Genomic DNA, 72,089 nt, shown 5'->3' with positions numbered 1-72,089 from the left:
ACTAACACACCATTGTAAAGCAATTATACTCCAATAAAGATGTTTAAAAAAAATAAAAAATATAAAATGATATCATGGAGATAAGCATGAGCAAGACTGAGCACTAATTAAGGGATTTCCAACATTCTCTTGGCTAGATTTCAAAATTGCTCTGGTGACTTTTATAGAATAGGAATGTCTACAGCAGTTATCCTATGCCTGTCCCACCATTGTGTTGGGGGCAGATTATTTTTCTCTTGAGTTCAGGAGTTCAGATCAAAAGGATAAGATTGTGGACTTCAATTTGATACTGTGATAGAATGCGATTTGGGGGAGCCTTGGGGAGGAGTCAGTGTGTTTTGTATGTGGGAGGGATATGAACCATTGAGGGCAAGGTCAGAGTGTCACAGCCAGCCTCCAAGGTAGCCCTCAATGGTCCCAGCCTTTTGGTATTTACATTCTTGTATAGAGTACAGCGTCCTCCCACATTGGATAGGGCTGGCCTGGGTGACCAACAGGATATTTCAGAAATGATGGAGTGTGGCTTTTGAGGCTAGGTTATAATATATAGCATCTCACTCACCATAGAGGAAAGCAGATGTCATGTTACAAAGGCATCACGCAGCCCTATGGAAAGCTCCACATGGCAAGGAACTGAGACCTGTTGCCAACATCTATGCAAGTGAGTCATGTTGCAAACAGATTCTCCAGCCCCAGTCAAGTCTTCAGATAACTGCAGTCCTTGTGAACTTTCTGACTGCAACCTCATGGGAAATCCTGGGCCAAAACCTCCAGACAAGCTGTTCCCAAATTCCTGGCCCACAGAAGCTGTGTGACATATGGATGTTCACTATTAAGCCTTCATTCTATTTTCACCCAGTCCACGTTAACTCTTCTCTAAGCTACTGCAGCTGCTTCTCTAATCTTTCCCTTCGCTTTCACCCAAAGTAATTTCCTTTTCCCCAAATTACTTTCCTCACAGGGACTTGAATGAAATGTCAGAACATGAATCTACTAAAAATCCTTTAAGGATTTCCATTTTTTCCCAGGATAAAGCCTAAATTCATCAATATGGCCTATAAGGCCTGCAGGATCTGACTTATATAGGCTGACCTTTCAGACTTAACTCTCAAGGCTCTTTCCTTTCAACTGAAAATTCAGACAACCAAATTTCTTTCACTTGCTAGAATAAGCCTTCTTTTCTCTTGACGCGTGGTTGGACTTCTCACACAAGCTTCTCTCTGCCTGGAACACTTCTCTACTCTCTTTTCTCCCCCAAACCTCTATTCATTTCTCATTGACTCCTCATATCTGAGAAGCCTGTCCTAACTTTCTTGCCCAAGTATAGAAGGTGAGCCTCACATGTGTTCCAAGACAAGCTATGCCATATTCCTATCACATTCTGTAATACTAACTTATAATTAACAGTAATATTAAAAAGAGTTACTTGAAACAGATGCTTCCTGGGCCCACTTCTGAGTCTTCTGCAGTTGTTTCCCCTATTCAAGAGATTCCTATGCCTCTGCCTGAAGGTGTTCTTTGCTCAGAGAGCATGTTTGACCCACACCCAGGGCAGGCTGGAAGCTCTGCATGGTTACCCTCAATTAATGAAGCAGACAAGTTGGTAAATAAATAACTCATCTTTGTAGTTCTATTGGGACAATGCTGAGGTGTGCTCCACACTGTGCCTCGGAGTACCTGGTGGGATTGAGCCCCATGTGCCCACGGAAGTAACCTGCTTGTTAACGCGCTCTTTATTAGCTGCTTCCTCTCCCTATGTCACTTATTTACTCTCTCATAGCTTTTTTTTTTTTTTTTTTGCGGTACGCGGGCCTCTCACTGTTGTGACCTCTCCCATTGCGGAGCACAGGCTCCAGATGCACAGGCTCAGCAGCCATGGCTCACGGGCCCAGCCGCTCCACAGCATGAGTGATCTTCCCGGACCGGGGCATAAACCCATGTCCCCTGCATCGGCAGGCGGACTCTCTACCACTGTGCCACCAGGGAAGCCCTCTCATAGCTTCTTGAATTCTTTCCCAAATAAACTGCTTGCATACATAATCTCGTCTCAGGGACTGATTCTGGAGTAACCCACACTAAGTCACTTAGACAGCACTTACGTGAGCTGGACACTGGATCAAGCTCTTTATGTGGACTATATGTTTTAATTCTCTTAGCAACCCAATGAGATAGGTAGTAATCCGTAAAATTAGGGCAATAATCCTTACAGGATTGTCATAAGGATTAAATGGGATAATTATGTAAAGAGCTTAGCACTTGGTATGTGTGATAATGCATGTAAAGAGCTTAGCACTGAAAGAGAAGATGAATCTGAGGAGTTTAGCAAAGTCCTTTGCATAGTGAGCAATTAGTTACTTGTCCAAGATCACACAGATGCTAAGTGGTAGATTTTTACCAAACTCTTCCAGATTCTAGAGCTCTCAATTACTATTCTAAACCGTCTAACTGTAGTCTTCTATTGAGCTATTTTTCCACAGCAGACTGTAAGCTTCATGAGAATAGGAACCATCCAATCACATCCAGCCTTATCAGAAGAACCTGGCATTCGGTGGATAGCGAGACAATCGTGTAAAAACGAACTGATTCTTCCCCTCCTCCCAACCAACTCTGTTTTATATTTGGTTTAGGGTACTCATTATTCAAAATAATTCTTTGGGCCTTCAGTTAGAGTAATCATAAAAATTATGTATAAAAAGAAAGTGTCTTCCTTGAAAAGCCTCATTTTTATGTTTATTTTTTTCCCTCTTCAGGATAACAGTGCATTTTCACCGTGGGAAGGCAGAATATTTAGTGGTAGATCATGCTGGTTTTGAAGTAAAAAAGAATTGGTTCAAATCTAGTATTTTCAACTGACCTTGAAAAAAATACTTTAGCCTCTCTGATTCATAGCTTTCTCATCTATAAAACAGGAACGATCAAACCTCCTATACTAGTTATCTATTGTTGCATAACAAATTAACTCAAAACTTAGTAGCTGAAGACAACAAACATCTATTATCTTACACAGTTTCAGAGGGTCAGGAATCTAGGAGTAGCTTAGCTGGGTGGTTCAAGCTCAGAGCTTCTCATGAGGTTGCTATCAAGTTGTCTACTGGGGCTGTAATCATCTGAAGGCTTGAGTGGGACTAGATAATCCACTTCCAAGTCCACTCATATGGTTGTTAGAAGGGGTCTCAGTTTCTTACCTTGTGAGCCTCTCATAGCATGGCATCTGATTTCCCCAAAGCACAAGATCTGAGAGGGAGAAAGAGAGAGTACCCAAGATGGAAGCCACAGTGTGTTTTATAATCTGATTTGGAAGTGGCATACCATATTCTCTGCCATATTCTATTGGTCACACTGACCAGTGCTGGCACAGTGTGGGAAGGGGCTACACAAGGATGTGAATAGCAAAAGACATGATCCTTGGGGGCCATCTTGGAGGCTGAGTATAACACCATCCATATACAGCTGTAGTGGAAGGTTTCATGTACTTAGTACATAGTTGTCTCTCAAAAAATATTAGTTCTCTTTTGTGCACTCAAGGGAAGATACATAAGTCCTGGAAACTGAAGAATACATTGAGCAACCCAGAGTTTAAGAGTCACCCCAGTACAATTACTATCAAAGAAATCTAGTTACTACAGCTCACACCCAGATAAGAACAAAATAAATGATACTGATGAAAGCCAACATCTATCTACAAAGCTCATCATAGTCTCCAAATTTATTTACACTTATCATTCAGCTTTAATTTTATGTCATCATATATTTCATTTATCTCCACAACTCCATGGCATATTAATTATTATTGTCACACTTTCCAAGTAAGAACAATGAGCTTAAGGAAGATTACACGATTTGTCAAAGGACACTCAGCAACTCAGCAATGAAGTCAGGATTCAAACCCAGGACTTCTGACTCCAACATCTATTCTCTTTTAATCAATTATCTTATGCTGCAATAGTAGCAAGTCTCTCTCTCTCTCTCTCTCTCTCTCTCTCTCTCTCTCTCTCTCTGTGTGTGTGTGTGTGCGTGTGTGTGTGTGTGTGTGTCTAAATCTATCTATCTATCTCTATGGAGAATGGAGAATGTCATTATTTTTGCCCTTTGCAGTGACCTCTACATAAGCACATGTACTTTCCTCAGGGCTCTCTTGCATGTGATTGTCAGTTGTTAAGTGGCCCAGCATCTCCCTGAGCATGTCCAGGTTAGCACGTGGTACTAACCCTGCAGTACTGGAAGGACTGTTTTAGGGGGTTGTTTTTACTTTGAGGCAACATAGATAGTGGCTGGTGCATTTTGCTTGATCCTTCTCTCCCCATCACTACCTTCCACACACAAACACACACCCAGGGAGAAGAAGGTGATTGGAAAGGATTTCTCAGCTCACAGATTCCCAGTAATTAATAAGAGGCAGATGCTTTCTATCAAGGGCCTCCTGAGCCATGGGGTGGTGGACAAATGAGGGCTGTATGTGTAAGCAACATGGGCCTCCAGCCAGCAAAGAATCCAGACAGAGCCTGCAACCATCAGGCCTTGGAGTCCTGAGAGCAGGTAAGGACAAGATGCAGACCCATAGAGTGTGGCACTTATTCCAGGGACTTGGACCTGCTACATTCACAGGTCACGATGACAGCTTTGGTGCAGCCACACGGGTAGGCTTACCATTCAACCTGCCAAGTGAAGAATAAAAGAAGCAAGGGCATGAAGATCTGGGAGCAGAGCTAGGCCAAGGGACTGGGAGTGCTGCCTGTACTGTACCAGCCACTTGCCAAATACCCTCTCACTCAGCCTCACCTGCAAACCCACCTGTGGGGGCAAGAGGTGGGGCTATTCTTATCCCCATCTGACAGATGAGGAGACTGTGACTCAGAGAGGTAAATGACTTGGTCAAAGTCTAACAAACAGCGGTAACCACAGAGTAATGATTTCTAAGATACTGATTAACTTCTTAACCATTTATACATAAGAAACTGGCCTTTCGGTTGGGACTTATCAGTGAGTCTCTTTAGGTCAATTATCAAAGATTACTATGCAAATCCCTTCCTCTGCACCCTAGGTTGATGCTACCTTGCTATTTCTGGACAGGGGTGGATGTAGCACTCTTCCGGTTGGTCCTTTTCAACTCTTCCCTCAGTAATAGGATTCTAGTGACCCCAGCCTCCCAACCACTACCACTAGTTTCCTCTCCCACCCCAAAATACCACTTGCGTGAATGAAAGATGCACAGCCTGCACCCACAGAATTTTCTTTTCCACGTGGCCCACAGTTGGTCTGTAGGAAATACAAATCCCTTACTGCAAAAGCCTGGGAAGGCAGACTGATGCCAAAGCAAACAGGCACTCCTGACTCTGGCCTTGAAGCGCTTAGTCTCTTACTCCCTAGATTTTCCAGGCAGGAGGGATACCAATTTCTGCACCAACCAAACACAGGGAAAACACTTCAAGGTTCTCCAAGTGGTCCTACTGAAGTCTCATCACTTGTCTTGAGTTGAGAAGAACTTAGCACTGGGATGGTTCTCGCCAAAACATTCTCTTAACAAAATCCACACACTCTTATTCAGAAGTTGTTGAGGGGATTGAACTGAGACAAATAATAGCTTGGGCTCTTAAGGTCAACCTGCCTAGTTTCAAATGCTTGTACATTTCAAATGATCTTGGGTGATTTATATATTTTCTCTATGCCTCAGTTTCATTATCTGTAAAATGTGGGTAAGAGCAGGACTTACAGATTTCCCATGAGGATTAAATAAGATAATGCCTGGAGAACACCTGTCAAATACACTGAAAGTGCCAGATATTATCCTTTACAACAAACCACAAATCTCTGTGTAAATAGTTGATACTATCACTATAACAGAATGACTCGATAGGTTCCACATTGATTTTGGAATCAGAGTTTATAAATTTCCCTGAATCTGTGAGCTGCAGTATTAATCAGCATGAATCTACTTGAAGAAAAACCCTAGATAATTTTTATCACTATTTCCATATAATTTGCTGATGAATTGCAAATGATTATCAAAATTGCAGTGATAACATTTCTACAGAAAATGAATAGGGCTGCTACTCCCTCATTCTCTGGTGCGATCATTCATTTATCTCCCTGGCTGCTAGTAACACTGATAGTAAGGGCCTGGGATACCCTTTCTTCCTTTTGAGACTGGCAAATACAAATTTATCAAAATTCAGCTGAAATGTCGTCTCCTCAGTGAAAGCTGATCTTGACCAACCTCTACAAATAGAATTACTTCCCTCCTTCCTCTAGATTCCCATGGTACTTTGTACAGTTCCCTCTTCTTATCTAACTACAGGGCATCTGGCTTCTGCTTGTCAATGTGATCCCCACCTTGGATTGAACCCTTTGCCATTACTCTTAAATACGACTATGAGTCTGGGTCCTGTCTTCATACCTGTGTTTCACCCAAACTCGGTGGCTAGTGTGACCACACACTCTGGGTTGTCTCCCTTCCCCATCCTGATAACTTAACTTCAACTTTCAGACTCCTACTTGTATCTGACACTCCAGGGTCTCCTTGTCCCTAATGGAAATTTAGAAACTAAATAGAGGTGGACTTAGAAGCTAAAAGAGCATAGAAAAGGAAATACCTATATTTGGGAGTGAAGAGGATGGAGAAGAGAGGAAGAAGACAAAGGGGCTAAGATCTGTGTCTTGTAGGCAGAAGTGTTTTCTGGGTAGAGACGTACAAGTATACGTTTGGATGAAAGTCATTGAATGATAGCTTAAAGAGTTTGGGTTTTGTTATTTATGCATTGTAGGGAGATCTAAAATTGTTAAAAGGAGAAGTGTAGGGCAACAAAGTAGGAGCTATATTTCAAAAAGTTCACCCTGACTGCCATGAGGTTGGTTTGGAAGGAACACTTAATAGCCTTGGTGTAGAAGTGTCAGTCCTTTGGTCTGTTTCAACACAGTGAATGTTTCCCATCACATTAATATGCATCTGCTATGGCTGAGGAATGTCTCCAGAAATCAGATATTATGAGGAGGATTCTTTGCACGGTGTGTGCATGTGGGCGCGGGGGAGCAATGAGGGTGCAGGGAAGAATGCACAGGATATCTGATCCTGGTGAATATTGGAGGATGCATTTGGCCAGGTCTGTGGTCTTTACTCAGGAAGAAGACGAGGTATGCAGGAGGATACTGCTGTGAAGCAAAAGATGTAAGGGGCAAGGGGGAGCAGAGGGGGAGGAGAGAAAGAAGCCAGAAGGATACAGAAGATGATACTGAACCGTCGTGGCATGACCAGGAACTCTGCTTCATCAGTCTGCTTATGCATTCTGAGCTTGGGAATTTCCCTGAGCCCTGTTCCTGCTGCTTTGCAGAATAGGCAGGAGGATAGTCATTGAGTAATGTGCCCCTCCTTCTGGCCAGAATACTCTGTTCTTGGCTGAAGGCCACTGCTCAAATCCAGCCTCTTCTGCCCCTTGCAGGATGGGATGGTCAGTGGAAGGTTTGCTCAATGGCCTGCATGGAGAACTGGACCCTGGCTTCCTAAATTTTTTACTTCTTCTGGCCCAGGACATTCAAGGGACTGATACAGAGAGGGGGACCTTGGGTTTGGAGTTCAAGGGCTACTAGGTTTTTTTGTCTGATACTGCATTTTGCTTCTAAGTTTGGAAATAGGTACAAGCAAGACCTGATCTTAATAAATGTAAATTCCCTCTCTGGCCTCCGGAGAAAAGGAGTTACCAGAAAGCATTTCATCAGTATGGAATCCTAATTGTGGCCCTAGGTCATTAGGTTTTAATAAATCAGTGTGGCTGAATGATGGCTTAAGAGACTTTCTATCTCCAGGAGAACTGACAGGATTATGAGAAAAGCTCCTAATGACTGATATCTCATGGCAGAATCTTAATTACCACAGAATTCATAGGAAGCACCTGATGGCTCTACAGATGATTTGATTAGAAACCACATTTTAAAATCTCTCCCGGATGAGTCAGTGGTAGCATCCTTTGGGAGCCAAGTCTGCGTGTAAGCTCTCATGCACACAATAAATCTCAACACTGAAGAAAAACAAAATTCCCTCAAAACCTCCATTTTTAATTTCTAGCCTAAAAAATTGACCAGAACTTATTTTTTTCTTGACCAGAACTTTCCAGGTTAAGAAAGGTTGGAGTTAAAGTGCTATTCTACTTGATATTTCTTGTCATTGTCAATTATTATAAGTAGCGATCATGTAAATCCCATGACATGATATACGAAGTTCCACAACATATGAAGCCAGCCTACTCATTCATGTACATATTTAGCCACTGAGCCCTTGACAGCTACAAGCTGGATGCTGCAGCAGCAAGAGTGAGCAAAAACAAAAATGGTATCTTGCTCTCTTATGCTTACAAGTTATTGAAGTAGACACACCTAATCAAAAAGCTATCCAAGTAAATGCAGAGGAGCAGATATTGGTGCAATGAAACCAATAATACAGGAAATCGACCTATATTAATCAGAGGAACATGGCTTTCTGAGAAAATGATCATTGGGCTGAAATCTAGAAGAGGAGAGGACGATTTAGTGAAGGGAGGTCAGGGGAAGGGTTGGGTGGCAGGGGGTTTTGGTGGGAAGTGCATTTTGGGAACAGGGAAAGGATGGCACAAAGGCTCTGGGGCAGGATGGAAGTGGAAGATAGCATGGTTGGAGAGCAATGGGGATTGTATGTAAGATGTCTATATATAAAAAGGAAACTGATGATAATAGGCAACTATGCTGTGCAGCCAGATGAATAATTTGGACAATAAATGTTAAAAAGAGAAAAAGTGTTGAAGTAGTTTAAAAGATTATCAAAATGTGGCCCGGGGTCTGATTAAAAGAAATCGAGATGGGAATGAGGAATGGTGGATGGATGATATCTAATTTATGTTGGAGGCTCAGGGAGGACTTTCCTGAGGAAGTCGTGTGTGAATTGAGCACCAAAGGACTAGGAGTTAGTGGTGAAAGTCAGGCAAGGGGGAGTGAAACCCAAAGGTGCAACTCAGGATGGTTGGGGTGAAGGTACATGAGGACACCTGCAGAAAGTGAGGCTGGAAAGCAAGTGGAGGCTCAATAATAAGAGGCCCTGAAGGTCAGGCAAAGGGGTTTTAACCCCAAGAGCACCAAGGAAAAGAGGTAATGGTGGACATAAGGAAGTGCTGGGGCCTCTGGTTAGCCAGAGTGGACCTGCCCAATCTAGATGCAATTCAATTTGTATAAGTCACAGTGGTGGCTAAATAAAATCTATCCGGAAGTCTTTATTTTCTCCCATGAACTGGAAAATGATTCTTGTGAGAATAAACGGACAAAGGGTAATTTACTTGGGAAAGGGAAAAGGAGAGGTGTGTGGATGTGTGTACACAATGTGAATGTGTGTGTGCAAGTGTGTGCTTGTGTGTGGAGAAGAGGAGTTGGGAGAGAAGCCTGAGAAATGGTTTCAGGTAAGACAGCTCCTGCACTTGAGATAAATATGCCCTTTGAAATCCCTTCAAGGGCCAACAGATTGGAAACAAAACTCCCTAAGAGTTCAAACTCTACTCTCACGTTTCCAGACACCTTTCACACACTCACATGTTCTCGCTTGTCATTCCAGTCAAGGTAGGTCACCTGCCAACTCACTTCCAGTTATGGCTTTCTCCACCTAGGTTGTTTGACTCCAGGTATCACCAATATCTAGCTACCCAAATCCTTCTAAGTATCATCTGAAACATTACTTTTAGGTGACTTCCACATCCCCTCTGGGAAGGATGCCCTTTTCCTCTGAGCTCACGTGGTCTTTGCACTCCATTCTGTTGCGTATACATGGAACAGTGTTTGAATCCCAGTCCCCGAAGCAGGGTAAACAGATATTCGGCACATATTTTCAAATGAATGGGCAAATACTTTAATAGTTATGTTTATCTTTTCTTCATACTTGGAGTAAGATCTCAGTAGGTGTCTTACTCCTCTCAGTAGCCCTCAGAGCATGTGACAATTAAAGGTGCACAATAGCATTTTTAGGTGCTTTGTTTCTGTAAGATTTGCATGAATGAACCAATAATTGAGACTCAATGAAAACCAAGTTTGGTGGCATCATTCAATGGCTGTCAGCTGGGGGTGGAACTGTTCCTCTAGGGGTGGGTGTTCGGAAAAGTGTAGGGCATTTCTGGTCATCTCGATGGCTGGTGAGGACTCTACTCACATTTAGTGGCAGAGATCAAGAAGGATAAATATCTGCGAATCAAGGGACAGTCCAGCACAACAAAAAAGTCGTTCTACCTCAAATTCTACCTGCATCAGTTAAGAAGAACTGCCCGCTTTAAATGATGTTGAGAGACTTGAAAATGTTTTGAAGAAAGTTGTAGACTCTTTGCCTCTGGGGAAATTAAAAGAAAACAAGAAAATGTTGTCCTGATGGCCTCTCAACCCCACCCAGCCCTGTGATACTAAAATCCTGGGGAATGTAAAATCCGGGCCAAATGGTCCAGACTAGGAGACCCACCCCTTTGCGTCATGCAGGGACAGCCTCAGAGATTCCTGCTTCCATCAGAAAGGGCTTAAAGCTGGACTGTGGTCCCTCTGGCCAGGAGAGAGGTTGCTTCTCTGTGTGTATTTTATTTCTGGAGAAATAACTCCCAGGAAATGCATACATTTATATTCAGCACACAGATGATATCAGAAGGCATGCTACCAGCCCATCCTATGGTCTTTTCTTTTTCTTTTCTCCCAACTAAGCGAACAGCAGGAGTCAGCTCTAGGAAGCAAAGCATGGAATGTGGGGAGGTATCTGAGGTGTTATCACGGACGGACGAGGCGGGCAGAATGTCTGAAAGAAGTGACAGACTTTGTGGGACTTTGTGAAGCCCCTTCCCCCTTCACCATGATGGAACTGACCAACTCCCTCCCTTACATTATATATATGTAGTTTTACATGATATAGTTATATTCTCAATCACCAATAATTTTATTATGATGAAAATTTATTTTGATAATATGTGATATTTCAGGTAATAATATAATAATGTATCATTAAGAATAATAATATAATTATAATAATAATTCTATTACGATAAATAATGATCTTATGCTCCCTACTAGTCCTGGAGCTCCTCCCTGAGAACAGTTATAATATTTTACTTATTCCTGTGTTCCCAGTACCTAGGAAAACACCTGACAACTTCCTCCCTTATACTTCATATACATTTCTGTTTTATTCCAAAGCTTATATGATTAAAAAAAATTACATTCATGCCACAATCTATGGCACAAAATCTTGAGCAGTAAGGATATTGTACTTACTTCTGTGTCCCCAGAACCCAGCTGAGTTCCACATACTCAGAAGGTGCTCAGCAAATTTTAGTTGAATCAAATCAAACTGAATCAGTGAGAATAAACCGAGCATTGAAAGTTCTAGTCTGAGTGAATGCATGAATGATGCGTGATGGTACTATTGAAGAAAAATATATTGAAGAAAAGGGGTTGATTGGGCTGAAGGAAAACAGGGCCTCGTACAAATATCTCAGGAGATGCATTAACTACCTGGGAAGGGGATGAAGGAAGCACTGAGGCAGAGAGTAGAAACCTTGGCAGAAGAGATTTAGAGACTCAGCCATCAACTCATAGCAGGTGGACTCATTGTCTAGAGACAAATGATTGGAAACATCCCAGAAGCTTATGGAAACAAAAAGGTTTTTATCTGGTTGCTCTATAAATATACATTCATTCAAAGAGTCTCAAGAATATCCTGCCATAGTAATCCAGTGGAGGAGAAACCAGGGATAAACTGAGAAATAAGTTATATTCCACACCTCCAAGTCATTCCTAAACCATTTCTCCCTCACAATTATATAAGCCAAGAAATGTTCACTTAAACTCTTTTGAGTTAGATTTCTGTGACTTAAAATCAGGAGAATGTGGGCTAGTAAAAGCACCTACTATTGCTTTCCCCAACGTAGCATTAAAAAAAAAAAGCTTTTGATTGCTTGAATAAAATATAAAGACAGGGCTTCCCTGGTGGCGCAGTGGTTGAGAGTCCACCTGCCGATGCAGGGGACACGGGTTCGTGCCCCGGTCCGGGAAGATCCCACATGCCGCAGAGCGGCTGGGCCCGTGAGCCATGGCCGCTGAGCCTGCGTGTCCGGAGCCTGTGCTCCACAACGGGAGAGGCCACAACAGTGAGAGGCCCGTGTACAGCAAAAAAAATTAAAAAAAATAAAGACAATCCATTATTTTGAAGCAAAGGATCCATTAAATACTGTTTCCTTTCCCTTCTCTTAAAGCAACTACTTGGAGGGATAGCAATTTCTAAGTGTTTGAGAAAAGCTGATTGCTCTCTGTCAATGGTTTAGAAATTAGACTTTTTAAACAGATTATTGAATGTCCAGGATATCTGTTCTCAATCAACAAGGAACAAGAAAAGCTTCAGAGAAAAAGGCCATTGAGGAATCTTCTCTCTCTCCTGCCACCAATGGCCCTGTCTTGCCTCTTTGAGACAATTACCAAAACTTGACATGGCCTCACTTTGGTTCTCATTCTGAGCTAGCAAGGAGTCAGTGAGTATATAAACCAGCCAGTCTTTGATTCACTCCACGGCAGAAAAGATAACGGTATTACTTAACTGGTTAGCATCTGTGAGTTTTACTGTCTGCCTCTCTGAAGATATAGATTCATCGTGGCAGCAGCCTCTCTTCTGTTTTGACCAATACTCTAAACATCAATAACCATCTTCTGCAATCATGAAAATACTAACTCCCTGTTGGCTTAATAATGACAACAGTAATCAAAATCATGATCTGGATATATATGTGCTTTCCATGGGGAGTATCGATGTACTATTTTCAAAAAATTTCTATGACCCCTTTAGAATATTTTTCTCAATGAATATGTTTAAAATGAAAGCTTGTGAAAAATTACTCACCAATCCCAGCCCCAAATAGTTACAGTTCTCTGATTATTCATGTTTTTCTGTCTCACAGGAAAGTGAAATACAGTCAGATTCATCTAGTCAATCTTCTAGAAGCCAAATCTAAAAGAACGTGCATTAGAAAGGTCTCTGGTCAAAGGCTGAATCATCTAAAACATGTTATCAGAGACATCTGAGCACCTTACTTTGGCCTCAAGTTCAACACATTCAGTCACGCTCATCTCCAACAAACAGAAGTTGGAAATGGTCCTGATCATTTAGGTTGACAAATGTGAAGGCCTGAAAAATAATGTCGACTGAGCATTTATTTTGTTCTAGACATTGTGCCAAGAGTTTTGTAAATATTATCACATTTCCCCCCAGAAAAACTCTGTCCATTTTATAGATGAGGACACTGAGGCTCAGGAAGACGAACTGCACAAGGCGAACTGGTTACTAATTATGGAGCCAGGATTTGAACTCCAGCGTCTGCACTCCTCACTTAACAGAGTGAGTGCTTCTCCCTGATTTTCTTCACCTGTACTGTGTATATCCCTCCAGCAGAGTGGTTCCCACAATGGATTGTCACTATTTACTTAAAACTTTGATGACCCTACCAGTTTCTGAACTCTTAATTTTACTAATCTCTCTATGTACTGAACATTGCTTGGCCATCAGTAGGGGCTCAGTAAATGTTTGGTACCGTAGTGGAATGAATTTATGAAGGAGGAAGGAAGGAAGGGAGGAAGGAAGAAAGGAAGGAAGGAAGGAAGGAAGGAAGGAAGGAAGGGGGGAGGGAAGGAAGGAAGGAGGGAAGGAAGGAAAGAAGGAAGGAGGGAAGGAGGAAAGGAATGAAGGAAGGAAGGAAGGAAGGAAGGAGGGAGGGAGGAAGGGAGGGAGGGAGGGAAGGAGGGAAGGAAGGAGGGAGGGAAGGAAGGAAGGAAGGAAGGAGGGAGGGAAGGAGGGAAGGAATGAAGGAAGGAAGGAAGGAAGGAAGGTAGGAGGGAGGGAGGAAGGGAGGGAGGGAGGGAAGGAGGGAGGGAAGGAAGGAAGGAAGGAGGGAGGGAAGGAAGGAAGGAAGGAGGGAGGGAAGGAAGGAAGGAAGGAGGGAGGGAAGGAAGGAAGGAAGGAAGGAAGGAGGGAAGGAGGGAAGGGATGAAGGAAGGAAGGAAGGAAGGTAGGAGGGAGGGAGGAAGGGAGGGAGGGAGGGAAGGAGGGAAGGAAGGAAGGAAGGAAGGAAGGAAGGAAGGAAGGAAGGAAGGAAGGAAGGAGGGAGGGAGGAAGGGAGGGAGGGAGGGAAGGAAGAAGGAAGGAGGGAGGGAAGGAAGGAAGGAAGGAAGGTAGGAGGGAGGGAGGAAGGGAGGGAGGGAGGGAAGGAAGGAAGGAAGGAGGGAGGGAACGAAGGAAGGAAGGAAGGAAGGAAGGAGGGAAGGAAGGAAGGAAGGAAGGAAGGAGGGAAGGATAAAACAAAGACACCTAACATAAATGGTTACTTTCTTCCCTAGCTTCCTATTTGAAGTCTTTCTCAGACCTTTTCTGACTTGCTTTTTTCCAGATATATTGGAGACTATGCATCATAATTTGTACAAGTTAGTGAACCTTTACAGAATGGAATTCTGTGCCAAACAGAGATTTGTATGAAGAATCCATTTGAGCAGGATTAGGTATCTGAAGGTTTCACAAAGCAGTTAGTGCTTGAGATGGGCCTTGAAGAATGAGTTTGAACAAATAGGATTTCAGAAAATTAGTGTTTACCGTCAGAGAATCTGTTTCTTTCTCTAGGGGTTGTATGCTTCGTATGTGCTCTTCAACAGCTCTCATTGGACAGGGAAAGGGTTGAGAGATACACTGGCAGCAAAAACTGCATATGATGTAAGAAGCAGAATCAGGGGGACACAGCAGGGAAGAGTCCATATCGAGGCCCTGTCTTCTGGGGTGGGGTAAACTGTCCACGGCACCATGACTGTTTTTGAGAGCATCTTTGCATTCGTAAGAAAGAGTCTGCATTCTTTACCACAGTACACTCAGGAACTCTCCCTGCAGAATACAGCTCTTCCTCCTGTCAGCTGTGAATGGAAGTAATTTGTTTATGGTTAACAGAGATGCTATCAGGCAGGGAGGAGACTACGATCCACATCTTATCATCCAATCTGCCACTGCCTTTCTGTGTTATAAGCACGGAAGCCAGACACTCAGAGCAAAACAGACGTGTGGGCTGGCCATATAATGCTCCTGTTCCAAACTCTGGTCACCATGGGTGGAGAAGGGGCCAAATGAGATACTCATCTGATTAAGACCCAATGGCATGACAAAACAGAGGCAAGCAGGGGCAGGGAGACTCCAGAGAGCTCACACGCACTTGGGAGTTTGCCTACCTCTCCAGAGCCAGGGAAGAAGCTTGAGGACTGGGGCTTCGAGCCAAAAGGTGCTCATGACAAGAGATGAGATTGATATCTCCCTCAACCCCATAAGATCCAAACTGGCAAACTGCACTGCTTACCATGGTCTTTGGTGTCTTGATATTTCATGGGCTGCAAGATGGTCTTGGTTCCCTCCTGCTTAGTGACGGTCCATGCTCCAATTCAGTTCTCATCATTTCTTGTCTAGAGTGTTGCAATAACTCCCTCACTGTTTTCCCTGCCTTTGCTTTTACCTATCTCAAATCCATCCTACACCTTACAGACAAATCTATCCCCTTGAAATCCATCACTCACTCTATATCATATATAATAGTACTATCCACAGAATTGTCTGCAATGATGAAAATGTTCTGTATCTGTGCCATCTAATATGGCAGCCACTAGCCACAAGAGCCTACTGAGCATTGAAATATAATTAGTACAACTGATAAGCTGGATTTTTAATTTGGTTTAACATTAACTAACATATTAAGAGAGGCACACGTGTCTGGTGGCTACCATATTTAGACACTGTAAATCTGCAGGATGTTATCCAAGCTCTTTAGCCTGGCATTGATAGCTCTTTATGATATAGTCCCAATTTACATTACCAGTCTCATTTCCTACCACACTTCCTATCTGATTTCCCCACAAACAGGCTAAACTCTTTATTTTAAACCTTATGCCTTTTCCCAGCTGTTTTCTCTCCTCAAGCATCCTTTTCTTCATCATCTACTTACATTTTTATTCAAATTTCAAGATCTAAATTAAATATCTCATCCTCTGGGAAGTCTGTCTCAACTTCTCTTCCCCCACATAACGAATCACTCCCTCCTCTGTGCTCCCAAACCTCACTGCATCTGCTTCTATTATAGTGGTTATCACATTGTATTGTAATTATTTGTTTACTGAGGCTTCTCATCCACTGGTCTGGAAACTACGAAGGGAAGGGACTACCGCTTATTCATCTCTGTAACCCTATTACCCAAGGAAATCCACATTGGCAAGTGTGTGGTGAACAGATGCAAACCTGCAGAATGAATTCATCATTTAATCAAGCAGTGTTTATCTCAAAGAGCTTCCTGAACTGACAGAGCCATTAGTAAACTCTAGTAACATCAAAGTGGCTGAGGCCAACCCGTGATGTCGAGACAGATCTGTATCCACAAGATGGTTCCTCTAGTTAACATGTCACATGGAACTCCCAAATCTACTTGAAATCTGAAAACACATGGACTTGAGTGGATGGTACTCGGGATGGAGGATGCTGGAAACTGCAGATGCCTAGATGAGAAACCAGAATCCTGAGGCCTCTAGGGGCTTAGGATCTTTGAATAGTTACTTAGAGCTGCTTTAATAAGCCAGACACAGAAAGATAAATATTGTATGATCTCACTTATATGTGGAATCTAACAAACAAACAAAGAATCCCTTATTCTTAAGAGTGGGAGGAAGATCTGCTGTAAACACAATATCTGTAGTTAACAATATGATATTGTGCACTTTAAAATATGTTAAGAGGACAGACCTCATGTTAAATTCTCTTGCCATTTTAAAAGGACACAAGGGCATTTTTGGAGGTGATGGATATGTTTAGTAACTTGGTTGTGGTGATGGTATCACAGGTGTATGCATATGTCTAAACTCATCAAGATGTAAACGTTATCTGTGAGTCTGTTTCTGTTTTTCTATATTTGTTGTTTGTTTAGTTTTTCTAGACTCTACATATAAGGGAAGACATACAGTATTTGTCTTTCTCTGTCTGACTTATTTCACTTAACATACCCTCCAGGTCCATGGTTGCCAGAGGAGAGGAGGATGGGAGATGGGTGAAATAGATAAAGGGGATTAAGAGGTACAAACTACAGTTATAAAGTACATAAATCATAGGGCTGTCATGTACAGCACAGGGAATATAGTCAATAATATTATAACTATGTTGTACACCTGAAACTAACATAATACTGTAAATCAACTATGTTAACAAAAAAGATGTATACATTAAATGTGCAATTTTTGGTATATCAATTATACCTGAATAAAGCTAAAACCATATAATATGTATAAAATAATAATTACTTCAAATAAAAATGAGATCATATATTAAAAAAAAGAGTGGGAGGAAGAGAAGTATCATATTTTCCTCTATAAAGAGAACTACTACTTATCGAGCTTCTACTTTGTACCATGTTTTATATACTTCATCTCATTTGACCTTTCTAAAAACCCTATGACATTGTTATCCACCTCCTACAGATGAGGAAATCAGAGCTCAGAAAGGAGAAATGACCTTGCATGGTCTCCCACATAGTAAATGGTGAAGATAGGATTAAAATCCAAGCCTACCTCTAAAAAACAATTTCCTAGCTGCTTTTTATATACAACTGAAGACATCACATGAAAGCTTGTCCAATTTATGTTCTGAGCCACCTATGGCTTAAAGAGGAGTTATATTTTCCCTAAGTGTCAAGGAAAATTTGAGCTGAAAAAGCTTACAAGATCATCTGTTTTGCCCTCCTCATTTCATACTTGGAAAAATTGTGACCTAGAGAGAGGCAAGCACTAACCCAATGGCACACAGGGTGAATGGCAGAGCAGGGACCAGTTTCTAATCTCAGGCCAGAGTCCTTCCAGCTTGTTTTTAGGTTCATTAAAAAGATAAGCTTCTGTCACTCTCCCCACTGTGCATCACCGTATTAGCAGGCTTTGGAGGCACCAGTAAGCACATGCCCTGCTAGCCTCAGGGAGCACTGGTACACCCTTCCAGAAAGCACCTAGGTCATCTGCATCAAGAGCCTTAAAACTGTTCAAAAGAACTGACTAACTGGTCTCATTTCCTGGAAGTCATTCTCTGCAACGTGGGCAAAAACGGTCATCTCAGCCTTACTTATAATGGCAAAAACAAAACAAAACACCAAAAAGCAAAAAGTAGCAAATATAAATGCCTGAAAATCAGGGCAAAAATAGTTCCTACTACATGGCATTGCTAGAAAAATAACTGATATAAAATACACTTCACCCAGTGCTTGGCCCACAGTTAGCACTTAGTTAAATTAGATTCCATAAGTCTTCATATTTGTTACTTCTCCTAGATAATAATGAACCCAAGGACAAAAGCATGTGAACTGAGCCAGACTGAAAAGAGGAATTCTAGGTTTGAAGACCGCCAAAAATGAGGACTCAGACTTGGCCAAGTTTACTTTCACTTAGGTTTATTACAGAACCAGGTAGCAAGGAACTCTCAAATAATGATGCCAGTGAGTGAACCTGCTTCTTGGAGCCTCCCTTTATTCTTTATTTTATTTTATTTATTTATTTATTTTTTCGGTACGCGGGCCTCTCACTGTTGTGGCCTCTCCCGTTGCGGAGCACAGGCTCCGGATGCGCAGGCTCAGCGGCCACGGCTCATGGGCCTAGCTGCTCCGCGGCACGTGGGATCTTCCCAGACCAGGGCACGAACCCGTGTCCCCTGCATCGGCAGGTGGACTCTCAACCAATGCGCCACCAGGGAATCCCCCTTTATTCTTTATAAAGATATTTCCAACTTCTCAGTCTCTCCAGACTGTGCACAGTAAAAAATAGGCCAAGTGAGATAAGAACGCTTGCCAGAAGTTCTCAGAAAAAGTAAAAAAAAAAAAAAAAAAAAAAAAAAATCCTGTTTAAAATTTCATAAAAAATACCTAGGAATAAACCTAACCAAGGAGGTGAAAGACTTATATGCTGAGAACTATAAAACATTGATAAAGGAAATCAAAGATGATTCAAGGAAATGGAAAGATATCCCATGCTCTTGAACTGGAAGAGTTAAAATAGTTTAAATGGCCATACTACCCAAAGCAATTTACAGATTCAATGCAGTCCCTATCAAATTACCCATGACATTTTTCATGGAAATAGAACAAATAATCCTAAAATTTATATGGAACCACAAAAGACCCAGAATTACCAAAGCAATCCTGAGGAAAGAGAACAAAGCTGGAGGCATAACCCTTCCAGACTTCAGACAATACTACAAAGCTACAGTAATCAAAACAGTGTGGTATTGGCACAAAAACAGACATATGGATCAATGGAACAGAATAGGGAGCCCAGAAATAAACCTACACACCTATGGTCAATTAATCTTCAACAAAGGAGGCAAGAATATACAATGGAGAAAAGATAGTCTCCTCAGCAAGTGGTGTTGGGAAAGCTGGAAAACCACATGTAAATTAATGAAGTTAGAACACTCCCTCACACCATACACAAAAATAAACTCAAAATGGATTAAAGACCTAAATATAACACATGGCACCATAAAACTCCAAGAAGAGAACATAGGCAAAACATTCTCTGACACAAATCGTAGCAATATTTTCTTAGATCAGTCACCCAAGGCAGTAGAAATAAAAGCAAAAGTAAGCAAATGGGATCTAAACAAACATATAAGTTTTTGCACAGCAAAGGAAACCATAAATAAAATGAAAAGATAACCTACAAAATGGGAGAAAACATTTGCAAACGATGCAACTGACAAGAGATTAATTTCAAAACTATATAAACAGCTCATACAACTCAATAACAAAAAAACAAACAACCTTATTTTAAAAATGGGCAGAAGACCTAAATGGGTATTTCTTCAAAGAAGACATATAGGTGGCCAACTGGTAAATGAAAAGATGCTCCACATCACTAATTATTAGAGAAATGCAAATCAAAACTACAATGAGGTGTCACCTCACACCTGTCAGAATGGCCAGCATCAAAAAGTCTACAAATAATAAATGCTGGAGAGGGTGTGGAGAAAAGGGAATCCTCCTACATTGTTGGTGGGAATATAAATTGGTGCAGCTACTATGGAGAACAGTATGAAGGTCCTTAAAAAACTAAAAATAGAGTTACCATATGATCCAGCGATCCCACTCCTGGGTATGTAACAGCTAAAGACAAAAGCTCCGATTCAAAAAGATATATGCACCCCAATGTTCATAGCAGCACTATTTACAATAGCTAAGACATGGAAGCAACCTGAGCGTCCATCAACAGATGAATGGATAAAGAAGATGATGTGGGGTGTGTGTGTGTGTGTGTGTGTGTGTGTGTGTGTGTGTGTAGTGGAATATTACTCAGACATAAAAAAGAATAAAATAATGCCATATTCAGCAACATGGATGGACCCAGAGATTATCATACTAAGTGAAATAAGTCAGATAGAGAAAGACAAATGCCATATGGTATCACTAACATGCACAATCTAAAAGAATGATACAAATCAACTTATTTACAAAACAGAAACAGACTCACAGATATAGAAAACAAATTTATGGTTACCAAAGGGGAAGTGGTAGGGAGGGATAAATTGGGAGTATGGGATTAACAGATGCCATATATAAAGCAGATAAACAACAAGGATTTACTGTATAGCACAGGGAACTATATTCAATATGTTGTAATAAACTCTCTCTCTCTCTCTCTCTCTCTTTCTATATATATATATATACATATACATATAAAACTGAATCACTTTGCTGTACACCTGAAACTAACACAGTATTTTAAGTCAACTATACTTCAATTTATATATATATATATATATATATGTATGTATGTGTATTTACCCAATAAACAAACAAACATAAAAGCCCCAAAGAGATAAGGTCAAATGCAGGAAAAAATATAGGCCAAGTCAGAGAAGCCTGGACCAAGGCCTCACTGCTTTCTAAGTCTATTTCTATTTTTGAAGGAGCAAGTACTCAAGGGTCTACCCTATTACTATAAAAAGAAATTTTTTGCTATGACCCCGTAATTACCCCCATTTTCTTCCATGATTTATTTCTTCCACTGTCTTCAGGTCTATCTGAGGTTTGCTGGAAGTATGCCTGTTCATGGCCTAACTCCTCCTGGTACATTAGAATAGATACTGGCTTTGAAGGGTTAAAAAAATCCCTCTTTTTTCACTGACAGCTGCATTTAATCTCCTTGAGCCTCCTTCTCTTATCTGCAAAACAGGGTTAATACTAACTATCTGGAGATTGCGTGAGGATCAAGTAGTTCATGCGCAAATGTGTTTGCACAGAGCCTGGCACCCAACAGGGACATCATCAAAGGGAATTCCACCCATTTTGATCCTTGATGGCTTATGCAAAAGAAAGGAAAGATATTGAACTGTGGGGCTGCTACATATGATGCGGAAGCAGACACTAGGCATGAGTGGCAGCCAAGACACCAAGTGCCCTCGGCATCCAGGTAAATGTGATGGCAGAGTTGGACCAACTCTTAGTCCTGCATGGTTCATCTTTTGCAAATGAGGAGCCTCAGGTTTCACGAGGCTACTGAGTGCTGGGCAAAACCAGGACTCATGCCAAGTCTCCAGCTGTCCTTTTCCTCCACACTGAGTTGCTTCTGCATCAGACATGTCTGGTAGGAGGGTGTCTCAGGAATAAAGTATGTACGAGGTTAATAATGAAAAAACAAGGGCCTTTTTGAGGTGGTTTTCTGTTTTTTCTTGCAGCATCTACATAGAAACCAGCCTAGTTAAACCTAGGAAAAAGCAAGCAGTTACATGATCTATATGCATGTGTGTGTGTGTGTGTATATATATATATATATATATATATATTCATCTATCTACGGGCACCCATCAGAATATAAAAATGCCTCTCATGGTTGATCTGTCCTCATTTTTCAACTATGTGCTTTGCAGCATGTAGCTATTGTATATTTATTCAGAAAGAGCAAGAGTTGGAGACAAAATATGACTGAGTAGGGACCAGGTCATCTGATGATTCACTCATGAATTTTTTTATTCAGCATCTCTTTACTGAGCACTTACTCAGTGCCATGCTCTATGCTGGCCTCTGTAGACAAAGATGAATAAGAAAGAAAAGTCAGAACAACTCATTATTCTTAAAACCCTCCTGGTTCTCATTCATTTATGAAATGAAATAAAAATCACCTGTCTCTTTGTATGGTAAGTCCAGTCAACAATAAACCATAATTTTTCTCCCTGGAAATGGTCCAGATGACTCCTCAAATTAATTAATATTCTCCAATCAACAAACTCATAAGCTCGTAAAACAATGTGGAAAGAGAAGAAGGGGAAGGTCAGAGAGGAAGGTGTGAATGAGCAAATAATGTTCCATTTCTCAAAGGTGTAAAAACTGGAATTCCTTTTTCTTGGGCCAAACGAAATACATGACAATAAACCAAATATTTTCAATTAAAAAAATGCAGGGGTTGGGGAGGGGTGGAGGGATGAATAGGTGGTGCACAGAGGATTTTTAGGGCAGTGAAAATACTCTGTATGATATTATAATGATGGATACATGCCATTCTACATTTGTCCAAACCCATAGAATGTAAAACAGCAAGAGTGAGTCCTAGTGTAAACTATGGACTTTGGGTGATTGTAATGTGTCAATGTAGATTCATCAGTTGTAACAAATGTACCACTCTGGTGGGAGATGTTGATAATGGCGGAGGCTGTGTGTGTGTGTTGCGGGCAGAGGGGATGGTGTTTGAGAAATCTCTGTACCTTCCTCTCAATTTTGCTACAAACCTAAAACTACTCTTTAAAAAATTAAGCCTTTAAAAATGTATTTATTTAAAAATGCATATTTATAAAAATTGCATTTCTATCATTTTAGGCTCTATCCAATAAGGATTAAAGTCAGTTTACAATAAGGGCCAGGCACACAGAAATACTAAAAAATAAGCAGTAAAGCAGAACCAGAAACATGAGAGAAAAGAAAAGACTGGGAACTCTAAGGGACAATGTAATTCTCCTTGATGTGGCGGAGCATCACGGTGGGCTCTGAGTTTCCCAGCAGTGGGAAAAACAGGAATATAAAATTCTGTAGCTCTTTTTATCTGGAGAGCAAAACCTGTGAAAGCTGCTTAAAGAAAATAAAAGTGTTTGTTCTGGGGGACTGTTGTTTTGCTTTGTTGGGTTTTTCTTTTCCCTTTTTCCCTGGGGCTGCACTTTTAAAGAAATATCTTACTTCGGAATCCATGTGAGGAATACTGAATAACAGAGGACAGTCTCTCACCCTTGGAGTGTGAGCTTTTGGGGGAGGGACCACATTATCCTTCATCTTTAGATTCCTGGAGTCCAGAGGGGTTGATGGCTCTGAGTAGAAGAAAACAGATGACTGATGGGTGAATGAATCGATGTATCACAGACTCGTGACTGTGGTCTTACAGTAAGTACAAAAGCAAATTTCATACGACCAATGCTGGTGGTAACAATGTTTGCAAAAATGCAATCTTAAAGAGCAAATCAGGGAAGGTAAAGGATATGATCCCAGTTAACAGCCTTCCATTCATCTAATTTTGAATGAATAAAATGTAGACTATAGTTGAGGCAGCACCACTATTCAGCCTGAACATGCCAGTACGGCTGACCCACCTGCTTTCAGCCAGAGTCTATCGTAAATGGTAATGTTAAATATTCTGAATATACCCTGCAGAGGGGAAGGGGCATACCATTCTTCACTTGAACTTTTCTTATCGAATTCATTTAAAAATTTTAAATAAAAATTATTTTGAACAAATTTTTAAATAATAATAAAAATCTTGAATGCCACTATAGGTTTCTAATATGTGTGTGTGTGTGTGTGTGTGTGTGTGTGTGTGTGTGTATAGTGCCATTGTACTACTTTACAGTATGAAATATATTATCAAGTGGGATGGATGCTGGCATTTGTTCTAGAGCTCAGTCTCTTTTTACAGATAGTTCTCCTACCTGGGAAGCCAAAATATCAGAAAGTTGCCTGATGACACTGAAATGGGAGCAGGCGGAATTCGCTGAATTTTCCCAATTATTGGCAATGCCCTTGGGTTTGTTTTATCCCTGATTTTTTCCTGTCCAATGCATTGGAAAATTTCCAGTCACAAAGACGTGGCAGGTGTGAGTGGGTCAAGGTACCTTCTCCCTTGGAGCCTCACTACCTTGGCCAAGGTTTTTAGACAAAGTGCATGAGGGGTGCTTCAGGTTACCAATAAGCCGGACCTGACTCTTGTGTAGGCTTTCCACAGGAGTAAGAGGAAACCTAACCACCCCCAATCTTCTGGAGGTGGTAATAGCAATAGAGGATATCCATGGATATTCGTGTTCCACAAAAGCTCTTAGCCACTCTTATCTGCTTCTCTCTGGGTTTCCATCTAAGTAATATCAAGGAGAACAGAAGGAGTATAGCTGTGGCTGAAGAGCTCACCAATAAATTCTATTTCACAAAAAAAGAGGAGAAACCACAAAATCTTTAAAAAGGTTTTTTATAGACAAACTGTTTCTAAGCACGACCACACTCCTGAAACACTCGATGGTCTTGGGATGCAGGGTGTTGTTGGAGTTTATCCAAGACTTCAGATGCTCTGAGCATTGGCCATTATCCTTGCCAGACAGGCTTGTCCATCTTCCCATCAGTTGCAAGACATTTAATAAAAACAGGCTGCGTTAATTCATGCTTGTTTTATGGACTGCTCCACAGGGCCTCAAATGGGTAAGCCTGCAAGACACAGCCGTGCATGGCAAATGGCTAAGCAGATGGTTTCAGTTTAGATAGTGGCTGTCAATGGTTTGGTGTGAACAGCTCTTGCAAACCAGCATGAAGTGAACAGATTGCATGGTGGCTGGGAGAAACATATGTAATTGGAAACAGTAGCCACTTACAATGGGGGCACATTTTCAATCTTGATCAGCGTGGCTCCAGTTTGGAAAAAAAGGGTTGATTAACCAAATGTGTTTTTGGCTATTAAGAAAGTAGCGTCGTAGGAGGGTGCTGGGCATGGCTGGTCTGCTTCATGAATCAAGGATGTCAGGGTCCCAGAACTAATTCTGTTCTCTGGAGACTGGGAGACAGTGGGGAGAAACAGGGAGCATGCTCAGAGGAGCCCAAGTGGCAAGCTGAACATTGCAATAGCTGGAGTTATGGTGGCAGCGAAGGTCAGATGGTTCGGGCAAACTGAGCAGGCATGAAAGACCGGGAAACTTAGAGATCCAAGGTGCGGGCAATTTTTGGAGACTCCCGTAGAAACAGGACATGTGAAAGTCTTCAGCACATGGTATAGCCGGGGGTTCTAGGCCACGGCTAGATCAAAGAATGTGGATCTTGAGGGTAAGTTGTTTGGGCAAGACAGTAATATTTCCCATATTTCCCAGTAAATAAATCCCCAATATTTCCCAGTAATATTTCTCATTTCAGAATGAGGGTGAAATACAAATATTTGATGAAAGCAATTACAGGACAGATGAATCAAGGCACTGGTCTCGCCTTAGGACTGGACCATGGCCTCAGAGCCAACTTTGTACAAAATGTGGCTTCAATATTTAGAAACATTTACTGCATAACTTTCAGGTCCTGAGATATGCTTGGGATATAAGGACTAATGAGACATAGGTGATCCTCCTTGACCCTTTTCCTATAACCCCAGCTCTTCCTCAGCTGCATCAGTACTTCTCTGGGAAAGCTTCCTCTGCTCTCCCCGACTGTAGCAAATTCTCCTGCTATTCAGTGTGCCACGGAGTTGCCATTCCCAGCACCTTAGTTTTTCACGTATTGGACAATGATCTCATTAACTCCCTTGCTAGACTGTATGCACCATGACACTGGGAACAATTTCTGTTTTTTTCTCTCCAGTATTTTGTGTCTCTTGGAGTAAGCACATGAGAATATTTGCTTAATCTATGGATGAGTGAAAGGGGAAAAATGATTTCTTTTCTCAAGGTTCTCAGAATCCAGGAAATAAACAGAGTGATAATGCCAAGGTAGAAGGAAGCCCTGGGCTCACTGCCCAGCCTAGACTGTGGGAAGTCAAGGAAGATTTCCTGGAGAAGGTGACCCTCAGGCTAAGGTATGAAGCTTAAGGTGAAGTTAGCCCAGCAAAAGTGGCAGGAAGAGCTGGGAAAACTTGATGTAGCTCCTGAAGAGGGGCTGAAGGTGCTTCAGTGCTTTCTGTCCAGTGCTCCCTGTTTCTGGGAAACGTCAGGAAGAATGGAACCAGTGTTGGGTGTCCCTGGCTCAGCATTGGAGTACACAGGACAGAAGGACAGGGGTCCAGGTCAGGCCTGCACAGGACAGAGAACCAGGCACTGTGGAAATAGCAGAGTATTTCTTGGGGGAAATATTGCCCCTCTCTGTTACAGTGACTGAGCCTGAGGTCTGATTGCCTGGGTGTTGCAATAGCCTCAAAGAGCAACCAAGCCTGCCTGAGGCCCTCTGAATGCCCAGGGCCTGACTCTGGTCTGCACTTTCCCACAGTGGCCTGTCCTGAGCCTGGCACCATCTTTGCTGAGTGGCAGGAAGGCTGGACGCCCAGCCCATGAGACACCCTTGGCAAGGAGGGCTAGGATTCCAGGGGCTGCCCACCGATAGCCGGGCTTTCTCTGATACCCAGGTGCTATCTCCCTGAGTCAATTTCCTCTGGTGATAACACTCACCCCACACAAACGGCCTGTGTGAAGGAGCCATTCTTTCCTCTGCCCATTTCCATAGCCTGGCTCAGCTCTTTTGGCAAAGTTTGAGTTGTTGACACAATAAGGTTGTGAGCCACCCATACACACTGGACTGAATCAAAGGAGGCTCGATGCCATCTGGCCCAACACCCTCATTTGACAGATGAGAAAACTGAGGTCCAGAGAGAGGGAGAGACTAGCTCAAGGTCCCACATAAAGTTACCAGCAGCAAGGAGAGAACCTGGGCCTCTTGAGGCTCTCCCTTCAGGTGCTGAGTCACCAAAGAAAACAGATGATGGAAGAAACAAACCACCATCTGAAACCGCAGTTTCAGAAAAAGAAATCGTCAGGTTGGGTCTTTGGATAGTAATCAGGCTGTTAGACCCTTACACCTGGAGACCCAGCTGAGTGACTTTGGGCAAGTTGATTTACCTCTCTGAATCTGTAATAGAGGGATGAAAATGATCACACTTCTCACCTTGTTCCTGCCCTTGAGAAATCCACAGTTCATTGGAAAGACAGGTGCCCCAATCATGATATAAGATAAGTTCAATTTCTGCAAATACGTACAAAGCACACAATTAGTCCAAGGAATGAGAGTTTCTGGGAGTGCCAGGGTAGACTTCCCAGAGGAGGTGACACTTTAGAAGGGTTTTTTAACAGATAATGTGGGCATCATGGATGGGCACTAAAGGCAGAAGAAACAGGGTGTATTCAAAAGCATGTTGTAAGAACTCCCTACCATGTGTCATGATTGGAGTATCGAGTGCAAAGTAGTGGGCAGGGGCTGGGATATGGGGTTGAAGCCAGAGTCACTGTCCAGATCATGGAGGGCAGGAGGATGGTGGTCTGATCTGAGATGAAAGCAATCACTCTGGCTCATCAAGTTCAACATCAAAATAATCAAGTCAACAGCAAGTGAAATATACCTCTCTAAAATTTGCTGTGAAAACTAAACTCGATTCATTTTCAACATACCTTGTATCTCACTATATCTAAGTTGTCAATTTGAATTGTACTGCTTATATAATTTAAGTTTGGTAGTTTTAAAAGAGCCACAAGTATAAAGAGTTAATAACTACTTTTATGTTTGTTTGCATATATTTAAGGAGCACTAAATCAAGTTTTGTAAAAGCTTATTTGGAGAATGGACTATTAGGAACTGGGCTGAAGTCAAAAAGGCAGTCAGAGGATGGTGCAATTGTCCAGGTGAGAAATAGTCCCTGAGACAGAATATAGGTTTTGAAAGGTGGACTACTGTGTCACACTTTCTGGGGATGACTTCAGTTTCTAATTCATATTATTTAACTTGAATAAGTAAAAGCACTTCTCTAAACTTCTGTTTCCTCTTCTGTAAGATGGAAATAAGAATACAGCAGAAGTACCTCATTGCATGACTATAAAGGTTAATCATAACCCAGATGAAGTACTTAGCACAGAATGCGGCCAAAGTATATGTTCAAAAACAATTTAAAGAAAAATTCACAGCAAACACCAACAAAAGACAAGGATCGGACCAAGAACAATATAAACTAGACAATCCTACATGTTGACACATAATTTTGACTTGGAGGGAGAGAAAGGAAACTGGAGGAGGGAAATCTTTGGGATCTAGGGTTCTGAGAGCTCCAAAGTACAGCCAACAGAGTCTCAGGGTCGATTCCTTTCCTTTCATTTCTCTGGTTGCTCACCTGCTCTGTGGGGATGAGAGGGAGGGACAGTAGCACTTACAAACCACAGCTAGGTAAAAAAGGATACCTTCACATCTGCAACTGGGCCTCACTTCAGAGCATCCTTTACTGACTGCTAGAGGGTTTCGGTGAGAACACTGAGAGTGCAGGCAAGCAGAAGGCATACTGAAGTTTATTTAAAAGTGAGCCCCGCATATGGTAATGCACGGTCAGAGTAAGAGATGGGTCTAAAGAACTATCCCTACAAATCTTCAGATCTCCTAGGCTGCCATCCAGTTTCCATCTCTAGTTCCTCTCCCTCTGCTCTATACAAGGAAGTAAAGACCATTAAAAACGTAAATGATGAATATGGAAGTTCCTTTCACAGTCACAGTTTAACAGATAGGGAAAAAATATCCAAGGGTTGCCTTTATTCTTGCCCAGATCTTATGGTTTTAAAACCTCCATTTTTATCATAAATTCTAAATATTTCCTATAACTGCATTAGATTTGAGGAAAAGTTGCAGTCTTCCAGCTTAAATGAGGAGGAAAGGTAAGTTCTTTGAACTTTAATATTCCTTTGTATGAGAGCAACGTTGCACCTCTGGTCAGTTTAAACACGGTTTCCAGAGAAATCAAGAAGTGTGGTCCAGCAGAATTTGAAAATCTCTAATTGGAAAGTTAGAAAGAGAAAGAGAGACCTGGATTGATTGACTGAATATACTGAACAAATATTTACTGAGCTTTAACTTTTTGTCATACCTGTGATCTGTGCTGGAGATACAACAGGAAGCTAAAACCAGAGTTTACAACCTCAGGGAATCATTCTTCCAGTAGGGAAGGCAGAGATTAATCAAATTCAATTAATAACAACACAATTGTGTTTAACACTGCAAGTGGGGTAAGTAAAAATCTGTGCAGCTATAAAGAGTGCTTATTAGGGAAATTTGATCTACTCTGGGGGTTCCGCCCCCAGAGAATCACAGTTCTGTCACTTTCTTATCATGTGACCTTGTCAAGGAACTTAAATTTCCTGTGCCTCAGTTTCCTCATTTGTAACCCGAGGCTCTGCATTTCAGGTTGAGGATCATTAGAGACAAAGTGTGAATGTGTCAGCACAAGAATGGTCTATGGTGAGGACTCAGTAAAGATCTCTTCCTTTGTCCTTGCTTCCTTAGGTCATTAATATTTCTTGTAAAAAGAAATTATTTTCAAAAACTGTATGTTTTGAAAGGAAGAATTAGTGTATATTTTGGATTGACTAATCACTGCTAAAATATTCTCTCTCTCTGTCTCTTTTTTTTTTTGAATCACTCTAGGCCTGGGATCCAGGACCAACAGAGAAGGAAGTCAGGGCAGCACTTGGGTCCCTGCATCTGAAAGCAAACCCTTGACGCTGTGGTGAGGGCAGTTCATATAGCACTCAGCATCCCGTTCATCCCAACTCACCATCCAGTGGTGCTGCATGTTCACGCTCTGATTGGCTAGCACCATCTATGTACTCAGCCCATCTTATTCTGCCTTCAGAACTAACAAGTTAGATGTGCAATACTAATAGTTCTAATTTAGAGATGATAAAATTGAGCTCAGAGAGCCTGAAGCTGGACTGCAAACCCAGAGCCCAGGCAGCTGGGCTACAGTGGCTAACTAGTGACATAATTTGGCCTTCAACAAAATTATTTAAAAAAACTGAAAGATTATTTGATATCCTGCAGATCATACAAATTTAAGAGGCAAATAACCCAATAAGGAGGGACAGAAAAGTTAAATGCCTTTGGGAACCGAGAGGCAAAGGGGGAGCGGTGGGGTGTAGTCAGACTAAGTGCCTCATCCACAGGGGCCATCTATGAGCCCATTCTCACTTTTTCACCTCTCTAAAAGAGGATCAGCAGGGCCTAATGGTGCAAAACAGAGAAAATCCTATCTAAGTCTTAAGAGAACTACAGTTGACCCTTGAACAATGAGGGGTTAGAGGTGCCAAACTTCCTACCTCCACGCAGTTGAAAGTCTGTCTGTGACATATAGTCAGTCAGTCACCCCTCCATCTCTGTGATTCTGCATCTGCTGCAAACAACTGCAGACAGTGTAGCACTCTAATGTTTACTGTTGGAAAAATCTGCATGTAAGTGGACTCACACAGCTCATAGCGAAGTTGTTCAAGGGTCAATTGTAGTTTTCTTAGGCACACTTAATAGAGAAATTCGAAGTTCCTACGAGGAATTGGAAGTTGGCATCAGAGCGTTATTGACTGATAATAAGCCCTTATTCTAGATATTTATAGTTAATAATATATTGATAGCAGCCCAGAGCAATTCTGAGTCCCACCTGTAAATTCAGTCATCCTCAACTGATCCTTCTATTGCCTTCCTAAAATCCTGGGTACAAATATGGATGCAAATGAGCTTCATTTCAGATCAATGATTCCCTTTATAAATGAATAACTTAAGCAGGCCTTTTCTGACTGTATGTCTCATGTTTGCCAAGCAACCAGATTTTCCAATTCAGGTTCTAGAGTCAGCTCTGAGTCTTGAGTTAAAGCGCTAAATTCTTGTGTTTGCAAACTACAATCATAGAATTCATTTGGAGGAGGAAAAATCGCTGATTGTCTTACAAGGTTTTATCAAGTATAGTATCTCCAATCAAGTTAGTGGGCACATGCAAGGTAATTTTGGAATGTAAACATAATTCTAAAAATATATGTTGTTTCCATGATAGGTTGCTGTACACCTGAAACTAACACAGCGTCGTAAACCAGCTATACGTCATTTAAAAAATTAACCTCAAAAATATATATGTTGTTTTTTTAGAAAAGAATAAAATAGTAAACAACTAGTGCTAGTTAATCAAAATTGTCATAGGAAAGTCAGGTTATACCATTGGTTTTGTTTACTGATCTACTTTATTTAATTAGGGAAAGTTCTGAGTGCAATATAGATTTAACTCAAATTTCTGCACTTTTTACATCTTTGCATCATTCAGCATTTATTGAGATTCTACCATGTGCCAGGCACTGCTCTCGACATTAAGCATTCAAGAAATGATTCAAGGGCTTCCCTGGTGGCGCAGTGGTTGAGAGTCCGCCTGCCGATGCAGGGGACACGGGTTCGTGCCCCGGTACGGGAAGATCCCACATGCCGCGAAGCGGCTGGGCCCGTGAGCCAAGGCCGCTGAGCCTGCGCGTCCGGAGCCTGTGCTCCGCAATGGGAGAGGCCACAACAGTGAGAGGCCCGCGTATTAAAAAAAAAAAAAAGAAATGATTCAAGTATTGGCCCTGTATTAATATGCTTACAACATAGTGAGGAAGTAACTTAAAACCAGATTATGTATTATAGGAAGCACCTGGTCAACTTTTAATCCTCCTTCTAAACAGCTCAGCTGCCACCATCTCCAGGAAGTTTTCCTTCATCTGAAGAATGAGTACCTCATTTCTAATTGCATTTATTAGTGCACATGCTTGAAATTACTGGTTACAGATCCATCTCCTTAATAAAGCAAGCACTTCCATCAAGCAAGGACTATCTCTTTACATCTTTGTTTGCAACAAAGGGACTGTAGATGTAAAGATGAAAAGAATAGACTTTTCTTAAATGTTGTATGTATGGTAACTGTGTCATGTGAAAAAAAAAAAAGCAGCAAGAGGATCCATTAAGTATAGTGCATGGTAGAGATGAAGCAGGGAAAAAGCATGGCAGAGAGGCTGAGCACCAGAGGCAAGACATAAAGAAATACAGAATACAAAAGCAAAGGGGCTTATCTTCCCATTGCTAGCATTGGAAGACACAGAAAAACTGTAAACATTTTGGCAATCTTAGATTAACCAAGATGGAGATGGAAAATCGAGAAGAAACGGAATATACATTTAAGTTCAGCAGAATGGCTGTTTCAAAATAACGTTATGACTTTTTTACTATTATTATCACCAAAATTTCTCAAGGGGAGTCTTATTCTTGAATTTGTACATCTACAACACTCAGTATAGTGCCTGACTCCTAGTAGCTACTTCATACATCATGTTGAGTCAGACTTAAGGGCAATGATATAGTGGAAAAAAGATGATTAAAATAAGACAGGAAGAAATGCAGTGAGTACAACTGAGGAAAAATTACTTTGAGAAGTAAATACAGACTCCAAGTTAAAGATATGCATTTTCCTCTACTTCTGTTTCAAAACTCCATTTGAACAAGTTTAGGGATTGAGAAATAAAGACAGAAACTCACAAGGATAAAAAATACAGGAGAAAACAGAAACAGTTTTCTTGGAAGATAGAAAGCAGCTGGGAACTGAATTAGCAGACCCAGTTAAGCTGAATTATAAGCCAGCAGTAGAGAAAGCTGCAGAATGCCCAGGCTTGGCAGCATTAGGTCTTCTGTAAAGAGGGTTCAGTGCAGGAGGATTGTTTGAAAGTATATTTGAAAATCAGTGAGATACCCTGCTTTTCACCAGGCGTTAAGTAACTGTTACTATCACATCCTGGCAGAATATTGGAGCCTTTTTTCTTTTATGAGGGTAAAACAGCACATCTCAAGATTACAGCGAACACAGTTGAAAAGTGGATGCCATACTGGAAAGGGGTTATTGAATAAATGCATACACACCACATGTTGTTATTCAGACTTCCCCTTACACAGCCTCCAGGATGCAAGAATTAGACTTATACCTTCCAGGAAGGAGGCTGGAGGGAACTTTTCTGGGGAATCTGATCATTTTGAGAGAAAGAAACCTGTAAATACTAACACTGGGATATGAGATGGCCCAACCAGAAAACCATATACTGAAGTTCGTGGAACATCCTTCCATACACACAGAGCTTTTTGGTGTCCCATACTTAAATATGAGCTATTTGGGGAAAGCACCTAACATGAAATACAAAAACCAAATTAATAAACAAACAAGAAATACAGCCCAAGCAGGGACATGAAAATTTCAGAAAACTATCAGCAATTTTTTCCAAGAGATGAAAGAAGAATTTGCATCAGTGGAATAAGAACAGTATATAAGAAATGAGAACACAAAACACACAGGAAAAATTTTTAAATGGGATTGTAGGTAACTAACAAAAAATTAAATGAGAGTGATTAAAGGTAAATCTGAGGAAATTATCCAGAAAGAAAAATAAACAAAAGAGATGGCCAACAGAAGAGGAAAATAGATGAATCATTCCAGAAGGTATAACATCTGAAAAAAAAATGTAACTCAATAAAAAACAAGATATAAAACAGAAGGTTAGACATCATTAAAGAAGTGAATCAAGAAAAAATTTCAGAATTGGAGGATGAAGTTTTCAGGTTGAGTGAGTCCAGCACAATAGCTAAAAATATACCTATATTAAAACACATCATCACATACATACACCCCTATGTTCATAGCAGCACTGTTCACTATAGCCAAAACATGGAAACAACCTAAATGTCCATTGACAGATGAATGGATAAAGAGGATGTGGTACTAATATACAATGGAATACTATTTAGCCATAAAAAAGAATGAAATAATGCCATTTGCAGCAACATAGATGCAACTAAAGATTATCATAGTAAATGAAGTAAGTCAGAAAGAGGAAGACAAATACCACATGATATCACTTATATGCGGAATCTAGAACATAGCACAAATGAACCTATCTACAAAACAGAAACAGACTCATAGACATAGAGAACAGACTTGTGGTTGCCACAGGGGAGGGGGGAGGGAGAGGGATCGACTGGGAGTTTGGGGTTGGTAGATGCAAACTATTACATTTAGAATGGATAAAAAAACAAGGTCCTAATGTACAGCACAGGGAACTATATTCAATATCCTGTGATAAACCATAATGGAAAAGAATATAAAAAAAGAATGTATATATGTGTATAATTACACACACACACACACACACACATATATATGTATAACTGAGTTATATATGTGTATAACCGAGTCACTTTGCTGTACAGAAGAGATTGGCAAAATATTGTAAATCAACTATACTTCAATAAAAATTTTTTAAATAAAACCACATCATCACAAAATCTTAGGTTGCTGGGAGCAAAGAGAATCTCCAAAGTCTTTCAGAAAGGGAAAAAAAAGGTTTTCATAGGAAGAATTGAGAATCAAAAAGGTAACACTTTTCTAAGCACAGTGGATCCAACACGGGAGATAGGCAAAGGGGAGTCACCAAAATAAAGGCAATCATGCAAGAGGTCTAGAGACCAACCTGTCTACATAAGAGAACTTCTTCAGAGGACTCTGGAGTATTTCTTCAAGATGAAATCAGTATTACCTAACGTATTTGGATGTGTTAAGAGATTTGTCATAACTTGAGAAGAATTTGGGGATAAATTAGTGACACGTATGCAGAAAACTAGGCCAAAAGATTTTTCTTTTGGAAGACCAAAAGATTGTGCAAGAAATGAAATATATAGGATTGGCCAAAAAGTTCGTTCGAGTTTTTCCATAACATCTTACAACATGGATCAACTCTGAATAACATTTATATAGCCATTTAAATGTAAATACTGAAAATTGATCAAACCACAGTTAAGAGTATAGTTATCTCGGGCTAAAAAGGGAGCCAAACTGTGCCTGGATTAAGTGGAACCGGAGGGTGAAAGAGATCGAAATCCTTATTTTCCATAACTGGAAGTTAATTTACAAGTCTTAAACTAAAATAAAAATTAAGAAGTAGAATTCTAAGCATGTTATTTAGAGGATATAGAGGCAAATATGAAAAGAATAAGCTAAAAGAATGAGTGTACCTACTTGCAAGTAGAATTATTTGATTCTTTAAGCTATGCATGTGAATCTCATTGATAAAAATGAAAACTAATTTTTTTAAAATAAATGTATCAAGTTATAGAGAACGGTAAGACATTAACGTCTATCCTTGGTTCTCAGGGACTACTTTAATTTCTGAATACATATTCATATTAACTGACACCCCTGCTCTTTCTTTAAGGATTTAAGATACCCCTTGGGACAATTTAACAATGTTTTATTTGCATCTTAGAGGCTTATAAATCATTGCTTTTGTGATTAAAATTGCTCTGGAAGGCTAAGCCTGGTGGCCATATTGTCTGTTTGCTTTAACGAATTAGGTTACAAATGTTGAGCAAAGATTTTGCCTCTTCATTCTGTATTTGTGTTTACTCAGGCAGGTACCATTTTGTGGCAAAGCAGATAAGATCTGTTCCCAGGCCTGTAAGGGGTGACAAGTATATTATTTGAACATGTGGTAAAATTATTTAAATAAAAAATGCACAAGATTATCAACACCCCTATCACTCAGTTTAAACAGGAACCACATAAATGTCACTCTGCCATCGTGCACTTTGCAGCTTATTCCTGTCCATCGGGGACAGGGAGGAAAGATATTGACAACAGCTGAGAATTTATCAAGGTCGGTATGGGGAGAATAAAAATTGCTGCTACTATTTACTGGATGTTAACAAACTTTAAACCACTAGTATCTTATTTAATCTCTAGACCAACACTATCAGGTACTTACTAATATCCCTAATTTACAGATAAGGAAACTGACGGAGTTTAAGCAACTTGTCTAAATAAAAGAGCTGGGAATCAAATATATGTCTATTTCATATACTTGAAATATTTGCCCAATATCTTAACATTTGCACTACTTAGGTAGGAGCTTATAAGTTTTGTTAATATAGTGGGGAGTTTGTATATTTGTGAGCATATGTGTATACAATACACACACACATACACACATGTGTTTGTTGAGAGACAGAGAAATGTAAGAATATTAGAGGATTCTGGACATTCTATTTTGAACTGTCACCCTTGCAATTTCTAAGGGAAATAAACGTACCAAGGAAAAAGTCCAATCCACACACAGTCTTTGTAACTGTGCAGCTTGGTTCTAAATATCTACATAGTCCCCTGATGAACTAGGTTGAGTGGTGTGGAAAATGTCTTAGGCTTGGCTAGAGATAAAGCTGGTTTCCTGTTCTCCTCTGGCCATTTTTCTAACCAGTGTTGTCCCAGAGAAGCTTGTACTGACTTGTGAGAGCAGGTAGCTAAATTTTCAGGAATTTTGTGAGTCAATTTATGTGAAGTTGGTTGCTTGATATGGGCCATGGTGAGGGTCACACAACAGAATCTGGCAAATGCTACAAATCAGGAGTTCTTTTTCTTTTCTTTTCTCTTATCTTTTTCCCTTTTGTTGTTGTTAAACTTTTACCAGCATATCACTGCCTAAACCAGTACCTTAGCTCCCTGAATCTGAGCACTCTTCTGCAGAGGAAAAGCCAGTCCTGGAAGAGAAAGCAGGTCAGTGCAAGTGCAAAGAGCTTTCCCCAAAGCCTGGAGCAGGGCTGATCTAGGTCTACTTGCCCAGACCTTCTGAAGGCAGGACAAGAGCTTCTAACTTTACTTAATTTTGTTAAAGAAGGTCTGAGAGGAGTGAGCAGTAAAAGAGAGAATGAGAAAGTCGAGAGTGAGCCAAGACAGATGGCTGGATCTCTTCCCAGAGCAGCAGCTTCTCTCTGCCTCTTCTTGCCTCACCTCCTCTTTCTGGCCTCAGACTTTAACCCCTTTGCTCCTCCACAGAGAAAGTCCCAATCTCAAGTACGGTCACCAAATACTACTTTTGAACTTTACCCACATTAAAGGACCCCTCTTTAAGTGAGGGATTCAAAGCTTGCTCAAAGCTACAGCAACTTAGTAGCTGTACGATTGAAAGCAAATCATATCACTTATTTGAACCACAGTTTTGTTTGCTGTAAAATAGGGCTTTTAACATCACCCTTTCCGGGATGCTGTGAGGAACAAATGTCAAGGTTTCTTATACACTGCCAAGTATGATAAACGTAAAAGGTTGCTATTGTCATTGTTACTGTCAATATTATGATTGTGGATTTTGGCAATTTCTATCAGGGAAGATATTTGGAGATCAGGAAGAATCTAACTGGAATGATGCCACCCATCTCAGAGACTCAAACAGCTTATTTGATAAATCTTGAAATGAACAGCAGGCTCAGGAAGACACAGGTGCTCCATAACCAACATGCCAGAGATCAAATTAGCTCATTCCTCTGTCCCTAACAATACAAAGAGGCTATACTATACACAAACCTGGGCTTTGTGAAGTGGCCTAACCACGGAAGATACCTTCGAGAGGCACATGTGAGCATAAGGACCTTGTTTGTCAGCCCATCCATTCCTTTTGCCTAATCAATCTTTAATAGCTGGTTTTTAACCTGGGGCCCTCGAATCCTTGAGCCACTTATCTTCCTAGGATACAACATGGGCTTAGAGGGATGTTGTCTTCACATATGGCTTCAGGTAGAGGTGCCTTTCTTGATATTCCCTTCAGGTAGCTGAGTGATGGGAGCTGGGGGTAGAGTTATCCTAATTTGTTTGCTCAGATACCGGTGGGCCCACAGACCAGTGAGCACTGCCTGCATGTTTACAAACCTTCTTGTTTACAGTAAGAGCATTACAGAATGGCTGGGGGTGGGAATAATTAAGGATCAATCCCATAATCTCCATAACACCTCTTTCTCCAAAGCAACACAAATAAATGCACAGAGGACATCAGAACAGCATGCTTGCTGCAAAAAGGTAGTGTTAAAAAAAAAGAAAAAAAAGGGAAAAAAAAAAGGTAGTGTTACAGGTCCTCCAGCTCCTTAAGCAGTCAGAACACCACCCCTCAACTCCCTCTACACAGAAATCTGGAGCTACCACTCAAAACAGTCATCTCCAAACACTTGAAGGCGTGCAGTTTAGAGGAAGAAATGGAGTTGACTGGTATGGCCCAGATTTAAAATTTCAACAAGTGGGTAGAATCTCTAAGGAAGTAGTGATGGCTCTGCTAAAACAGACCTTCAGCATGAGTAGGAGTTCAGTAAATCAGGTTGCTGGGGGGTGTACACAGTGCATTTGAGAGAATATGGCTGGGAATGAACTGCACACTTCATCAGTCACACTTAAATAGGTTTGGAAACTTCTCCCACAAGGAGCCAATCTTCACTGAAGGGAAATTCATTTAGGAAGTGTAATCTTTTTTCATCAGAGTATTTCACCATATATAAGGCCTGGGAATGAACTACAAATGACTTCCACCTTCCTGTAGCCAGTCACTACCCTTTAAAGTTCTATGAATAATACATGAAGGAATTTCATTGCTCTTCTCATTCTATCACAGTTGGTTTGATGGTTCTGTTGACAATAATGACTGTTATCTGTGTCCTGTGTGTGTGTCCATGAAACAGTGGATGAATTTCTCTTTTAGTTTACTGCTTGGGAAAATTTTGTCACAACCTATGAAGAGGTATACTTCTTATTCTGAGAATGATAGTATGGTTACATTCTGGGTCTTTTTTTTTTTTTTTTTTTGTCTTTAACAACAGACTCAGCTCAATGTGGTCCTCACCTATAGAAATTGCCTATGAATAGAATTTTGTTAAAATTTTTAAAATTTCCCTCTTTTTCAAAGGCTTTTGGATGGCAAAACTCCTGTTGGAAGTTTGGCAGAAATTGAATGAATAAATATGCCAAATTAATAATGAAAGGATAAATTCACACATAAAATGTTCTACTCAGCTTGTCTCTTAGAACTCCAAGCTTAATGTTGGATGGCTTTATGAGACGGTTGCCTATTACAGTTGCCTAAAGTAATAGAAAAGGTTGATATGTATTTCAAATTCATTATATCTTAGTTTTACCAAACAGTAAAAATAGGACAGCAATATCTGTACTTCTCTTAGTATATAAAATATTGTCAGATTCAATAAGTGTATGTTAGAACTCCCAGGTTATACATCTAATTCTTATTATACATTTTGCTTCTGTGGGGTAAAAATAAACATCCTTGTTTCCTGAGAAAAGAAATACTTGTTTTTTTTAATGATGAGAAGCATATCGAATATTCGATAAATTTATACCTCACAGTCTTTGCTGTCAACATAAAATTTTGCAAGGCCGGATACGAAGTTTGCAGTAGCTTTATGAAAGAAGATGGGTGTCACTTTTGTCAAACAAACCAACCTGTGTAATAAAACATTCTGTGTTTGATAAGTCTTTTGTCACCAACACATCTTGATTAAATTATCGTCATGCAAAACATGGACTTGGCAGTACCAATGCCAATATCAATACTGACCTCACCTTGGCCACCTAGCAGAGAAGAAATTTTTCCTTTTATTTGACTGGCTACTTTTTTTTCATAAAATATGTATGGTCCTATACATATTTACTCTCTCACCTTCCAGTGCCTCATACCCACAGATACTGGAAAGAGTCAGGCTATCATATTTCCTCCATATTCATCCAGCTCTGACTAGCTTTCTTATTTATAAGATATGGCATTCATGTGAACAAATCCACTACTGACAAATAGTGATCATGCAAAAAATTGATTTCCAAAATCACTTCTTGTGGTATACATGCTGGTTTCCAAGACTAAGAGTTTAATTTGATGAATAATATTGATTAGACAACACACACACTCACACGCTATAAATTTGTAGATAGTTTTCTCATTACATTGATCAGTGAAGTAATAAGACTGGTAAAAAAAAATTGTATCAATTATAAGTTATAAAAGGAGTAGTCTTTTTGAAGAGGTTGATTCAACTATTGAGTTAGCCAAAAACTTTGTTCCGATTTTTCCGTAAGATGTTACGGAAACGAACATCTTATGGAAAAACGAACATTTTGGCCAACCCTATAATATACATTAATATACATGGATACTATACTTGTGATTTAAATCCAGAGAAATTATATGTCAAGATGAATATCTACCCCAAAAGAGATTTAATTATATTTTCCCCAATATAATGTCAGGATTCTATTAGCCAGAGGATTAAATGCCAATTGCTATGCTTGATATCACATACAATTTGTAAACAGGGGAGAGCCAGGGGTTATTTCAGGGGATGCCCTAAAGTGGATTGGCAGTAACATGAAGAGGGTTCCCACTAGCCTCTGTCTTATCACTAAGGGGACAACTACGAGACACTGATTCAAGGTGAAAGCATGGAATGAATTGATTCTTAATGACCTTGAAGGTATAAAGCCTCAGACAGTCTCTGCAAGTCTCAAGTACCTTATTTGTAAACTGGATAAATTGTATCTACTACATTATTGTGATGATCAGTGAAAATGCATGTGAAATATTGGTTACCATGGTTGACATATAGTAGGAATTTAATAAATGCTATTTTCCTTCCCTAATTAAATATTAAATTAGCCTCAACATGTCCTCTCAAGCTTGAATTAGACAAAATATGTCATTTCACACATGATCTTAGTACAAAAGGCATTGGACAAGGAGTCTAAGAATATGGGCCCTGATCCCAGGCACTAACCTCTGTGAGAATTTGGTCACCTCACTTCCTTACTTTGAATTTGTTTCCCTATGCATAAATGTGACCGCAGCAATTTCACTTATAAATCTGGTTTGGTCATTCTGTGCCATTCTGGGTTCCCAAGAGTCTTCCTTAGCAAAAAAGTATTATTGAAGTGGATATTCTGCTATTGTCCTGGCCCCAGTAGAGTCCCTTAAAAAGATTTTTTACTACAAAGAAGGATTATTATCCAAGCAAATTTATCTCCTCAGATTGTTTTCAGGAGACCTATGATGAAAAGATGTAAATCCTGGGAGTAGGAGAGCAAAACCTAAAGAAGACCAAGCCTATTACCTGCTTAGAACTGTTGTCCATCATTTGTCTCTATTCCTCCTCCTGGCATACTCCTTCCACACCTTGGCTGTCTGGTCAATTCCTTTGGGATTAAACTGCAACTTGCATCATAAGGAAAGGAGCTGTTCCTTCTTATTCTCATGCTGTGTTTAATATTCCTTCCTCATCCCCACACCCAGTGCCAGACCCTTAATAAGCTTTCACTGAAGAATATTAAGTAGCACTGGGAAAGTACTATAATCGAGTATGTACACTAAAGTGATCATTGGGATGGCAGTGTTGAGTAGTACATGAATAGCAACTGTCTGCCGAGTATTCCACTAAGTACTCGGGCTAAAATGATGACCTCAAGGAGCTCGTGGTCTCCTGGGAGAACAGGTACCCTCAGATGATGAAGGGGAAGGCACAGAAGAAGAAAAGGAAATTCTGTAACTCACAATGCACTCCCTGTTACCAGCAATGAAACTCATTTTCCAAAAAATTTCCTCCCAGGGAATATGGTACAGTGCAATGGTTTACAAAGTCTTAATTCAGCCTGGAATCCTTTGCTCAACCTAAAGATTAGGTGAAAGCAATAACAAAATAGTTAAGGAGAAATAGAAGTAGTTCATATAGAAGTATAAGGAGACAGAAATCTATCCTTCCACGATTGAATACCAATTCTAGCTTCTAGACAGTCCACAACTGGCTCAGTCTATCCTTGCTCCCAACTGACAAAGGCAGTTCTGTTGAGTAAGACCTGGTTGAATTTAATTACAGACTATCACAAGCTGCATTCTTTGACAAGACCTGACATTTTCACCCTTTCCATAGCAGCCCATGGGCTGTCCATCTTTAAGGGCAAATCACTCTCAATCACATTTCAAAGGGTCCCTGTCTCTAAGTTCTGAAATATTTGATGTTGTCCTCTATATACAGACATCATCCCTTGGTTAAATGTCCCTTCTTCTGTAACACCTCTGTCGCTCCATAAATTTGTATAAATATCCTGTCTGAGTGTACCCTTTACTTCCTGAACCTTCCACCACCATAACATCCTTTACGCTTTTATTGTCACTTCATTATTTATCTTTGAGATAGCCAAGGATAGAGCCATGTCTTGAACATGTATTTTTTTATTCCTAGTATGTAGTACACTACCTAAAATGTTAAAGGCACTTAAATGGTCCAACTTTTTTATTGAATGCTGACTGAATAATGAATAAATGAAGAAGATAAAGAGAGAGTATAAAGAGTCATCCAGATGGCTTTAAAATTTCTGAACTCGGCTTCCCTGGTGGTGCAGTGGTTGAGAGTCCGCCTGCCGATGCAGGGGACACGAGTTCGTGCCCTGGTCCAGGAAGATCCCACATGCCGCAGAACGGCTGTGCCCGTGAGCCATGGCCGCTGAGCCTGCGTGTCCGGAGCCTGTTGCTCCGCAACGGGAGAGGCCACAACAGTGAGAGGCCCGCGTACCGCAAAAAAAAAAAAAAAAAAAAAATTTCTGAACTAACTTTGGAATTCAGAAGAAAGGAGCTAAACCCTCTACATGGCTATCTTATTAATCCTTGGCTAAACGTTTTCTGGGGTCAATCTTTTCATTGCCATTTTACAGACGAGAAGACTGAGGTCAAGATGACACTGAGAGTCAATGAAAAAGCTGACATTTCAATTTGCATCCCTTGGGCGTGAGCCCTTGTTCTTTCCACTCACAATATCGCACTGACGCCCTACCGGTGAGTGAAGCAGTAACAATATCCTGTCCCTCCTGTAGTCCTTTAGAGTGTCAGGGCACTTTCACAGCCAGAACCTCCTTTGTGCTGACAAGGCAGCTGTCACTTGGGGGACACACTGAGCTCTCTGCTCTGTGACAGAGCCAGCTGCAGAAGGCACAGCCAACAGCTTCCAATCAAAGGAAATCCTGAAAAAACAGCTTCAGCGATCTACTGCAGATTCTCCCTGTCACAGTCCTTGGCAATAAATAACACATGGAAAGAGATCAGCTCATGCCAAGGTGGACTTCAAAGAGGGTGGGGGGGGCAGCATTGGAGCCCTCCACTTGGCATCTGTGTTGCCTGCCCATTTCAGAAGTTAATTCAAGGAGAGTGAGATGAAGGGAATGCCTGTCTCCCCTGCAGCTGACTCGTGGGAACTCTGCGTCGGCTAGCTAACTCTTGCTTGTCTTTAAAGAGAATTTTCCCAGCTCCAAGCCTTAGAGCTAGGCCTTGAACCAGTGCTGTGACACGTGTTCTGAGCTAGTCCCAAACAAGCGCAAACACAACAGCCTCCACTGATCAGTGCAGCACAACCGAAGGATGGAATCCAAAGCACGAGCCCTGAGAACAGAAAGTTCCAGCTCTCTCTGTGTGCAAGTTGCCATGAGCTCCAGCCGTGCGTCCTGCAGCCAAGGATGGGTGGCCCCCAAGCAGGAAACTCTTTGGCAGCTTCTGCTGCGTGCTCTGCTTGCTGACAAGAGCACACCCTGGCCTCGGTTATTGCCCTTATAAAACAGCTCAAGTAGAATGTGAGCCAAATGTTTTAAATGTGCCTGGAAGAAAAATGTTAACTATGAATCCATGCGGTAGAACAGTACAGTACAACTGCAGCAACACGCAGCTCTGCTCCCGGAGGAGGGGCCAGGGAGGAAAATACAGCTGCTACCCAGGCTTCTAGTGGCTTTTCCTCTTCCTTCTGCAGCACTCCTACTGGGGCAAGGACTGCCTTGACATCCACTTTGTAACAGAATCTGAGAAATGGGTGCTCTGTGGAAATGATTAGAGAGTCATAGAATTTTCAGAATTTTCCCAACTAGAAGAGACCGTACTAACCATTTAGTTTGCATATAAGTAGGGGAAGAAGTTTAAGTCCATAGTAGTCACCAGCAAGGTCGAGTCTTTCTTTTTAAAATTCACTCTGCAGGTTTCCAATCCATGTTTTGCAGAACAAAACAATGCAGTTTTCCATGTCCAGCACCTACCGTCTACCAGGCACTGTCCTATTTTTCCGATATCTTTTTGGATCTCCAATACAGTCTTATAAAGGAATACTATCACTTACATTGTAAAGTGAAAGAAATCAAAACTGTAGGTGTTCATGCAAATTGTCTACCCAGTAAGCGTTGGAACAAGCATCAAACCCAAGTGCCCCGACTCCAAAGCACATGTTCTTTTCATTGTACTAAGATGCCGTTGCAAATGGCATAAAAGTTGTCTGTTATATTTCTGGGCTATTGACATGCATTTTTTCTTATAATTCTGAAGTGAAGATATTCACTTCAGAATTATATATATATATATATATATATATATATATATATATATTATATATATATATATATATATATATTCTGAATGAAGATATTCAGAGGATGTAATTAGAACAATCTTTGAGTACTTCCATGAGGAGAAAATCTACTTTGCCCTAACTTCATGGAGAAATACCAGAAGCACTACAATTAATATATAAAAAAAGACAAGGATACCATCAATGACATTAATACTTATTATTTTTCTGGACATCTTAGCCAATACCATAAAGCAAGAATCAGAAAAATAAAGCAAGAATCCTGGAAGAAAGGATATAAAATTATTATTTTTAAATGATTGGCTATATAGTGTCAAACTAAAGGAAAAAAGCCAGGAAAAAACTATTAGGCCTAATAAGAGAGCTCAGTAAATTAGCCAGTAAATTAGTAATTAAGATTAAGAATAAACTCAGTAACTCTTCTGTACAGTGGAAACACCCATTTAAAAAACATAGTGGAAAAGATTGATTATGCTTATGTTAAAATATACTCCTAGGTAGCTTTAAGAAAATTGTGTGATCTATGGAAATGAAACTTCAGAGCTTTATAGAGACTCAAAAGAAAATTTTAAAAAGTCAAGAGATATTTTAAGTTCCCAGATGAGATGAAAGAACAATGATGCCAGATCTTCCTAAATCAATATATGAGATTATCATGATCATAGTGGGGTTTTTACATTAGGGAAATGGTTGCAAAGTCATTCAGAAGAGAGTGACTAGAGAAATAAAATAACCAAGAACAAGTTTAAAACAAGAGAAATGAGAGAGAGTTTGCCTACCAAAACATATATACTACTACCATCGTTAAAACTGGAACACACATATAACTAAGACTAGAGAGCTGTATCAGTAGAAAATAACAGAAAGTTCTAGGACAATCAGAAAATACTATAGGACTTACTATATTACAATGGAAGCAGCAAAATTCAATAATATTCACCAAAAGATATTAGGGAACGTGGCTAAAAATATGGGGAGAAAATAACTTTCCCTGATCCTCATTTCACAGAGCCAACAGTTCAAATTCCATATGTTTTATAGATCTATGTGGAAACAATGATTAAAAAATAAAAATAATAGTAAATATTTAAATTACCTTGAAAATAGGGCATAACTTTTAAATATAAAATAAATGAAAGAAATCACAAATGATAACACATTGATCACAAAATATTAGACATTTTTACACAAAATATATGAAAAAGTAGAAGAGAAATAAGGAATTGGAAAATGATTTTCAACAAATATAAACAAGGGTTTAACATTTTTAAGAAATATATCAAAACACATTTTACAAATCCTTTTTCTCTAACTCCCATTAGTATAATCATAATAGTAATAACACAACAGCCCACTCTTACCAAGCAAATGCTCATTTGGTTGCTCTGCATCCATCATTTCATCTAAACCTCATAGGGTAGAGATAGGGTTATTATTCATGTGCACAAAGTTAATACATTAAGGCAAAGCATGGTTAATATTATTTGCACAAGGTCACACAGCTAAACCAAAAAAAAAGAGACACATCTGTCTATAAAGTTCTCAATTCTCAACATGACCCTGTATCAAAGTGGCCAAAGGCAATGAACACATTTCACAGAGGAAGAAATGCATTTGGTCAATAAATATATGATAAATGTACAGCCTGCTAGTAATAAACAAACATACAGGAGATACCATTTTTAGCTATCAAATTGACAAAAAAATGAGAAAGAACACTTAGTGCTGGTGAGGGTAGACTCCTTCTAGCTTGTGGAGTCAAAAATTTACAAAATCTTTCTGGAAGGGAATTTGGCAAGATGAATCAAAAGTCCTCAAAATGTTCTTACCCAATAATTCCACTTCTAGGAATTTACACTGAGGAAACCATCAGAGAAACTCATAAAAATGTTTTCATTTATAAGGAAACTCATTGCAACACTGTTTACGATATTTTAAATGAAGAATTGAAAATAAAATTAGTTAAATTGTGAAACATCCAAAACGTGGGTAAATAATGCCCCTGCTGCCCACATAAAACATCCAGGTCCTAGTCTTCAGAACTTGTGAATATGTTACCTTCCAAAGCAAAGAGGAATTTGAAGATGTTTAAGAATCTCAAGATGGAGAGATTATCCTGGATTATCTGGATGGGTACAGTGTCATCACAAGGGTCCTTATAAGATGGAGGCAAAAGGCTCAGAGTCAGAGAAGGCAATTTGACAACAGAAGCAGAGAGACAGGAAGCAATATGATGATGGAAACATATGTTGGAGTGATGTAGGGCCACAAGCCAAGGAATGTAGGCAGCGGAAACAGGCAAATAAACATATTGTCCTCTAAAGCTTTCAGAAGACGCCACAGCCCTGCCAATGCTTTGATTTTAGGCCACTGAGAGTGATTTAGGACTTCTGACCTCCAGAACTACAAGGCAATAAATTTGCATTGTTTTAAGCCACAAAGTTTGTGGTTTAAAATTTGTAACAGCGGCAAGAGGAAACTAATTTTAGTACTAAAACACCATTAAAAATCATATTTGCAAAAATAAATAATGATATAAGATCATTATGAAGATAAATGCTATTTGAAAACAAGGATAATCAAAGTTGGTAAAAATGTTAAATCATGAGTGTCAACTGTTACCAAGATTCAACAGATACAACATTTCAACGAGAGATACAACATTTCAAAGAGAGATATAAGAAAGATCAAGATGCAAATTTCTAAAGAAAATGGTTATTAAAAAGGCTATGTTACTTTTAATCCCTTATTCACCTTTAGAATATGAAAAGATCCAGCTTTGAAAGTTAAGAAAGAGTAATTGAGGGAAAATTTCTTTGAAGAGGACTGCAGCTATGATGAGTGCCCTCCACGTGCGTCCACAGTATTTAAGTGTGTGTGTGTGTTGGTGGGGAGGGTGCCCTGAAAATCATCTCAAACCTACTGAGAAGAGTTTCAACAGGACCACCCAGAAATTTTATATATGTTTCTTGACTTTGGGAGTCACACAGTGGAAAGATCTCAATAGAGGAAGCCAGCTTGGCTAGCTCTGCTTGTGGTAGGAGTGTAGAAGAGATGGTTGTGTTGGATGGCAAGCACTCCTGCAGGAGCAAAGAATATGTGTTTCTCATAGAGCAACTATCAAGAGAGAGTGAGAGAACCAGTACGGGGCTGGAGTCGTACCCAGCAGGACTCCTGGAGGGTAGACAGTCCCCACTAGAGAGAGGCTGAAGGTAGTGCTGGATTACTAGGGGCTGAGAAAGGAGTAAACATGAGTTGGAGGAGAGTACGTCACCAGCATCAAGAGAACTGCAGATAAAAGCTCTTGGGAAGCATGGTATGGGGACAAGAGTGTCTTAAAGAACACATTAAAGGTTGGTGGGAGCAATGACTTCAACATCTGCCTGTGGGAAGCCCGCCTTGGACAGTGTCAGTCACTAAGAAACTTCTGGCTCTTCCCCTGACTTCCAACGCTGGAAAGGTCAGAAATGAACAAAAGTGGGAGTGAAGGGCAAAAACTGAGAGTGGAAGTCAACGGCACCCCCTTTGCCTTCTTTAGGTTTTCCTGTGGCAGCCAGCCTAACTAGGGAAGTGCAAAAGATAATTTTAAATCAAAACTTTGATTACCATAAAGGACATGGAATTGTAATCTCTGAATTGCAACTGTGTTTGTTGAAAAAGAGACCATCAGCTCTCTTATCACTTACGCATAATCATGAGATCCCCAGTGTTTCATTATTCAAATTAATTTTAAAAAGACAGTGGAAGAGGTGAAATAATTTTACTTTATGACTGTTTCTCAAGAGTGGTTTTGTCCAAGACACTGGTTACATTGTTTTTTAAAACACGTAGAAAAAAAAGAAGAAAAGTAAAAAAAGAGAAGAAAAGAGAGAGAAAGAAAGAAAGAAAGAAAGAAAAAGAAAGAGGCAGGGAGGGAGGAAGGAAGGAGGGAAGGAGGATGGGAGGGAGGGAGGGAGGAAAACGAGGGAGGGAAAGGAAATACACGAAAATGTTAAGAGTTCTTTTGGGTTGATTAGGTGATACATGAGTTTTATTTTCTATTGTCTTCCCTTTTCGATATTTTTACACCTTTATAATAAAACAGATAATTTTTACATGCATCTACCCTCCCATGCAAAAGATCCCATGTTTGATGTCTCCATAGCATGTGACTTTATTAAAGGAGAGTTCCAAAAATGAAAAAGCCTTCGTCATGAAGAGACTGGAGGAGCTTCTTCACTCCTAAGTATCGTGGTTTCAAATCAATGTGTTTACAGAACTTTCTGTACCTGACGCTGTAGAAGCCTTAATATTAGACTGTTGCTTCATTACAGAAAGAACCCACACATAGTGGGCAGGAAACACTTGAACAATAAAATACCAGTGTCCAAAAAAAAAAAAAAAAAAACAAATGAGCTGGCAGCTTTTAGCTTCTGTTCACAAAACCAGGGTGGCATTTGTTAATGGGATACAGAAAACACCCAGAGAGACAAAAAAATTCTGGATAACAGGGAGGGAGAGAGGAAGGGAGAGAGAGAGAGAGAGAAAAGAGAGAGACAGACAGACACACTTCTATTTAACCTGGAGTGTCAGAGTAACATTTTTTATTCAACCCATTGCAACTACAGCATCCAACCTAGAGCACAAATGCACAGAAATGCAAGCAGGAGCTGAAAAATAATCCGGGAAATCCCTACCTCCGAAGGGATTCTTGCGATGGTAAAGTGCATAGTGTGTCTCACATTCAGTGCTTATCGTATTGTAGGTGCTTCATAAGTGTCAGTTCTCCTCTCTTTCCAAGTCCCCTCCTCCGCCCCAGCCCCCTCCATAAACATATGGGCACCTCACAGGGGTGGTTTGGCACAGATGTCTCCTCATCTCTGCTTTCTTTATTCCATTTCAGACTCTTGGGTGAATTGTCATGCCTGATATGGTTGATTTCAAAGCCAAGTTTAGACGATGTGAATAATTAAAATCATGAAACTTAAACTCTCAAGTGAAACATTTCTGAGTCCTGCACACAGAGGAAACTTGAACGTTGAATTGGAAAGGAGAAGCCAAACCGCAGCCAAACGAAAAAGGCTACAAATCCAGCATTTTACGTACCACAGAAAATTAAGCACAGCAGGCAGCAAGGCAGCAAAGTTTATCTTGAATCTGGGCCAGGAGTGAGCCAGGAGGAAAACAAACAGACAAACAAAAACTCTCTAGTGAAATGTATTATTCAACTAAGGTTCAGCGGATGCCAGTTCAACCTTTGAGTTAATCGCAGCTAGGTGTTAGTCTGTCTTCCAAGACCACTGAGCAGATAAGCATTCACAACTCTGCAAGGCCATGCATTGTCTTTAAATACAATAGCAAAATTAAAGGTCTTTGTGGAGACCCAGAATAGTTCACGGAGGGTTCTGTGGTTATCCTGGTGCCTACACTCTTTAATTCTGCAAATGCATGTGCTGAAAAACGTAACAAAGATCCCTCCTGATAGGCATGTGGCTCTTGTGGGATCTAAGATTTCCTTCCATCAAAACAGCATATCCACAAGGAAAATACACCCACACTTATCCGCACACATACACGCAGACCCACACATTTACTCAAGTCAGGCAGGGGGGCGTAGGCACACACACACGTTCGGGCACACCAACCTTCATCCGCACATGGGCACATGCTGGCATACACATGAAATTCAAAAAGGGAGTATGGAAATTCAAGGTTAAAAATAAAATTTGAGAATTTCCTAATGAGGTTAAAAAATAAATAACATGATCTGAGGGAAAATCTTATCATAGTTTTGAGTGTCTTTTTCTTTCCCCTTTTTTGTTCCACTCACTTTTCAATGCACTTTGCATGATCTAGCATAACGACTTCTGCTGGAACTGGAAAAATTCAAACACTTAAGCTCTGAAACTACACTTCCAGAAATATCACTCAAGAATGTGTACTGGAGTAAGTTCAGAGGTATTAGCAGGGTTTCCCATCTATTAAGGTAAATCCATCAAAAAAATAAAAAATCAAACTAACTGCATGTATGAAGTTCATTATCTCCAGTGGCAAAAGGAAAAAGAAAAGAAAGAAGGAAGATCTTAGCACAGTTGCCAATAATTTTGCTTCTTTAAGACAGCCAATGTCTGTGGTATGGATCACTACATTAGACAGTCTATACAGTAACATTTGGAGTAAATTATTCTTTGAAAACCCACTTATTCAATATCCTGAGTGTCTACTACTTTTCCAGTCTCCACTGGAGAAGCGGCAGGGTCTTCCCTCCAGGAGCTCACTATCCACAGGGTTGCATACTCTCTATCTCCTTCAAAATATTCATCCTTACAACATGTACCAAGGATGAGAAAGAGGGACTGCTATTTCCCCTACTTGGCAAAAGAGGAAATGGAAGTGAATCATTCCGGAAGTAAGAGGATTCAAGGGCATGTTGGAACTGGCCTAAAATCTCTGTTGGAACAAACTGTCCTTGCACTAGGCTGAGCTCTTTGTACCACATGCAGTACAGAAACATTCACTTACCAGCTGGAAAACAGCCCGGAAAGTACATGAGCTGCCTTGTTAGGCTTAACCCTGATGGCTACAGCAGAGCTTCACATCTCCAAGACTGGCATCATTTTAGAACTATAACCAACATTTAGTTTTTCCTCCTCTTAAGCAACCAATACGAGATGTTCTGTGGTTGGGCTGGCAAAACGGCATTGTAAAGCTGAAAGGGGTGCTTCTGATTTCAGCCTGGGGCCTACCGTGAGGATGTGCAGCGGCGCTGGCCACTCTGAAGGAAATGGGTGGTGGTGGCTGGAGGACTCTGACTGGGCCTCATGCTGAGTGGGCCCCCTACCCTGCACTCTGGAAGAGGAAGAGAATGCACCATAGTCACCCCTGTCCTTCTTTTCAGGCGCTTACACAAGATGGAATCAAATACTGCTGATTCACCTCCTAAGCTAGATCTCAGTACTGTACATCACCAACAGTATCTTCATGTTAGATGCTTAAGCACCATATTGTTTCAATGTGGTCGCCAAAGCCACAACTTGACTACAAACCAGTAAATCCGTATGTTCAGCCGTAATTTCATGCCAGAGGCCCAGGCTTGTATCTGTAACTTCCTGCTGAACATCCTCACTGGAATGTTCTACAGGCACCACAAATTCGGCATATTAACAAAGAGAAGCTATTTGCCCCAATATCCACCCCTCTAATAATAACAACAAAGTCCACATTCTGTAGAGCAAGATTCTGCCATTTTTCTGTGAAGTGTCAGATAGTCAATTTTTTGTCCTTGTGGGCCAACGGGTCTTTGTCACAACTCCCTGACTCTGCCATTATGGTGTAAAAAGAGTCATAGTCAATATGTAAATGAATGTGTGGCTGAATTCCAATAAAACTTTATTAACAAAAATAAGGAATAGGCTGTTTTCAAACAGTCCATTAACCACTCACTCTGTCAGGCAAACCAGACCCTACTGGAGTCTTCTTTTCCCCTAAGCTTTCACACCTTCCAATCATTCACTAAATTTCACCAGTCTGTACCTCTTAAATGGATCTTAAATCTCTTCTCTCCCACTCTACCACCACTGCCTTTAGATCATTTAGAGTAATTTGTGCTATTTTGAGCATGAACAACTGTTATGCACAAAAACCAAGCATAATGTATGGTCACTGCCCTATGGTCTCCACTGTTTTTATTTTTTAACTCAGCAAATATTTATTTAGTTCCCATTATGTACCACACATTATATTAACCACTGAGGGGTCAGTGATGAACAAGAAAGATGTGGTCCTTCCCCCCACAGAGCTTCTATAAAGTAAAGGAATATTATTCTAAAGATACAAACTATCTTAGATAATCTCTGAAAGTGGCTTGATTTTGTCTACATCAACAGCTTCCCTGAAATTAAAACCCAATTTTAAAAGAGAATTTGTCAAACACTTACTGAAAAGAAATAAACTATATATATTCTATATTTGAATATAAACCAGTTGTTTAAAATAAATAATAAGTATGAAAGCAAAACCATCTTACTTATCAAAAGAGTAAGGTATTCTTTAACCTGTAATAATTTCTGAAGCATGTATTAAAGGATTGGGATATATTTTTACCTCATCTCTGAGCATTTCTGAGTATTCTAAGTATCACACTTGGTCTGTATCAATGAATATTGCCAAACACATTTAATTCATTGTAGAAAAAAATCATACTGTCTAATTAACTCTAAATGCATCCTCATTTGGGGGTTATAACGCCAGCACTATAAATAAAAGGGGAGGGGTGAGTAATATTATACAAACCCCATTTTCTATTCAAGATAGAAAGTATCAAAGTACCTTCAAAAATGGCAACTGGGATGTTCTGAGATGAAAAGTTAGATTATATCAGGAGGAAACTGGGGTCATTTGAGGCTAGAGAAGATAAGAACTGGGGGCCCATAGTCTGCATTAAAATAAAAAGCTGGGAGCGATAGATACATTGATACAGAGAGTTTGATGTTTTACGTATAGTATTATACATGATATGTTAATATGCTGAGTTTGTGGTGCCTATAGAACATTCCAGTGAGGATGTTCAGTAGGAAGTTATGGATACAAAACTGGAACTCAGGCATGAAATTATGGATGAACACTTAGATTCAGTATTTTGTATCTTTGGTGGCCATGTGGAAACAAACAGTGGCTAAGCATCTAAAATGAAGATATGATATGTAATATATAACATAAAACATATAAATTTCTATAAACATACAACGCATAAATATATAAATAGAATATAATATATAAAGGACATCACTTATATATGTATTATATATATGTATATATGTAAGTATATATATATGTATATATACAAACTTATAATGCACACGTACAACAGGAGGGAAATAAAGCTTTACTGTCGTAAGTCAGTGAGATCTGCGGTTGTTTACTACTGCAGCTTAGTTTAGCTTATATTATTTAATATACTATTTGAAAAACCACTTTCAACTTAACTCTCTATAAAATGAGGATGATGAAAAAATGTATTTTAGGAAACTGCTGAAGTACATGAGTTTGTTCATGAAAATTACTTGGAACGGAGTCTGGCACAGGGCAAGCGCTAAATATTACTTATCATTGTCACTGAACTACACAAAAATCCTGAGATTAATGCCCATTATTTCTCAGTACATGTTTTGCAATTATTGCCTGATACATCAGAAACAATCATTGGTAACAAGGAAGAGCCTGCTAACAGGTTAATTTAGCAAGAGAGTCCTGAATCAGCTTTTATAAAAAATATTTCATCACCAAGAAATAATGCATAGAGGCAATGGGTACCACTACACTGGGAATGAAGAAACCTAGGCTTTAGAACCTTCCACTCACTGAGCTTCAGTTTCCTCCTCTTCGATTGAGGGGTTTGCACTAGATGGTTTCCAATGTCTTGGCAACTTGTAAGTCCAGTGGTATTCTAGCAGAATACATTTCGACATTACAAATGACACATTCAGAGAATGAAATAGTAGAAGGCGGCCCTGGGGTACATTTGTTTATTCCGGTTCAGCAGTGGTGGAAATTTGAATTCCAGGTGTCCAAGCAAAATTCTGGAACCCAGAAAGTCTCTGCAGCATACTCAGGAGATGCCCTTTCTTTCATGGGCTCCCAAGCCTTGCAGGGGGTGGCAGGCAAAGAGCCAGGCCTTTGTATTTCAGCTTTGTCGACATTTTGTGGCCAAGTCTTATGGGAATTCTGACTGACATGTTTGACAAACATAATCCACTCATTTGTGTCCCCCAAAGCACTGGCATGGGGTAACAATCCAACACCTGCCACAGAGGGACAGATCAAACTAAAAAGGCCTCTGACATCTCCAATTTTCGTTGCTATGATTTCACAGTCAGACTCTAAGAGTTCACACAATAGCTGAGTGGCCGGTTTTTAGCCATACTTCAACTTAGAGAAATCTTCCCCCAAGAACTTCAATTTAAAGACATAAAACACCCTACGCTGCTAAGTTTGTAGTGAAAAATGGCTTATGTCACCATTGCTGGTGGCAGTATAAACTGATAAAAACTTTTTTGGAAAGCAACTTTATAATATCTACAGAGAACAGCAAAATAGTTCATTTCATAAGACTGAGTGACTCAATTCCAGGAAATTTACATTACGGAACTAGTTTTCTAAAAGGGCAGAAGTGGAGGAAACTAAATGCAAAACTAAATTTATCATAGTGCCTTCCATAATAGCGAAAAATTCGAAACAACTTTAAGGTCCTCAAATAGGAAACTGGTTAAATTAATTGTGCCATATCCCCTCCATTGAATTTGATGCAACAAATAAAATGGTACTTTAAAACTTTACATATTCACAAATTACAAACTGTCATTTAAAATTTTACATATTCATGGCCCAAAGCAATTTCACTGGCCGAGACATCCTCCCAGGGCACCGCTTTTCCAGGCAGTCTTATTCAGCCAGTGCTTGCCTCTTGCGATTCAAGACCCTCTTTTTCCGTTTTCCGCCAATCCCCACTTCCTGAAACAAATCCTCAGTTTCAGTTTGCAGTTGAGATTCCCATTCTCTCTGCCAAGAAACCTGTGAGAGCGGTGATGCTTTTATCTTTGAAGGAAATGTGCCTGTGCAGGAAGCCAACACCCATCACAGTAACATTGACTCAGGTCCATTCAGATGTGCTAAAACTCTGAGGAGGCGTGGCATGGCGAAAGGACTTTCTGGGTCACGTAGGCTGGGGGTTAAGACCTCAGTTCTGTCCCTTGTTCGGTTTCGCAACCTTCACCGAAGTCATTTATGTTCTCTAAGCCTTAGTTTCTTCTTCTGTAAAATGGTAATCATAATTTCAACTCAGCTGCTGTTATGGTTGAACAAGATAATATATGCAAAGCATCCGACTCGGTAATATGCAATAAATACTATCTATTATTATTATCTCAGGTATTTTATTTAGCGGGCATAACTAGTGCAATCTGTCTGTTAGCATGTGAGCCAACATATGTGATCAAAAAAAAAAAGTAAACTGAATCATTGCTCCATTTTGACTTTTCTCTTTTCTTCCTAGTAACTTATTGGCCAGCGCCTAACTCTTCATATATTGTATATATGATGAAAATTGCAAGGGCAAGTAGATAGAAAAGGGAGAAAAGAAATAATAAGAGGGGAGGTGTGGGCTAGGCAGTTTGTAATTTGTCAATATAAGAAGACATATACCTTGATTTTTATTTTAAAAAAATGATCATAAAACTAAATAAATACTACCTTTTCATGACTTGAAAAAATGATTTTTTTGGGTTTCTGGCATCTAATACTTTCAGATTTCCATTTAATTTTGGCATTTGAATGTTAAATCTCCTCAAGAGACAATGTATCCATTAGTTTTATACATGAATGTGCTTAGGCTGCCCATCATTCAACTCTCCTTCCATTGGTGGGTGGGAGTTGGGGAGCATTTCCCATTGCGTGTTTTCTTAACGGCAAATGAAGGGAAATTTCCACTCTCCCTTTGACAGTAATGGCACAGGAACATAACCCAGACTGAGCCAAAGATACATTTTGACTAGGAAATTAGAATCGGAAGCAAGAGATGCCAAAAAGAAGTGAAGGTGGAACTAATTACGGTGTCATGCGGTAGCCAGGGTGTCCAAGGTCAGCGTCTGGTAGTGGCAGTGATGACCTGCAGTGCAGAGCACTGTCCAAGAGCAGCGGAAGCCACATGCCTCCACTGCAGTGTCCAGCAGGGGTGGTGTATAGCCCTGGTCAGGTTGCTATTGCTGCCTGGCTTCCACTCACTGAATCTTGTCTGTTTGCCAAATCTACTTCTTTAAGCTTCCATGAATTACAAAAGTTCTCTTTTATCCCCAGGGAGTTGGATACTGCTGCTTACAACCAAGGAGTCTGGCTGGCACACCATGTTTCTCCTTGTGAACCATCACTGACACCCTTCTCTTCATTCTCTGTGGATTCTGCCCAACCCAGGTTCTTTTTATATCATCCTCAGCCTGGTCTCAGATCAGTCTCCATTGGCCTCTTCCCTTGAAAACTGTCAGCATTAAGGACTTCGCTTGGCAGGGGTTGTTGAATGGGATGATTAATTTTATATGTTGATCTTTAACTGTGTTCGTGTGTTTTCTGGACCTAATAGGCTGTTTGGCCCTGTGTCTCTTCACTTGCATAGTTGTGTTTTGTCTCTGCCCATTTGTTTGCGGTTCCTAATTTCTACTTATACCTATCATGTTTGGTGTGTACTAGGGCTTAATTGTGTGCACTAGGGCTAAAGCCAAATTCTTTTAAGGCATTTAATGTACAACTTCGTTATACATTTGTAAGCACCGTCCTCATAACTTTGGGGTTAGTTTTCTTTCATTTTTGCAGAATTCATCAATTGTGCAGTACCCACCAAGTATGGTCACCTTGCCAGAAATGAGCTAGGACTTGTCCCAGTCAATAAACATAAAAATCACAGTTCAAAATGTCTGATTGACATGAAGATCCAAGTGGGTCCTTTCATGAATGCAACTGGGTTTAATGTAGTGAAAAATGACTCTTAAGGACACCTTCTGAACTTTCTCCCCTGTTCTGTAGACTGAGGTCTACTATCCAGTCATAAATATTAGGAAGTAGCTCCCCTACCCTTAACTCTGTACTTCCCATCCCCCAACCCTAACCCCAAGAAGTAGGAAAGATTTCGCTGAGAAGTCTCAGCTCTTTTCTCTCTTTTTTGGTGTGTGTGTATGTGTGTGTGCTGTTTCCAAATGGAAGTATACCTGGACTGGAGCCCAGAGGTAGCTCGAGAGACTCAGATCTCTCTGTTCTCACTCTGAGGCCTGGGTGTGCTGTGGCCGTGATTCCTTGAGGCTAAGATGGCTGGTTAAATAGCACATTCACTGAGTTAAGGCAGCTCTTTCCAAAGTCTAGACTTGAGGACAAGGAGGAAGAAGCCTGCTCAAGCCACATTCTCTGATCCAGCATTACTAGCAAAAGAAGAGTTATTTTGATCGCCTTCTCTCTGACTTCTCTGTCTCTCAATTGGTTTTAAACAGAATGTGTGTGTATGTGCGTGTACACGTGCCCTATGAGGTAGGAAGAAGTACACTGAAAGATGCGAGTAGTTTCCATGTATTAAATCCTAACATGGGTAGAATTGTGTAGAAGTCATTCCAAAGTAAGAGAGGAAAAAACTCTCTCTCTGTCATACCAAAAATTTTATTCTATTTCCCTGAATAATTTGGGCTGCAAGATGACTTCCCTCAAATGACATGTATTACATCATTTATTTTCATTTATTTAACACCTATATGCACCAGGCATTGAGCTGGACACCAGAGCTGTCCCTCAGAATACAAAGATGGATACAAGTAGCAAGAGATAGAGCTGGCAGGGAGGAATGGGCCACGTTATGAAGGACATTAAGTAAAATGCTAAGGAAGGTTGGCCTGACCCAGAAGCTACTAGCTATTTGATACCTCAGCCACCTACTTATCAAAGCAAGTCTGTGACCAGTAGCATGGCTCCAGGCTGACCCTCAGAACCCTGATACATCACAGGTTTCACTTACAGGCCAATCAGTGTGAGGGACAGGCCAAGTAGAAGGGCTCTGGATCTCACCAATTCTAATTAGGATATTTCCACTTTCACCTGAATTGTATATTGATATGGTGCATAAGAATTCTTCTGAAGAATTTCAGCCAAATTTGACACTCCAGACAAAACAAGGTAAAAAACAAAACTCTTATTTTTTGAGGATAAAACTACCAATTTACAGCATTCCTGTCGAGGATCCTTCTGCAAGTAGGTAGCGTTAAAGGCTCCACTTATAAGTGAAAGTATGAATCTCAATTTGCATCTCCAGGTGTACAAGAAATAGAACACTTCTATACTCTCTTTAAATGGAATTAAATATAACTCTGAGTTGTCATTCTACTAGAGTGGCAAGAATCCAATCTCAGTAATGAGGGGCAGCCCCCTTCTTCTTTTCATAAAGCTACATCAAAATCTGGGAGGCTTCTTTGGTGTCTCCAAAAGAGGAGGGTTCTCTAATTCCCAGTCCATCATGGTCATCATGGATGTCTTCACTGAGCCTGAAGGAGCCCCCTGAAGTCCAGCTGCTTCCATGCCATAGGTGGGGTGTGGGATTTTGCCACTCCAGTGCCCAGAATTCTGCCTTCTACGTGCACCAAGCAGCCACCTACTCTCAGGTTTGGTCATTTTCCTAGAGAATAAAACAGGGTGGAGCATGAGGCTGGGCTCATCATCGGACATAGAGCCCTCCTGCATCTCTAAGATGTCCTACTGACTCTGCTCACATTTTCCATCACTTCTCTCCATCAAGAACACTTAGCATAATGCTTTCAATTTAGGCTTTAGTAAAAGGCTATTTTCTACATTGCAAAATTTCATGAAATGTGAAATTAATTAAATCCTGCTACCTGCTTAAAATAGAGGTTGAAGAAGACATAAGAAATATCATTACCTGTTGACACTTCAATAATATAAAATGCAGGGTCTTGTTTTTAAATCACTATATAAAGTATTGATTTTGTCTTTCTAATCACTGATTCCTCTTCCTGGAAAAAAATTCTGAAGAAGAAATTACACTGCTCTGCATTTAGTCGCTCCAGGGACTTATGACCTTTTTCTTTTCTGTTTCAAACAGGGACAAAAGTCATCTGCCCAAGGGTAGTCTTCACAGAAGCTCCTGGGAAGGGGAAAAGCGTAGCCTTTGAGGCCAGACTTGGCAGTTTGGGAAGAGGTTTCTGTCTCCTTCTGATCCAGGGCTCTGACAGACACTGCATGAGGCCAGGTGACTCTGAAAGTCTTGATTGTCATTTCAGCTCTTCACAGTCTTGGTGGGAACTCAGTCAGCGCAGCCACTGATCTCTTCTTGACTGTCATGGGGATGCTGGAGTTCTTGGCTGTGAGAAAAAGTGAACTGGGAACAGCCCATCTATAAAAGTATAATACCAAGAACTATTCCGAAACCCCAGTAAGAGCAAAAGGAAAGCATCAATACAGTACCAGCTGGGCAGACAGGAGGAAACCAGGTACAAGAAAGAGTCAAAGTGACAACTCCAGGAAGAATGAGCTCCTTCAGAATGTTCACCACCTTTCTGTGCAAGGGTGTGAATTGGCTGTGAATGATGCAGTAACAGGATCCTGGTAGTAGTGGGGCACTGAGGGGAAGGCCAACAACTCCTCGACAGGTACAGCCTGGCTTTAGTCAGGGCTCAAGTGTCACAGGTTGTCTCATCTTGGATGTGGTCCGCCATGAACACTCTTGGCCCCTTGCCCTACCCCTCACTCCACCTAATAAATGTGGGGTGAGTTACCTTGTTGGCATGTCACAGCCATTGATCCCAAATAATGTAGCTAATTCTCTCAAATATCTTACAATTGTTGGATTAGGTCTCTTTCTTTTTCCATATCCACATGGACCAGTGGGAAGGAGGTCCGTGGTCAGACAAATGCCCTCCCACCTTTAAAGATGTAGGCTCCAAGAGTAACATGAGAGCAGAGCAGAAAACGAATCACCAGTGGTTCCCAGCAAATGCCCGGGATTGATAGAAGTGCCAAGATCATCAATAAATGGTAGCTGCAATATTGTCACTTGACAGATGACTGTATTAGTCATTTTCAAGGAGAGGTTCCAAAGGCAACATTAGTACCAAGAACACATGGTTTCCAAACAAACAGGAAATTCACATATATTAACTGTCCTCTATGTGCCAAGATCTTTAGCTACATTGCCTCTTTTGAACCTTAAAACATCCCTGCAAAGTAAGAATTATCTCCATTTTTACAAAGGAGGAGGTGGGTGATTTACCCAGTGTCACCCTTTGGTAAATGGTAGAGCTGAGAGCCGATGCCCAGTACTTGGACTCCCATTAAGTACTATTTCCAGCACATCATTCTCCAGAAGACCATCTCAAGGGTGCATTTTGATATCTACATTCAGGTGTGCTGGTAAGGAGAAATCAGTCCTATTGATTCATAGTCGCCCTTTATAGACATGTTCTCATTCCAGCCAAGAGCCTGGAAACACATGGACGAAGTTACTCATCATCAAATCAAAATGAGGGTTTACTATGTCTCTCCCAGTGAAGAAGAGAATATGATTATATGGCAGGCCTTTTTATTCCTCAAATCCCATTCTGAGAGCTGTCTTTGAAACTGGTACAGAGTACTCTTAGAAAAAACCCTAATTGCACCAGCCTTGGTCTGAATTGGACAACAGGACAGACAGGCAGCAAGGCAGGTTTGGGTGGTCAGCCTTCTCCTGGTGGGGCATAGGTCAAGCAGCTCATCCATGGCCTGCCAAGAGGATGGTGACTCATGATTTCACTGCTTTAGTTTAACCTCCAGAACCACAGGAACACATGAGTTCAGAGTAGAAAAGACTGGATGACCATCAGAGAGAGTTCTTCTCCATAGAACTACATAGAACTCTCCGGCTTACATAAAATTATAGGCAGCCAGAGAATCCCAGAGAAAGGTGTCAGCATTTTCTCTAGGGGCTCAGAGTACTCAAATTTTCATGTCACATCAAACCAGATTTATGTGGAAACTTGAAGAGCCTGGGGGAGGTGATTCATTTCATTCATTCATACATTCATTCATTCATACATTCATTCATGCATTTTTTTCTATACTTCTAGAGCACTTGTTTATGCTAGCTTCTGGAAATACTGAGATTGCAATAAAAAATAGAGATGAGCAATATATATTCCCTACCCCAAATGTCTGGCACATAGTAGGTACTAAATAAATATTTACTAAATAAGAGAATGCTCTTGAAAGATACATTTAAAAGAGAATATAAATAAGTACATGTTATTTTATTGCTATCAAAGGATTATATTAAACAAGTATGGCAGTGTTTCAGAGAAAGCTACTGAAAGGAAAGACCATTTAATCTGGGTTTTGAAGGATGGACAGGAGCTTGACAAGCATGTAAAAGGGGAAAAGAAATCCAGATGGATTTCTTTTATGTACATGTTTATGTACATAAACATGGAGCTGGAAAAGCGGATGGTGTGTTTGGGCGCTTACCAGTATCCCTGTGACACAGGATTGTGCCTGCATGGGGGTGGGTGAGGTATGCAGGAGTTGAAGCTAGAGAAATCACCAGGGACATACCCTGCTAGGCTAAACAGCAGGACTTATCTTGCAGGCAGCGGGGCAGGGAGGCATCCTGACCAACATTATGTTTAAGAACGTAGCTCCAGAGCAAACACGGATGACTCAGCACACTCTGTTAACATTCCCAGGAACCGTGCTCCGCCTTCTCGTGCTGGTGGGTGGGCATGATGTCTCTGGGCAGGAAGACCACCCGCCTGGCGTCACTGCACACACACATGACTTCCGTGGGGATTTTCCTAAGCCCCATGGCATGGGGAAAGCTTATTCAGAAATCTGGAAGGCAAAATTCTCCCATGCTTTTACTCACATTTCTGCTCTCTTTTTTTCCATTTGGCTCACATTCTTCTATTATTATAGTCACAGAATTACTTCTTGCTGCTGCTTCTTTAGTTCTCCAACAGAGAAACTGTCACTTTGAACATCTCTTTCTCTCATTAGCAGATAATTCTATCCATACTTCAAAGCCCCGTCAAATACCACCATGCATTTTGTTCAGCAAACATTTAATGGGCACCTACCTGGTGCCTTCCGACCCAAGCCCTGCAGCAGAGGTAGGCCATTTTCATTTGATTCTCACATTGGACCCTCCCACCAGCCACTCTTTGCCAACCTACCTTCAGACTAGTACCTGGATTGATCCCCTCACCAAACCTGGACACCTCTCTCACCCCACATTCACCTTGACTTGCTGCACATTGACTCAAACATTTATTAAAGGTAGCAAAAACATGAGCAGTAAGAAACAGAAAGAATAGGACAGAATAAGCACAAGAGTAGCAAATATTTATTCAGTGCTAAATCTGAGACAGCCTCAGCTCTAAGGATTCTTTACTATATTAACTCATAACGGGATAGACGGCAACATAAAGTCTCCAGCCAGAGAGGCTGAGCAGGAAGAGGAGGATATAGGAAAGAGGAAGTTTGCTGCCAAGAGAAGTGTCCGCTCTCACCACTTCCTTTCACTGTCACACAACCTACTCAAGTCTCTGCCCAGCAATGGTCTCCCACTGTCTTCCACCCACCAAGGATTTTGTTTCCAGTGCTTCTATGCTCATTCTCATTCCTCTTTCCTAACAGAATCTGCAAGGAATGGGGCATCTCAACCTTCCCACTCAAGAAGGTTTACTCTAACAGAGGGGCATCAAATACTCCTCATAACTACTGTGTGAAAAGCCTTAAACAAGCCCCACCTTCTCTTGAAGGCAAGAGGAAGCCATTGAAGACGCTGGAAGAGGGAATAACATAATCCAGGTGGTGTTTTGGCTTCACATACTGGCAGAAAATTCTAAAGGAGAGTTCAAGGTGATAAGAAAATGATTGCAGCTGGACAGGAGGACAGTACTGTTCACAGAGTCACAGAGTTGGCATCATACCTGCTTTTGTCAGTGAGAGTTCGAAAGACTTTGATGCTTTGAACGGAAACCAGCCTGCTCAATCCCCACGCCACCTGACAACTTTTCAGCAAGTTGACAGTTAATCAGACAATCAGAGGGAATCAGAAATTTGCTAGCTTACTGAATACTTGACATAGAATTATAGCAACTTCTCTGTGCCCTCTCCGTCCCACCTTGAATTTTCTTGTCCTTATACCTGCAGCCACGCTGCTGGCTTCTGGACACCCACTGGTACTGACCCAACCAAAGGTCTCCTTCATCTCCAGGATCTATTGACCATCCCTTTCTTTGCTCCCATCTGACAGCCCCTCCTCTCCTGGCCACTCCCTCCTCCTTTTTTCAGGCATTCATTCAACAAACATGTTCTGAGCACTCTGCTTAAGAATCGAGATACAACTGTGAAAGTGGTCTCCAGAGTGTCTGCCCTCTTGGAACTTAAGAAGAAGAGAAAAGTACACAGACAGATGAACATGTGGAAAGGGCTGTGATGGGGAAGAAATAGGTGGCATAGAGACAGAAAGCCATTCTAGCATGTCATCCACTCCCAGGAACAAAATGACCACTGAAATCACAAAGTTTGGATGAAAACTCAGCAGAATTCACGAGTGTGGGTGTGAATTCCATAGACATTAACTCAAAGAAGGATGAAGCTATAACTTTAATGAAATTTAATTAAAATCATGGCAAATTTAACAGCTTCTTTATGTAAACTTGGCCAATTCAAGATTAAAACTTGGTCAGCTCAAGGTTGTCTCCTCCTCTTTTTTCTTCTTCCTCTTCCAGGGTAACAAGTTGGAATAAAGATGGAGAAGTGGTGGAGAATTTCCCAGCACTGGTGTGGAGCCATGCCTGAGCCACAACCATGCCTCTGTTCCTCCCTTGCCTCTCCCATCACCCACCTGCCGCCATGTTGCTGGATCTAGTCCTATCGTACTCAAGTCCTTCCTCCTGAGTCTTCTCATCACTCTGTCTCTTAGAGTTCCAGACTCTGTGTTTCTGGATTCTCTACCTCCAGAGGAAGTAAAACATAGTTAACAATCAAACAATCTCTCTCCCTAACAAGGACTCCTTTTACTTTATTCCATCCTTTTGTCTTAACATCTCCCCTCCATTTTAGGTCCAAGGCTTTGACCTTATTTGAATAACGAGTAGCCTCATTAAAATGCTTTTACAATAAAACAGCAATATTCCTCCAAAGATGGACTCTGCTAAAACACATAAATAGGTATAGTTCTTTAAAAATGAATTTTTGTTTTCTTTTGTCCTGCTTCATGTAAAAAAGTTAAGTCTGAGGTCTATTCTCTTCCCCCTGAATCGTGCAGTCCTCTAAGCACCTAGCCCACTTTTCTATAGAATGATTTTAGTTTGGGTTGTTAGTTCACCCAGGTTCCAGAGTCATAAAAAAAAAATTGCATGAATTATGGGAGTAAATTTGCCTATAGATCCTTCACACGGTTATGAAAGTCCTTCATCCCACACAGAATAGTTTGCATCTTTCCAGCGGTACATGTTCTACCCGTTGTGCAATTATGGTAATAAATTCAAAATAAAAATATCAAGGATGTGGGTGCTATATGTCCTTCTGGGTTACCCATGCCTCTGTGCCTTCTTTAGCACAGAAAATGGAAAGTTACCTCTCTCCTTACTATTTTAAGAGAACGTATTTTCAGGGGGCCATTTCCTTAAAAAGTTAAAAGATCAGTCACAACATAAACAGAGGAGAATTCAAGACACACTCATGGTTAGTCCTATGGTTAATTTAAAAACAGAAGGGACCGTTCTTTTCCATATATATCCTCTCACCACACTCAGGCTTCCTAATATACCCACTGATTGAATTTCAAGAGAAGTGTTCTACCTCCTATCCCATCAGGGCAATACATATTCAAGAGGAACGAGTTATGCTGGGCATGGGGTAAAATCAAGGTTGAGAGCTGCTTGTAAGGCAACTCTGTGGTGGAAGGGATCCTAAAGCCAAGTTCAAAGTAGGGGAGATGTTGCACAAGGCAGTCTAAGGCAGCTTGGCCAGATTATCAAGGTTTTCACCAAGAAACCAGAAACTCTTTGGGCATTAAGGCAAGGACAAAATAGCAGAGTATGGAACGAAAGCAAGGATGTGCGAAAGGTGTGAACTGCTGACGAGGATAGTGCCAGAGGAAAGGCACCTTGCTGAGCTCCTCAGAGCACCGGTTCAACTCTGGTACTATGAATGGGTGCCGCCCTCCTGGAGCAGGCTGTTACATGGCCTCTCCTGAAGGCATACTGAAAGGCCAGTCCACTGAACAAATAGGGAAAACACATCCTACGTATAGAGAGCATGAAGTCAGTTGAATTTCTAGGGCCATGTGGTCCCCATCACTCCTCATCCCTCTTTTGTAGGCCAGTGCTGAGCTATAAATTTTTTAGAGAAAGATTCCAGATAAACACAGGCTCCTTGTTATTGGCGTAAGTTCAGAGCTCCTTTAAAGAATGATGAATAAATTATTTCTTCGTTCAGCCACACAAAACTCAGTAGTTGTGCTCACATTTCAGGACTGCAAACTATGAGGTGTGCAGGCAGTTAAACTAGGCTTTGATGTACGCCCTCTAAACAGTAAAAGTTTATACTCTACCAGCCCAGAGGTAACCCTGGTACTCTAGACCAGAAACAGAACATCCCTGATACTCTGTTCGCTAAGCCATGAGCCCCAAAACATTCGGTTGTGCCTAAACCCATTTGCCCTTTTCCATTTAGGGGGAGGAAATGGAGAGAGAAAATGTTTTCTTTCCAAAAAAAGAAAAAGAGTTTTTGCATTATAATGATGATTATAAACCCATTTTATATATGATTCCTTCAAGGTCACACAGCTGGCATTATGGATTTAGAGTTTAAACCCAGATCCAGACCAAACATCTACCATGCATTATGTCCAAAGAAGTCCTCCTGCCAAAAGAAAAGAGGAGAGGATGGGAAACACCACTTATTCGCCAAGGTCCGGGGATATCAGGATTTCACAGATTTTTAAAGATGGTGTTAAGAGTCTTCAGTAGAGCGCTTGATTCTTTTGAAGTAAATCCAGGATAATGGGAAACACTAAATTTGCTTTGTAAGGACCCCTTATTTGGCTCTTCCAAAGTCCACCTTTTTCAAATAAAGTGGCATGTTAACAGCAGTTTTGCTTTGCTGCGTCTGAATGGCCCCGGTGTGGCAGCAGCCCAGAGCATGCTGGGAAGAGGCAGAGTTCCAGGGCAAGTCCAATGACCCAGCACTGCCTCTCTCCTGACCAGGACCTGCTGCTGCTGAGGCTAAAGATGAGTCAGTCTCCCTCCAAACCAAACAGTAATTAAGAGAGGATGCATTTTTAGACTGTTGTGGTCTTACTCTGCTGGCAGTTTTTGAAAGCTGTCAAGAGCTCTGCCAAGGGAAAAGGGAAGGGACTACCATTTATTGGTTGAGTGGCTATGACAGACTGGGCACTATGCTAAGTGAGCTACATACTTGGTGACATTCCATCTCAACAGCATCCCTATAAGACAGGATTTTCTAGCCTCATTTTTTGGGGGGTGATGATAATAAGGTTCAGAAAGAAGAACCGACTTGCTCAAGGCCACCCAACTGGGACACACAGCTTCTAGAATTTAACCCTAGATCAGCCTGACTCCAAAGTCTATTTTAACTTCATTACATCAATTCTTGGCAGCTGAATTTTAATGCTCATGGAATCTGCCATGTACTCTAAGTTCTAGTTCCTCAAGAAAAAAGATGGAAACAATGGAGACCTGGGTATTCCATATTAACAAGGCCCAGCTCACATCTGTCCTTAAAATTCAGTATGTGTGTCTTCTCTTTTAGGAGCGTGCTCCTCCCTCCATATGTATTGATAGTTTGTGGACAGGGCTGTTTGTGCTCTCTTACTGATCCACAGTGAGATAAGTACAGAAACTAAAAGTAAGTAAATGTTTACAGCTATTTGACAGAGCAATTTTTTTGCAGTGAATCAAATAAGAAGACATCATGTATTATGTATATCTTTTATTATGTTTTTGTTTTATGAATGTCATTTTAATTTTATTTTTCTAGTATTTCATTTTTAATGTGGTTTATAAAAACATCATATGCAATGGATTGAAAATTAAAGAAATAAAACTGGTTCTTCACCTCAAGTTTGAAAATACTGTCTCAAAGGTGGAGAGATCTTTGAAAGCAAGGACCGTCTTTTAGTGTCCATTAAATGAATGCTTTGATGTAGGTCTGTATAACTGAGGCCACTTAATGGGTGGCTCCTTGCTGAAAACCCTTTCTGCCCTATACCACGAGCCACCTCAAGCATTTATGATCTGAAGGGAGGCAAACCAGCAAGGCAATTAAAAGCATGGAGTCAGAGGAAATTGGGTTTGAATCCTGTAGACACAGGATTAGCAAAAGTAGCAGCTCTGTGATCTTGATTAAGGTCGTTTTGCTGTGTCTCCTCCTCCATAAAAAAAAAAGACATACATTAGGGAAATTCAAATTAAAACTAAAATGAGATACCAATTTACACTCATTAGGATCAAAAAAGTGAAAACATCAGTGTTGCTCAGGAGAAACTGGAATCCTTGTGCATTGCTGGTGGGAATGGAAAATGGAAAACCATTTGGCGGTTCCTTTAAAAAGTTAAACATCAGTGTTGCTCAGGAGAAACTGGAATCCTTGTGCATTGCTGGTGGGAATGGAAAATGGAAAACCATTTGGCGGTTCCTTTAAAAAGTTAAACATAGAATGACCATATGATTCTGCAATTCCACTCCTAGGCATATGCACCAAAGAATTGAAAACAGGGACTCAAGTAGATACTTGCACACCCATGTTCATAGCAGCATTATTCACAATCTCCAAAAGGTGGAAAAAACCTTAATGTCCATTGATGGATGAATAGATAAACAAAATGTGGTATATACATAAAATGGAATATTACTGACCCTGGTTAAAAGGTAAACTGAGGGGCTTCCTTCGTGGTGCAGTGGTTAAGAATCCGCCTGCCAATGCAGGGGACGCGGGTTCGAGCCCTGGTCCGGGAAGATCCCATATGCTGCGGAGCAACTAAGCCCGTGCACCACAACTACTGAGCCTGCACTCTAGAGCCCGCGAACCACAACTACTGAGTCCATGTGCCACAGCTACTGAAGCCCGCACACCTAGAGCCCGTGCTCTGCAACAAGAGAAGCCACCACAATGCGAAGCCCTCGCATAGCAACGAAGACCCACCACAGCCAAAAATAAATAAACAAATAAAATAATTTAAAAAAGGTAAACTGAGGAATATTAAAATTTTTAAGAGTTTAGTTGAGCAAAAAGGGATTCAAATTGGGCAGCACCAAACCAGAAGTGGTTAGGAATACTCCACTGACAGTAGCTAGGGAAAGACTTATAGAGACGGTGTGAAACAAAGCGGTTATTTGTTTGGCTACCGCTTAAGCATTTGCCTTTCTGGGGAAAGCCTGTTTGTGACTATTTATTTAGGTTTCAATTTCTTAACTTAGAGACATTTACAGGCTTAGGTTTTGGTTTGCTTACAAAGGCCACCCAGACCTTAGAGGAACTCCAATCTAATGGCCTCCTCATTTAATCAATTTAATACTATTAAAAAGGAAGGTCATTCTGACACATGCGACATGGATGAAAAGCCAGACACAAAGCCAGACACAAGGGACAAATATTGTATGAGTCCACTTATATGAGTTCCCTAGAATAGGCAAATTCATAGAGATAGAAAGTATTAATCGAGGTTACCAGAAGCTGGGGGGAGGGGCAAATGGATTGCTATTGTTTCAGTATGGGATGATGAAAAAGTTCTAGAAATGGATAGAGGTGATGGTTGAACAACATTGTGAATGTACTTAATGTCACTAAATGTATACTTAAATATAGTTAAAATGGCACATTTTGTGTTACGTATGTTTTGCCACAATATAAAAAGAGAACTAGATGGTATTTCCCCACCTATCCTACTCATTCCTAACGGCTGTCAGCCTATGAGTCGTAGTGATCAGAGACTAGAACAAAATGGGCCAGAGCATTAGATGAGAGGCTTTGCAATTTTCTGTGCTTTTCCAATGTTCTCTAGTAAACAAGAGTATTCCTTTCATGATTGGGAAATAAGGAATATGTAAAAAAAATTATTATCATTTGAAAAGTAGGATTTAAGGGCTTCCCTGGTGGCGCAGCGGTTGAGAGTCTGCCTGCCGATGCAGGGGACACGGGTTCGTGCCCTGGTCCGGGAAGATCCCACGTGCCGCGGAGCGGCTGGGCCCGTGAGTCACGGCTGCTGAGCCTGCGTGTCCGGAGCCTGTGCTCTACAACGGCAGAGGCCACAACAGTGAGAGGCCCACGTACCGCAAAAAAAAAAAAAAAAAAAAAAAAAGGAAAGAAAAGTAGGATTTAAAACCCAGGGTTTTCTCCTATCAGAACCGAGGGGGCTTTGTCTTTGCCAAAGGATCAGGCCGTGGAGTAACTCTTTTTATTTAGAGGCATCACCATAACCAGCTAAACTCAGCCACGTTTTGCCTGTGTTCAATGTATTTGGCTACTTTTCAGACATTTAGATGATCGGTGACACCCCAGTGGAGCTTGTTTAAAAGATGTTTGCTCCTAATTTCTAAGGTAAATTTGAGGCACATGTATTCCTGTCTCTCTTTGGTCATGTGCCTTTGAAGTAGGCTTGCCACTGAGCTTAACTTCAAGGTTTCCCCTGATGCTTCCTTGGTCTCCCTAAATCACTTACTACAGTTAGTGGCAAAAATGCAGGCAGCATTTGGGGAGTGCAACTAGATGGACTCATTCAGCAAATTCTAATGAAGCAGCTACTGGGTCCCAGGCACAAGGGACGCAGGAGCACTCAGTGTGGTATCTGCTGATGAGGAGCAGACTGTCGATGACGGTGGACAGGGAGAGACAGGAGTAAACAAATAAATAAATGGAATGTGACAGGCTTAAGTACAAAGCTATTCAGGCGTAGTGGGAACACAGTCAGAGACTGTACGACTCAGGAGACCTCCCAGCGGCCACTCCATCTAAAATGGAACTGCTCGGTGGCTCTGTCTGATCTTTCTCTCCCACTCCCATCTGGCCCTCTATGTCACATCACCTGTATAATTTCTTTCATCGTTAAGAGCTCATGCCATCTTGTTTATTTACTTGTGAATTACATGGCAGTCAAAGCTCTGGGAGTGGGGACACCTTGTGTCTCTCTTGGACACCACTGTATGTTTAGCATCTAAAACAATGTTCAGTTCTGGGCAGTGACGCCTGCAGAATTTCTACCCCAGAATTTCTACCCTGTTTGCTGATAGGTAGCAACCTGTGTGGAACAGGAGTAGAACTAAATCTCGATTTTCGAACAAGCTCTATGTTACAAGTTATTTGGCATGGCTTTGATGGGGAGACTGTTAGAGATTAGGAAAGACAGCTCAAGATACTTCCCTCCTAGCCACCCCCTTGCGGCACCATTGTCCCGTAGATTGTTAGAACTCCAGAGAGGCCCATATTCATTTATTTTATACTTCTAATATAATTCAAAATGAAGCCATGCCAGAAAGACATTACAAAATTTATGCTACTTTTAAATGTTTGCATGTAATAAATGAAGGTTCTAAAAACGGAATGCAATGTTACTCTCTTAGTCACAAAATAACTCAAGCATTTTTTTAAAAATTGAATTATACTGCACCTTGGACAATGTGTTCCAGTTATGGGGCACAAATTTAAAATTGTATAAGTGACTTCTCTTAATCCTGTAAGTATTCTCTTGGAGAAAATGCCTCGTGCCTCAATTTACTCATATGAAGCCCAGGCCAAGCAGTTCCCAGGTCCCACCCCCATTTTAGGTTCTGTATATGCCTTTCCTGGGACATAGTAAATGCTCACTAAGTGGTTTATAAATAAATCCTAAATGAATACACATATTAAGGAATGAATGAATGAAGTCAAGAAAGGAGGGTACCTGGGTTGAGTCTACAAAGATGAACAGCATCCCCAGAAACTTGGTGGTAGGAAGAGAAACAGCCTTCTAGGCTGAGGGGACAGGTATGCGAAGGTATGGCACTGACAAATAGAACCATGTGTTCTGAGAACTGCAAACAAGATAGGGCTACAAATAATGTAGGGGGCATAGTGCAGCCTCCAGTGTAAGAGCTGGCAAGGGGCTATATCTACTGGAGTCTGGAGCTGACAAGGAGGCAGTGAAGGCTTTTAAGCAAGACAGCAAATATAGTTGAACCTAACTTTTCGAAAGATCATTTTGCCCCCAGTGTAGAGCAATGGCCGGCAAATTATGGCCTGTGTGACAAATCTGGCCCTCCACCTGTCTTTGTGAGTAAAGTCTGTTTGGAACACAGCCACGTTTATTCTTTTGTGTATTACCTATGCTGCTTTCACACTACAATGGCAGCGTTGAATAGTTGCGATGGAGACCACTGGGCCCACAAAGCCAAAAGTGTTCACCACCTGGCTCTTTATAGATAAAATCTTCTGACCCTGGTCTATAGGAAGAGGGAGGAGAGAATGAGTTCAGAGGCAGGGAGACCAGTTAGAAGCCTGCCAGGAGCCAGTAGAATGAGGATGGAGAGGAGGGGCAGATACGGGAGATGTTAAAGGAGCAGGTTGTCAGGACTCAGTGTTCGGTGGGGGATAGAAGAAGGGTGCTCACGCTCCCTGTTTATCTCTTGGGTGACCAGGCAGAGGTTGCATTATTCACAGAGAAAGGGAAACTGGTTTGAAGACAAGGATACTGACTTTGGTTTTCAACATGTTAAGTTTGAGGATCCTTTGGGACATCTAGGTGGAGATGTCCCCCAAGCAATAGGATAACCAAGCCTGAGGCAGGCTGGAGGCACAGACCTAGGAATCCTCAGCATGTCGTAGGAGGTGGTTAAGCAGTAGGGTGGAATATATGCAGAGAAGAGCTGTGGGCTGATGGAGCTCTGGCAACCCTCAGAGCTCAGCTGGGAGCAGACAAGGCATGAGGAGACAAGGGCCCTGGGGAAGGCTACCTCCTACCCAGAGGCCCAGTGTCCTGCTTCATTCTCCCTCTCCCAACAAGATAGAGTCGGGATGCAGGGGGCTGGAGGGAGCCCTCCTCTGCCTCCCAGCTCTAGGGACACCATCATTTCACCTTAGAATGGCCCCATCCTGAGAGGCCTGTGGGAATCTAATCATTTTACTATACTCCAGTCCAGCATTGTTCTCAGCCCATGTCAAAGTGACGGCAAATGCCAGGATGAAAAATAGACTGCTCCTTGAGATGCCTGGAAGCCTGCAGTGATGGACCAGCTCACTCTATTTTCATTCAGGCAAAAG

The sequence above is a fragment of the Grampus griseus genome (genome assembly GCF_964374135.1).
Source record: "Grampus griseus genome assembly, chromosome: 6".
Lineage (NCBI taxonomy): Eukaryota > Metazoa > Chordata > Mammalia > Artiodactyla > Delphinidae > Grampus > Grampus griseus.
The sequence above is the reverse complement of the archived record's forward strand: the minus strand, read 5'-3'. Positions refer to the sequence as shown.